The sequence below is a fragment of the Tinamus guttatus genome, unplaced genomic scaffold, assembly GCF_059628265.1.
Source record: "Tinamus guttatus ecotype Peru unplaced genomic scaffold, ASM5962826v1 Tinamus_guttatus_pri_ptg000056l, whole genome shotgun sequence".
Lineage (NCBI taxonomy): Eukaryota > Metazoa > Chordata > Aves > Tinamiformes > Tinamidae > Tinamus > Tinamus guttatus.
Window position 1 is genome coordinate 421,791 of NW_028288590.1, and position 65,122 is coordinate 486,912.

Here is a 65,122-nt window from a genome sequence, read left to right on the forward strand (position 1 = left end):
AAGTAATCTAAACTTGTCTAAACCAAGCAATATACTGTCAAAAATAGATAGAATGTAGACTTGACACATTTCAAGTTAAAAAAATAATAAAATAAATTTAAATAGTCCTAAATTAAAAAAAAAAGTTTTAAGTAGGTATTCAAAATTTATGCCTGAGAAGTAATCATCTACATTCAAATGGTAAACAAATAATGCACCTATTTATTCAACTTTTTCATCCGTGTTGTTCGTATTTTATGAGCATGCCCATGCAGTTCACCAGTTTGTGGGACCTGGTTGGGTGGGGAACCATAAAAGCCAGGCAGAGCAGGCAGCTAAAGGCAACGCTTAAGAGCAAGTGAGAGAGAAAGGCAAGTCTGAAATTTCACCCTGCACCCAGAGTGCCTTGCTCAGTTCTGACATTTATTTTCATTGAGACTGCAAGCCCAGCACTGACCTGATAGATGCTTGTGCTCCTCCTTTCTCATGAAATAAGATGTGGCAGCATCAGCCCTTTACTTTTTCAGTAGCTCAGTAATTACAGAAGGAGTTTTCTAGTGTTTTCCCAGTTCCCTTCAGATCTTTTTGAAGAGCTAGAAGAAGAAGCAAAGAGAAGGAAACATAGGAGGGCTGTGAAAATCGAGGGTGGTCATGACTCACAAGCCCAAATCAGTCCCCTGTGAGCCAGTGAGTTCACTCTGTTTTCTCCTCAGGGCTAGCCAGATCCCCCTTATTTTCCTGACTTCAGTATCTCTACTACCTATTTCTGAGTCAAAATTATCTCTTTGTATACATTTTTAGATTGGACCATGAAAGCAAGAGAATTGGAGAAAAACCTGTTTTGCAGAACCTACAGATGTAGATGTGTCCAATCTTCTCTGCACAGCAAGGATTTAGACTTAACAGACCTAAGGACTTTCAACAATGAAATGTCATAAATTTCTTCAGAGAATTTTCTTGACACACTCAGTTTGACATATTTGGGGAGATCTGGAAGGTTTAATTGGAATAATGTACTGTCTGGTTAAAATAGGTCACAAGTCAAGCAAGGCATAATTGCAGCTAGCCAATAATCCAGCTGATCTGAAGGGTCTTAAACTGGGCTCTAGAAGTTTTCAAAATATCAGGAGCTTCTCATGGTAGAGAGGGAGAGCACAAAATCAGCAGCTTTCTTGACCTTGCTGCCAACACCACCACTTTCATCTTCTTTTTCATGACTGTGATGAGTCCCGTTCCCTCTCACTCTTTCTTACTAGAAGAGCAAGGTAAGTCCACCCTCAATGCTTGTTAGACACAGTTCCCTGTCATCTTCCAACTTTCCCCCTCGTCACCTTCTGCTTCATATACTAATAATCCCTATTAATACTAATAATCCCTATTATCCATATACTAGTAATCCACATCGAGGGGATGTGGAGCTGCTGGAGAGAGTCCAGTGCAGGGCTGCAAGGATGATCAGAGGCCCAGAACATCTGCCCTATGAGGAGAGGCTGAGGGAGCTGGGCCTGTTCAGCCTGGAGAAGAGAAGGCTGAGAGGGCATCTGATCAGTATATATAAGTACCTCAAGGGAGGCAGTGAGGAGGATGGTGCTGGCCTCTTTTCAGTGGTGGCCACCGACAGAACTAGAGGTAATAGCCACAAACTGAAGCACCAAAAGTTTCACAGGAACTTAAGGAAAAAAATTTTAACAGTGAGGGTGACAAGAGCACTGGAACAGGCTGCCCAGAGAGGTTGTGGAGTCTCCTTCTCTGGAGATCTTCAAAACCCGCTTGGACGCAGTCCTGTGCCACGTGCTCTAGGTGACCCTGCGTGTGCAGGGGGGTTGGACTAGATGATCTCTAGAGGTCCCTTCTAACCTTAAGCATTCTGTGATTCTACGATTCTATGTTCTCCTCTCAACAATGTTACACATTTCAAACTGATCCAGAAAAGGCCTCACTTTAAGTTTTGAACAAAATTATTTAAGCAAAAAGAAAATGTTAATCCTAATGTGGCATGTGACTGGTTTTATTCTACTTGCTTTCTGCATTGCTCTCCCCTACATTTCACCTCTTCTTAGTCTTATGTGAGAAACTCCTCAGAGATGATAAATTTCCTTGTCAATGAAATCCTCTATTTATCCTGTTGAATGAATGAAGCCAGGATTTCTCAGTACTAAGTACTACTCCCGAGTAGATTGCAAGCTCTCAGAGGACAATCCAGGAAGAAGCTTATTGTTCAGCTATTTTTGTGAATGATTTTTATTGTCTTTTCTTAGCAGTATCTCCAAGCACTAATTAGGAAATTTCTTTGACACAGAATTGAAATCTGCTCAGAACTGTAAAAAATGTCAAATGTCTTAGTGTCTTTTCTATTGCTGCTTATGACCAAATACTTCCTACAGCATCATTTTTCCCTCTTTCGTATTGATTCTGATATCTCCAAGCAACTGCAGTGGCAAAGAAAGGCTGCACCATTCAAAGCAATTGATTTGCACAAACCATCTTTGAAAATAAAATTTAAAAAAAACAGACATACAAACCTAACATAAAACACACAAGCAATTATACCTGTCACTCTGTGTTGCTAAGACCATATTAAATCTGTTTTTTTTTTTGTTTTGTTTCCTGTTTAAGAAATTTTCACATTACTTAGCATGGTAATGTTTAAACAATGGAGAGAAGTATTGTGATTTAAGCATCTTTAAACCTATTTACATCGATGAACTTTTGGGAAGCCTTTGAAAACAAGGGCTTTTCAAAGTCTGTCTTTTTCTACTAGTAATCATCAAGCACAGGAGTCATCGTGCTTAACTTTTGTTGCCCCCAGTGTGGCTACTGGAAGTGCCAGTTCCCTGACTCTGCATTTCGTCTTTTAGTAAAGCTGATTTTGTGATATCAAGCTTGCGAAAGTCTTTTTTTTTTTTTTTCCTTCAAATAAGGAAGGAAAATGCTGAAAAGTACTAGGTGAATGGCATGCTCAGTGTTGTGTGCAATTATGTAATTGCTTTTTTATATCCTACTGTGGTGCACATACTCTAGGCAGCAAATTGAAAATTATTTTGGAAGACTAAACTGAGTTTACTGGCTTTTGTGATAATCTACTCCTTGATATTGTATTAATACATCTTTTATGTTCAGAAAAAGAATAACCAGAATGTTTTCCTTTTTTGTTTATCTGAGAACTTCTAGTAATGTACCTCTGTCTAGTGGTCTGTGAAATTAAATACTGGAGGCTTCAGTGTATAGTGGTTTCATAAAACATTAAGAACATGGGATCAGGTAAATTTGAGGTTCATGTTCACAGAAAAGTCTTTTCTACACAGGTTTAATTATTCCCAGCAGCATATACCAATGAAATTTTCAGAGGCAGCTTGCACCATAATACTAAAGTTTAAGTTCTCACCATACCCTGGATTAGATTTGGGCAATTGTTTGATATCTTTTGAATTATTAGATTGATATAGCTTGTTTTTCATAAGCCACTCATGAGGGGTCCATAAATTTTGATTTTGTCAGGCCTTACTTGTCATTTTCACTTTACAATTTCACTTACAAAATATGCATTAATCTAATTCACACTTCATGAAACAGATTTTAACAGCCAAATGCCAACTATGTGCCTTTTTTATCTACCCATCTTCAAATAAAATTCAGGTAACATACCACAATCCTTACTATTTGTCCTATGGCAAGCCTTAAGGTCTCTTATCAGATCCTTCAGCCAGGCCAATCTGTAGTTACTGATGCACAGCATGAACCATGCTGATGCGGTATTAGCTCTACCTTAATTCTCCAAGGCTTAAAAACTCTCTCCAAAAGGAGAGCTTTTGGACATGTAAGCTTGATATCTTTACTCCTGCCTTAGAATTAAAAGATAAAAAATCAATGGGTTGATACAGGAGAAATTTCATTAAAAAGAATTTACCAAACATTTACATAAATGTTTAAAATGAAGATACACTGACAATGTAATTTAAGGATATATTGAAAGAAAACTGAAGTCACAAAAGTTTTAATTAACTTTCTATTCTTACGTATTTTTGCAAAGATTAATTTGATATTTAGCAGCAAATGGAAATATGAATATCAAATGAATAAGATAGCCAGGATTTTTGAGAAAGTGCTTCTTTCCCTAATATTATGTATGTGTAATGTCATTGGCTAATGAGAAAACCTACCCTGTCTTGATAGGTAAGTTTCCGATTCTTTATTTCATTATGAGCCAAACACCTACCTACCCTTGGGTGTTTTCACAAATTTCATGCTCACAACTTGATTTTCAGTGGTTGCTGCATTATCATAAACCAGGAGTAAGACCTTTATCTTTTTAATAGTCATACAAAACTCCTTAGATAACATTCAGTGAGGGTTAAAGAAAATTCAAAATCCCAAATTCTGGTTATTGGAAACCCAGACACTATGTGCAGCCGCTTAAGCCACAGAAGGTTCCTTAAGTAGGTGGTTCTTGCTGCCTTCTTTTGTATCCCTCAGTTTGTACAAATTCTGGTGTATTTATTCAGTGGTAGTATGTGTTATTTGAGTTAAAACTCCTGCCAAGCACCCATCCCTTAAGGGACATCTTGTAAAATCTCATTCTGACCTTTGAAGTTTTAGCATTCATAAGTATAGAGGACTGTTGCCAACACTCATTGCAGCACTGGCATCATCAGCAAAGCTGAGTTCACTCTGTGGCAATAGTTCCTCAGATCTGCTCGTCTCATGCATTAAATAAGACACTCATTCTGATCGCTTCCTCGTACTTTTCCCTGTTTTCAAAAGTAAACCAGCAATTGCCAGAGACCATAAACTGCCCACTTTGGATAGCCTAGAGTTTTGGTGGTCTAGGCTATTGCTGCAAACACTGAAGACTGACATTCATTTGTGAGGGGGAAAAAAAGATAGAGACTTCTGTTGGAGCCCTTGGCAGCAGAGAGGCAGACGTTGCTCCAGGGTATTTCCCCTCGGGGTGTCCCTTTCTTTGGGGAACATCACCACATTGTGGCCAGGTTTTCGCATTGTGCACACCAGAACATTCAATGCACTTTTGCTGTACAAGAGCGACGCGGCTGCCAGCTCACAGCCACCCCTGGCAGGGAAACACTCTTGCTGCACACGCAGCCCTCCACAGCAGGGCACGAGCAGCGACCTGCCCCTGCAGATAGTTACACAGGTCTGCACGAGCCGGACGCACAGAGCCGTTATACCGGTCACGACAGTTTTCTACAGAGCCTTGCCTTTTTGTACATGCTCAATGTCCTGTTCTCTCAGGGGAGTATGTATGCACCGAGTGACTGAGCAGGGAAATATCTCACTATGTTACCCTCAACGTGGATGCAAGACTTCTTCAAAAACTTAATCACCGCTACCCCGTAGTGTCAGCATATAATCTTCGCATTTTTTTCGCGAGGCAATACTGCCCTCTCCTGGTGTATTTTATTATGCACAACAGTTTTGTTAGAATCTAGCTCCAAGGTTAGAAAGTGTTTTTAGTGATGCATAACTTTTTTTTTTTTCCTGTAAAAAAAAAAAATCCCACATGAGTTTTCAAAGACGACAAACTGTAGCAAATGTAGTAGTATAATTTCAGACTCAGTTTTGTTGGATGTAGACCCAAATAATCACTACTACTAACAGGTTACTGAAAATCAGTAATGCAGAATTCTAGATTTGGAGCAAACAGCACAAAACACAAAACTCCTTTACTAAGGGAAGACGCAAAGGAAAGAATTTTATCTTGGAAAAAAACCCAACAAAATAAAACTGTTTTAAGTTACAAAGTTTATAGAAAACAGATATTGCAGTAATTCAAACATTCCCTGAGCAAAACCTGCTTTCAGCCCAAGGCATCAGTGGCAATTAAGGATTTTGAAGCAGGAGTAAAAAAAAAAAAAAAAAAAATCCTTGCCAAGCCTTTCCTTTGTTTTGCCAGGTTGATGTGTGACAGCTATTTCTCTAATTGATCAGTGTCTACAGCTGATATTTTATTTCTGTTTATCTGCATGTGGCACAAGAATAGGTGCATATAGATAGCAGATACTCTACACAGAATACTTACGCTTATTTATGATGTGTTAGCATACCAAAAAAACAGGCCTGATAAAATGCAGCACAGAGTGCAGGTAGGGGGCAATAAGTGATGGGGCACAAGCTTAGCTCTGGAGACCCACAGCTATAACTCACCCGTGGTCAGTTCAAAAAAGGAAAAAAAAAAGAAAAAAAAGGCACAACAAAACACAGACCTAGCAGGCCCAGCTAACATTTCCATTATAAAGATTTCCATTATAGATTATGGATTTAAGATTTCCATTATACTAACAGCAAATGCTTGGCTTTACTAAGGGTTCTGATTTTCAGAAATATCCAATCTTAGACCTTCAGGTAAAAACTAGAAGTACATAGAAACCTGTTCTAACAGCATATACAAGTGCAAGAGCTCAAAAGGATGTCTCTGAAAGATAAAGGCAGTCAAAGGATACAAAACAGCAAAGAAAACCACTGACCCATTACCTGCAAGGACCATTTCTCAGTTTACAGATTACAGTTCTCAATTTAAAAAACACAATCTACATAAACTCAATATACAGTTCAGTATACAACCTTGGATGCTAAAAGTGTTTCAAGTAGGCTAGTCAAGCAGTACAATAAAAAGCTGCCTTAACACTAAACCAGAAAACCCTAATGAATTAGTTTTCTCTTAGGTGCAAGGGACTAGCAAGACAGCAAAGGAATGCTCTTACCAAATAAAAACATTTAACCCTGGCTGACTTTTGCTCCTTTCTGTCCCTTCTTCCACACACTGATCATCCTGGTAGCAGCTGTTCATTCAGGCAGGAAGAGGGGCACAAGTCAGGGCTGCATGTGGTGCTGCTGCTTCTCTCCAGAGCTGGAACAACTGACAGAAGTCCTAGCAAGGAATTATATAAACGCTTAAGCCTCCATCTGCTCCATCATCTGCTGCAGTGGACTAACACGGAGACAGAAATCTCCTTACCTACAAACAAACAAACGGCCCCCACACATTAATTCTGCTGAAAGGAGATGAAGGAATAGATGGACTTTAAGATTTACTGAACTAATAGGTTCAGTGGCCTTTTCAAAACAAGTTGAAAGGGCCTCACATGTGAGAAAGCCATTGCCAAAAATACATACTAGCTCATTAAAGTGAAGACCTCTGAGAAGACTGCACATTAGTGCAGCTTTTGAAAATATTTCATTAAATTCCATGCTGTTTCTTTTCAAAGTGACAGATGTATTTAAAAAGTATGTTTAAAGTTACAGCTGCATAAATATATGCTTCCTCCCCCGTCCCCCCTGCTCTATTAAGAGCATACAGGCTAAGGAGTTAACACTTATACCACAGAGCCAATTCTCAGCTGAACCAAGATGTTCAACACACTTGATTCCCAGTGATTTCTATTTCCCAGTCTTTGGGGATAGCTGGTTATTGGAGTTTATCCTGGACATTGTGTGTTTAAAAAGCTCCAGGTTTTCTAAAAGACTGCAGTCATTCTCTGGCAAAGAGAATAAAAATGAAAATAAATAATAATTTAAAAAAATCCAGTTCATCACCTTCTTGCTTATATTGAGTACCATTACGGAATTGCAGTCAGCTTAGCTTATCTGCATTTTATTTTTCTTCTATCCCTAACTGCTAATAAAGTATGCCCTCATTAAGAGGGAGTTTCATATGAAGTGACTTATTTGTCCACCTTTGCTATTCTTGCATCAAAATCTTATTTAACACAGATTATGTCTCTTCAGGGTTAAAAAAAGTACCTCTAAAACAGTATTTAGGAAAAAAAAAATAAGTGAGCCTTTTCTTGAATGTAGCTTAAAGATCTTAAAAAAAAAAAAAAAAAAAAAACTTTTAAAAAGGCTCTGGAAAAGAAACTAAAACTTCACATTAGTATTTGAAGAGTAGATCTGGGCTCTAAGTAGCTTCCCTGAGTCATGACTAATACTTAATCTTTTCAGGCTTTTGCACAAATTCAAAATTGAGAAAGAAGTTATATTACTGTTTGTCTTTATTTCCAAAATTCAATAATAGCATTTATTAAGACGCTATTGAACCAACTATAAACAAACTGAAAACTGAAATTCCAAGTGAGAGAAAATACTAATATGGAAATAGAAATTAAAACAAGCAGAAACCACCAAAAATCCATTTTATTGCAACAACGTCCCCATCGTCAACTGAGATGGCAAAAATTAAGTTTTAATTCATTTCTACCTGCGTTTCTAACTTTTCTTTATGTAAATATAAATTCAAGAGTGTAAAATAAATTCACATATAAAACAAGACACATTCTTTCAGTGACGCAAAAAATACATACTGAATAATCATGACCAGTCATCTGTTGTCCTTTTTTCCAAGTACACAGGAATCAGAAAATTCAGAAAGTTAATTCTCCAAAAGCATCCTGTATAAAGTCTTTAAAGTATACAAGTAATATTTAGTAATCTCATTCTTGAACTTATGGATGTAAATTCCAAGAAAGGAGACACACAAAACATTTCAAACTTCAGTTCATTTAAACTCCATCTAAAATAATCCATTAAAAAAGTTCAGTTCTTACACTTGAAGCATCACAATTACTTTATTAGTACCATTATTTTGGAAAAGTTTATTACTTTTTCCTGTTTGCAAAATAAAGTCAGAATACTTCAAATAGTTTTGTTTACTTACACTGTAAATACATTGCGGAAAGTAACTCCACATGCTGGTACCACAGGCCTTCATGAAGTTCCATTTAAACATTAAACAAAACTGACTACAGCATGAAATGCACACTGAAGAGTCAGTATCTATGCACATGGTGATATTATGTATAATTAGTATAAATGGGATTATGTACTATTTTCCTTCTCAAATGTAAGAAAATGAACATATTTAAATGACTACTGAACTGTTAGACCAAATGTACATTGCCTGCTTGTAAGTATCTGGACTGGGAAACTTGATGGATGAAGAAAAATGATTTATTGTTTTATTACTGTTTGATACTGCTTTATTACTACACTAGAAAAATATTAGTATTATAAATGTATTGTGCAGGATATTTTTTCAAATGAGATGTTCTCCACTGGGTCCAACAGGGAGATGTTGTTAATGATCATGGCATCCAATGCATATCTTAAAGATTTCCCTCGTGGTTGTTACAACAGAGAACAAAGAAACAGAATATAGTAAAAAGCAAAACAAAGCTAAAAAGAACTGCAAGTAACTTCACCAAATAGAGGAAAATGATAAAAGTACTTAAATCAGCACTCTTGCGAGCCCCCAGTGTTGCACCGCTACTCTTCGGTTTCCAAAAGATGCATATGATTTTATACATACTTTTTGTGCTAAGAGCCATGTTCAGAAATAAAACAAAAAATACAGGTTAGCACAAGTCTATAGTCTTGGAGATGCACGGTAAGTATAAAATCTGCTTCCTAAAGTGCATTTGCTGAAATAATCCTAACTTCTACTGTTATAGCTATCCCAATACGCAATACAAAGTAAATGCTACATAAATTCTACCTCTACCTAAAAGCGGTAAATAGATGATTGAAATCTAAATTACAATCTTTATTACCAAATGTTGTGTCTCAATGCTGTGAGCTTTAGAAACAAATAAGATGTACTATCCTAAGCTTCCTGGAAATGAGGAAGTGTCTCTAATTAGAAATACTGGAAGTGTACAATGGAGCTAAATAAGCAGAGCTGAAGTAAACATTATTTTATACTCAATATGATGTTTCTTAAGGCTCTGAAAGAAGCTGTTACTTTTCCTCGAAATCTTTTGGCAAAAGGTAAATGCAGAAGTAGCGGGACCATCTGACATATCAACACTTGTATTTTCATTTTCGTTAAAGCCAGCTCATTCAGTGTCTGTACACAATTATTGCACTTGTGTCGTCGGAATACACCTATACCAACATAGTAATAATGATTGCAACAAAGCCATAGTAAAATAAACTTTGAAAAGGGTTTGATTCTGACATCTGAAGATAAGCGTCTGCATGTTTAAAGTGTTCCCCTAAGAATAAATACAGACAAATTGCTCAAGTCAGATGCGCGGGTTTTACAATTATTTAGCATATATAAAATTTCACTCACCCTTTTATCAATACAAATCTCTCCTGGATCAAAAAGACTTACCATGCAAAATATTGATTAGTGCTGAATAATGGAATATATATTTCTATCAGAGTTAAAACAGCGTTTTCAAAATTTAAAGAAAAATAGATTTTTAAAAAGGGATTCTACTACTGAATGCAAGTCTACCTTGTAGCAAAGACAAGATAGAGATAAGTTACAATTTATCACTGTACTTCAGTCTTGATGAAAGACTAATAACAATTTGTCCATCTATTTCCTAATAAATGCTACATTTTCAAGAATAAAGGAATTATCAGTAGGCATTATTTCTACTTAAAACAAGTTATTTCTCTCTGTAATAGGTCAAGTATGCTTTTAAAGATTCGGGTAATGGTAGACTCATAATTTTCTCTCTCAGCAGATTTCGAGGAGGCTCTTCTGGCTTCAAGGCCTCACTGTGATCTTTATCTTCTTCCTCTTTGTTATCATCTTCCATCTTTTCATCTTCTTCGCTATCTAGAGGCTGAGGAATGAGCTGATTACCAACAAATACATAGGTGTTAATCCTCCGTCTACGACATCTCCTGCGCTTTCGTTTTGGAGGAGCCTTCTGAGTAATACCCTTGGTTTTCATTTCCTCATTTATGAAGTTTCTAAGGGTGCGTCTGATATAGATCCTAGCTAGGTCCTGGAGATTTCTAACAGCGCATGGAGCTAAAATGAAAGAGAGAGCAAATTATATTTACTTACCGAAGTGGAATTTCCCTCTAACAAAAAATTGCAAACATTAGGGCTAATGTTTAAGAGTGATTGAAATTCCAGCACAGAGTACATACAAAAACTAAACCAAGAGGAGATAGAGAGCTCCCGAAAAACCTTGCAGAATATTTACTACCAAAGGATTTCTCTTTTTAAAAGACTTATTAGCAGACATACTTGAAGAATTCAAATTTGAGCTGAAGATGACTTCTGGAATATCATTAATCTTTTATAGAAAATAAGAGTCTCAGAAATTGTGTCTTTTGACAGATTAAAGAAATAAAAGTTGAAAACATAGAAAAAATGTTTTAGTATTTAAGCAAGCATATACCAAGTAGCACCCTTCAAAATCTGGAAAGTCTTGAGACCTGCTCCTGGTACTGTTCTAAGACTTGGCAGCTGGGAAAGAATTTGCTCCCCACACCACCCTGGTTCGCACAGGTGCCTCTCCTGCTGGCCCCAACTGCTAAGGGAGGGCCATGCCAACCTGGCAGCTATCCCAGCAGGTAAAGCCATTCATAACTTCGCAGCAGAAAGTGAAGAACAACTGCTAAGGTCCTGAGCAAAAGAGAGTAGCAACAAGCAAAAAAGCCACATATTTTCTAATGACAGAAAGACAGGTGAAAATTTTCAGTGTCATTGTGCTGGTGCACGACTTGCACTAGATAAGAGAAAAAGCGACAACCCAGCAATCTATTCAACTCTTGATTCCTGTTTTCTTTCCTACACAAAGCAACACAATTTATCTTCGGCAGTTGTCTGAGTTTTATTTCCTCATTAAATTTGATAAATGCACCTCCAATATTTCATTAAGCTTTAAAACTACTAGACTCTAACTAAACCTTTTGCTTCATACACCGACTTCAGTTGTATACTAGCTTAAGACAAAGGATATTTATGACTGACAGATCCCAGTTCTAGCAAAACTGATTTCAGCTAACACTAACTGAAAAAAAATCTAAACTCCACTTGTTTATAAACAACCCAAAAACTATGAAAAAACTCTATTTTTACTATTCCGTAAAATCATGCTAAACAGGCCAAAATCACAGATTCTCTAGCAACCAATGTATATGCAAGCACAAACTATAAGATGTTTAGAGGTTAAATGATCTGGCATTCACTCCATATAGAGAAACACTATTTGCTTCAAAAGATGGAATGATTGATTAATCAATCAAATATCCTACTTTTTTAAAAGGTTTCAAGGCAAAAGAATGTCCTCAAAGACCGAATAGTTGGAAATTATCGATCACCAGTTCTTCGGATATGAATGAAATCAAGGTAAGTTGCACAGCAGTATGATTATAGCTACACCCTGAATCAAAAACTAAAATTAATGCCAATTAATACTGCATAAGTCAAGACTTTAAGCGTCTGTATTTCTGTGCAGGATGTCAGGCACACAAACAGGTAGCATGAAAAATCAGCTTTTAAGTCTTCAGACTTACTATCCATGTATATATTGTCTTCAGACAATATACGTGTATATTTAATAAGTATTTGGTACTTAATCATTTATTAATAAATCCGCAACTAATATTAGCAATATTACAGATAGTACCTCTTCTCACCAGAAAAGGTGAGAATTTGAGTTCTGGACACTTGTCCTAATCAATAGGAAGAAATACTGAAGAACAGTGGCTATTTTGTAACTAACAGATGCAAAGTGATTCGAACCAAGAAAGCACTGCTCCTCCTTCTCCACCTCAATAAAGTAAAGCTTGGGATGGTATAACATTATCTTTTACTGAAAGAAACAATGTTTTAGTTAAGTACTCTAAAAAGGAACATGCAATTTGGGGATTTTTAATAAGCATTTTCCTCTTTGTCTGTCAGTGAACTGTGTCCTGACCAATAATCAAGCTTGTACAATGATCCTTTGGCAACACCTCTACAGGGTTCCATAAGAAAAAAGAGTCTACATTGAGAATGACTGCCTGACATGCATAGAGAGCCTAAAAATATATGTAATACAACTACTGTAAATATACATTACATGTATGCCAGAAGGCATTCTATCAGTTTTTAATAGTCCATTGAAAGGTACAGACTTCATGCTCACATAAACAATGACAAACTGCAATTCCTGGCTTAATGTTTATAGGAGGGCAACATTTATTAGACTAGTTTGGACATTTGAGATGCTTCAGAGTCATGGATTGTATTGTAAGAGAGAAACAGTCTACAATTAATTTTTTGAGCTTCAGGGTCACTAATTCACAGAAAAGCTAAGCCAACCTGAGCAAATTTCATTTTACAGTACAATTACTTGAAGATTTTTAAGAGCAGTAAGATTTTCAATAGCAGTATCTTTGCACTACTTGTGTGGTATTCTTCCCCTTCTTTCTAAAGGATTTGTTTTAAAATATCTTGTTGCATTGCATACAGGACAAGGGTTCATTGTACTAAAATTTAGTACTGAATATTATTGGCCTGCACTGGCTTCATACATACTATGAAGGTTCAGGACTGGTAAGAGACACTTGTAAAAACTTCCTCTGTCTTCTACAGAATTACACTGTACAGAATCACAGTAAGCACCGACACCGTTGGTAAGTCATCATTAGCCATAATATATCCTGTGTAGTATGGAATAGGTCTACAAAGAACTAAGGAATTTAAAAAGTCAGTTTCAAGAAAATAGCTTTTGAGATTTCAAAAAAGTAAGCATTAAAGTTACAAAACGAATTATTTCTGCAAATAATTGATTATATAAATAAAAAGATAATCTATATTTTAAACAAAAATGCAAGTGAAACTACAATAAAGCACCATTCTTTTGTGAGGTTATATACATGCACCAAAAGCCAGTTGCATGCTATGCAACCTGGTATGACCAGGTTTGTATCCATTTTGCACTTTAGAAGTGCATACAGAGAGAGTAAAACCATGAAGAGGGCGGGTATTTGTTCCCACCGAGTTGCATGCTAAGGCGGGACATAAGAAAAACTACTACTTTCTAGTTTAGAGGTCACCAAAGCCACAGAGAGTATTCTATTCCTAACCCTACCTGTCCAGGCAGACCATCTCATCTCTACTCCTTGCTTTTGTCTTTAAGAGGCTACTTTATGATCTTGGCAACCGAGATATTTTCAGAGACATTCTATCCCTCACTAACCCAACTCAGGCTACTGCAGCTACAGAGCAAACCTCGAAAGAGCTCAGCATGACTGTATCACTTGCACCCAGATAAGCACACTCAGCTGTTAACATGCTACAGCTACAGATTGGAGCAGCTCCTCACATCTCAGGGAGAAAGAAAAATATTTTTCTCTAGGAGACAGCCAGAAAGTGAGCACTCTTGGCATACCTCATATTAGCTGAAGAAATTTCCTGTGCCTTATTAGAAAGCAAGAAGCTGAATCTCAAGGGAAAGAAAAACTGGAAAGAGAAGCTGGAAACAAGGCCTTAATTTAGTACATTAATTGTACATGAGCCTGAAGTACATTATCTATCAGTCATCTGCTGCGTTTCTAAGCTGTATATTCTTGTTCTATCATGTTTCATGCCTGCATTCTGTATCCCCTCTGCTTCCAGAGGGGCACCAGCAGACACTGTAAGAACCTGTTGGGGATACCGCAAGTGACACTTACGCAGTCCCACAGTGTCATGTTTGCCATTGTCATTTCTGTTGGGTTGCACTAGCGGAGCAAATGAAACAGCAAGGATATTTTTACTTTCCCACGTGTTCTGTCCTGTTCTCAAGATTTGTGTAAGCTGAAAAGAAAAAAAAAAAAAAAGAAAAAGAAAAAAAAAAACAGAAAAGTGTGATAAAAGTTTTACATTCGATATTCACATTAGTGTTTAAATATGTAACTATTTCAATATGCTTCAAAATTTACTTAACCAAGCCCTGTTGTCCAGACTCTCATTTGAGGAAAGCTAAGTCTGAAGTTAAATTACATGACTCAGACTTTGTCCAATTAAGTTTTGAAAACTGCCATGCACAGATTTCACAGCCTCTGGGCAACCTGCTCTAACATTCAGCCACTCCCCACGAAAATTTGTTCCCTATCACCAGGCAGAATGTCCCTTGCTGCCATTTGCAACCTTTTCCTTTCGCTGTGCATCTGCAAGGAGAATTTGACTCCTGTCTACTCAGTAATCTGCCCATTCCGTTAGATAGTAAAGTCGGTAACTAGATCTTCCCTTAACCTGTTGCTTTCCATGCTAAAGAAACAACTGTCTCAGTCTCTCCTAACTTCACATATTCCAGCACCCCAAACATGTGCAGACATGGCAGAAATACTGTTAATTTTGCTTTCAAATATTTGCTACTTTTAAGTTGAATTCCATCAATTTCAAATGGCAATATCTCAGTTCAATAAATACTTAAAAATATTTAAGTAACTGAATGTAATTGAATGATGCAGATTATATCTAAAAGATAATTCCTATTTTGAGAAAGTAGATATAAATGTCATTATTTTATTAAAATAATGAATATTTTAATCAAAATATTCTGGAAAGTATTTGGATTCTAAAAAGACACCAGCTTCAGTAACATAGCCTTTTCTTCTCAATTGCCCTATTAGGGAAACAGGGAGAATAATACTTACCTTGGTAAAGCCTTTTGAGTTCTATGCATGAAAAGTGATAGAAGTGTGAGCTATTATTAGAATAATACTCCTGTCAGGAAAACGTTTAACCTGATATACAAGAGCAATACTGGAAGCTGCTGAAAGCCAGTCTTTTTTTCCTTTCTGTACCGTTTCCCACTAAGCTCAGCGATTTCCCCAATACCAATTTTTTCTTTAGAAGTATTTTTGTTTTGAAGTACTAACAGTAAAAATGTGTTTTGGGGAAAGGATTTAAAAACAGTCTTGGTACAAATACGAAATACTTGTTTTGCCACAGAATTCAATGGACTGAGAATATTTACGCTTTTACACAAGTACAGAACTTCATTTAAAAAAAGCTAATATTGACACAGCTGCAGCAATACACTGAACCAAGATGTCATTAGTAAAACATTAACTTAGGAATGCTTTTCAATGTATATTTGACTAAGTTATATAAATACACTGAAAGATAGGAAGGGGAAATTGTCACTAAGTCACCTGATCTTCTATAGGCATTACTAAAATGCCTCCAACTTTCAATAAAATTTTCATGTAGTTTTCATGGTCTTTCTGGACTCCAGCTCCACAGTAAATCCGGTCATACTGATGACTGTCTGAGGCTATTTCCAAACAATTACCAACCACAAAGGCAGGCTCACAGAACTCAAATCTGAAGGGAAGAAGAAAAAGAAGAGACATTTCAAAACAACATTTTAAGGGAAGTCATCCAGATAAATACAGAAAAATAATCTTCAGATAATGCAATGAAAGATGCATTAACATGCATACTGTAAAAGCCTGTACTATGTGACAATACTACTTAGAAGATAAGAGATTATTTTTGCCACATTAAGAACCACCACCACCACAAAATTCTTCAGTAGTTCTTCAGAACAGGATAGTTCTACTTAGCAAAAGAAGGCTCAAAATGTCAGACTTCATAAATGCAGGCAAATCGGTTTGTCTGAACAACCTTAGAAACTAAAAGTCACTTTAAAAAGGGTATGCTCAAAGTTTTTTAAACAGACTGTTTAGCACTCAAATGTTGAAACAATTCAATTCCTAATAGCCAACTGAGTTAGCCTCTTAATACTCACTTTCCCCAACTTCCACATTTTCCACTTGGAATAAAATTCATTTTTCCCCCCCTCAAAAAAGAAATTCACTGGAAAAGGTTTTTCATTTTTTGGCTACCCATGAAACAAGGAAATAAAAAAATCCACCTACTCTATCAGATTTTCATCCACAAATGAAAGTTAAAATTTAAGTAGACCAAAATTTGTAACAGAAGTTAAGGACAAGAAGCCCTGACCACTGCATAATAAAGAAGAAAAAAATTTCTACATGGCAGAACTTCATTGCCAAAGCTATGTATATTCCCAATTGCAGTATTTTCTGACAATCTGCAAATCTGCAACTGCTCAAGCTGCTCATGCCATGACATTAATTTACATATTATAAACTTTTTCTTAAATGAAGACTAACATCTGGTAGGTCAAAACAAATAGCTAAGCTTCACCTGGAAGTATTAAAACCCAGTGCATCCCAAATTTCACTCAGAAGCATTGCTTTTTTTCCCTCAAATACTTCTCAAATGCAGCCATTTTATGAACTTTACAGCTGATTATCATTGGAAAGAAAATTATTTTGACCTAGCTAGCAGTAGCAGAACCCAGTTTGTGATCTCATGACATTTTAAGTCAAAGCCATTTCAGTTACAGTGAAGCTTAGCAGCTTTGGCTACTTCTGGATACTACACATAAAGCAGTGGCGATCTAGTGGAGATTTACAGCATCACTTATAACAAATGAGAATTCTTAATTAGAAGATTAAGACAATTAACCCTAAGTTTCCGCCTGATGGATTTGGTGTATTTTATGCATCACAAATGCTTGATCTTGAAAACAAGGCAATGTATGCTTCTTCGACAGCCAGGGATGGACCCCAGAATCTTTCACCAACTACTACAACTCTCAACATGCTGCAAACGGCCCTGGATACTGTTGTTCCTCATCTAAATCCAGCGGAAAACTGCAAATTTCAAACAGTGGTAGATTAGAAAGAAGGGGGTGAGGCAGGCAAGGAACAACTTTGGTGCACATAACTGGGTAGCAAAGCCTGGTGTGGTTGAATTAATTCCAGAAGAAAAAATATCCAGAAAAGGATTAGGCAAGGTTAAATGCTGGGAATTAGGCTGGGAAGAAAATGAAATGAAAGGCATTTATCACTTTGCTGAAGAAGCTATCTCATTTTCAGAGGTTCATGGAAAAGGATTATATACATTTTCAAAATTCCACAGAGAGCAATGAGGCAGTTCATGCTATAGCTTTCATTTGAGTTTGCCTACAATTAAATCAATGTAGTGCTTGACTAAAACTTGAAAGACAGAAAAAAGTCCTTTTGTGAGCTTTAAAAAATGCAAGAAAAATGAGGCTGGAGGGAAAGACATGGTATTTTCCTAGAAATGCAGTTTTGATTTTTAAAATAGATGCCTACTATAATTTGTTCTTAGACAAGGGAAAATAGCCTGTCTAGCTTTACAATTTTCACCACTTTGGGGAAATTTTCTCAAAACATGCTTCTAAAAGCTGACAAGATTCATACTAGGTCCTTTCAAGCCGCTTCCTTTACTGGAAACTGCATTCATGCCTGTGAAGCCACTGGCCATGTCTTCTTAAAATATACAGGAATGCCAAATTCTCCAAGTAAACAAAACTATTATAAAACAGAAACCTATAAAGCATCCCCAGACACAAAACATGGCATATACAATAGTGGATGCAAAAAGCAGCTTTAGAGATTTAGGAAAAGCTGAAGAGCATTTCTCACACAGCTAGAAGGGCATTAAGGAGAGAAAAAAAAAAAAAAAAAGGCAAAAGACACACAAGCATATTATTATGCCTGCTATAGTCAAATGGATCGAATAATAGACTGACTCCACTTAGATATACCAAAAAACTTAGTTGAACCATGAGTCACATTGTTAACACAGTTTTCCGCAGACCCGAGGCTTACGACCAAGCTGGTTGGCATTTGTTTCCCATATGCTTCAAAAACATAAACTTCCAAGTAGTTTTAGCTAGTTCCAACCCAGTTTGTCAGAAATACTAATTTCCTATAACATTCATTTCTCACAAGAAACTATGGTACCTGCAATTCTTACAAAGAACACTAAGACAGCTGAGAGATCAGCTCACTGCCTGCGTACACTGGCTGCCCATTTGGGACCTACACAGCTCTTGAATTGCCACAGCCATATATGTTTTCTGAGGTATACACCCAGGAAGCCAAAGTAAAAGACGTAGAAGAAACAGGAAGAAAATTTTTCATTCTGTCTAGTCACATCAATACACTGGGGCAAAAGCCAAACCTCTTCACTTGAGGCAAAATCAACTGTTTTGTGTGTTTTGGCATGAACAAAGACAACACACTAGAAATAACGCCATACAGAGGACTTAACAGAATATTATGAACTTGTCAAACCTAGTTTTAAGTACAGTTCACTACCACCCATAGACTCTCATGTAATACTGTAAACTTAGCCACTGCAGCAACGGAACTATTTTCTCACCTAGTGAATTTTCAGCTGATTCTGTTTTCCCAGAAAAATATGCACCCTTGAAAAATAAAAACAATTGACAAATGCATGTAGCATGTTACCATGCAATCAAGTATTTTATGGCAACCTCCCAGGGACTAAAAGGGAATTTAGAGAATTTTTCACTAACTTGTCAATACAGTTTTCAAAGCAAGCTACATTAAGCTCTACCTTACTAAAACATAACTTGGAAAAGGAGAGTCTCTAACATTTGAAAAAGCTTTTAAAAGCAAACGTTCTACAAATAAAGGATTAAGTCATTTAAATACCTTAGAAAACGTTACAAGATTTATTCTTACATTATCAAAGTAGGATCAACAACTGAAGGTGGACTGAAGGTTTGATTTCCTTCTGTCACACTAAGCTCTCTAATTAGACTAAATAATTATCTAATGACTCTACTGAAAAAGATCAGTTTATCGTCGGAATGTGCAATATATAGTACCTGCAATTCTGTAGCTTAGACAGATAAGCTACCTATTGCAATTAAGCAGATTTTGCTCAGTTACTGATTTGCAATGGAACAAAGATCTGATTTAATAAACATCAAGTGTTCTTTACCTTTTATTGACTTTATGACATTGCCAAGGTGGCTTTAGAGACAGTTTAAGTAAATGAGAAAGTTCCTTGTGATATTTTGTTTAAGTAAAAAAAGTGCTGGATTAATATGGAAAAATTGCAATCACTTTAGGTTCTTCAGTTGAATCTAGTACGTTGATTACAAGAGCAATACAGCAGCCAACAGAATCGAAATTAAGAGTTCCCATTATAAATAACATAGCAACAAAAAGGGTTGTGTTTAAATGAACATCTGCCATAGGTGAAGCACACATAGAACATTTAGTGTACAAAAAAGCTAAAGAAGCTTCAGGTGTATATAAAATGTGTTTAATATTATCCTGTCCTTCTATCTTCTGCATTTCAGTGAACTCTCTCATGGGTGCATTTATTAATCCTCTCAGCACTATGGGGTTCATCAGCATAGTCACAATGTTTTTCTTCAGGATAAGCATTAAAAAGCATCTGCAGAACTTAGTCTGTTTTTCTATTTAGTGCAGCAACTTAAAAATTAGCAGAGTGGATTGCTACTGTCCACATTCTTGTCAGCAAGATTCTCGATACGTATCAATAAGTGAAACGTTACTATTGCAATAAAACATCTTTTCGAGCAAAATATATAGTAATTTAGTCCAAAGAATTAACAGGTTAAACTTTGTTGCTCTTGTATCCATATCCACCAATCTATTCATGTGATAACATGATATTACTAAAAACAAAACTATATAGTACAATAACCTTCCATAATAGCACCTCTTTATTTTATTAAAAAAAAAAAAAAAAAAAAAAACAGAATTCCTGCTCAACCTAACTATTACTTCCAGCGCTGAAGGTCCACAGTATGCCCTTTAGGCTAAACTTTTCTATCTGTACACCCTTTGTTCAGTGCAGGACATGATTAATCCTGATGCCTCTTGAAGATGAGAACAAATGAAGCCATGAATTGCCAATCCTTTTTCCTCCACTTTCCTTACCCGATCAGTGGTAATAAGTGTATTTAATTCTAAAAAATAAAATAAAAAAATAATAATAAAAAGAGCAAGACGGTAGGGGAAAAAGAGAGATGAGGAGTGATAAATCAAATAATTCTGGAGGGAAAAAGGCTCTCGGTATTCACAGGTTTGCTTAACGGAATGAGTAAAACATGTTCCAAGATGCTTAAAAAGCAATCCTGAGTAGGAACTGCCTAAGTTACTTACATCTGTCCTCCGCTAACAGAAAAAAAATATAGTTTTCAGAACATCACAGGTACATTTTATACCTGACCACTTTATTCATTCTAACACACCATTAATACTACATTACTGCATATAATTGTACCTACAAACTACACTCATACCTGATCTTGCTTTTTCACACCCCTTAGAGAAAAGCCTTTCAGTATGAATTCAGTATACTGGCTTCCCTTCCACAATCCACATCCATTCCCTTCAGTCACAGCCCTTCCCAAAGGGCAGGATCTCAGTCAGTGCTGGCAATCTGCTCCCAAGTAATTTCCCTTAACATTCCTCAAGATGGAACAAACACAAGAAATAAAGCATACGCTATCTATCAGCAACTCTAGGAAGGCAAAACTGAAATAAATGATAACACATTCTTAGATGGTTGGGAGGAGGGGTGGAAAAAGGACAAAAGAAAGAATTTTTGTTTAAGTCACAGAAGACTATTATAGAACTTCGAAGTGCAAGATAAAGGTTTCCAAGTTGTTAACATCTGCCATTTGAACTATGCTGCGGCCAAATTTCAAAGTTCTAAAGCATCCCAGGAAGTATTTTGGATAGTCTAGGTCATGGAGCAGGCGCAGGTAGAAAATACAGGTTTTCAAAATAGAACAGCAAAGCTTTTTGCTTTCTAATCAAACTCCCCCTTAAATATGGATATGAATCTGCAGAATGTGCAGACTTACACTTTAAATACATGCTAAAACTTTATCCATTTTTGCCACTTGCTGTAACACAAAAATACTACTTTTGTCCTATCCTAATATACTACTCTATTTTTGCCAAGAGAATCCCTCCGAACAGTGGAAGGAATGTATACAAACCATTTTTGGCAGATTGGTTTAGAAGATTTTTACTCTTATCATAACTAACCCACCAAAAAAAAAAACTAACTAACATAAGTAACCCACCAAAAGCATAGCTATAGGAGCTAAAAATAATGCAATAAAAACAAGATTTACTGTCCTTACTGTGTTTTTTTTCATATCCAGACTGCAAAGCTACAAATATAACAATAATCTAGGAAATTTTGACTCTAAGATAAGAAATAAATACTGAACTTCAAAAAATAATTTCATAAATCAATAAGCTTACTCCAAGTATTTAAACAGAGGTTTTGAAAATAGAGTTTACTGAAAGAATTAAGAATATTCCAAATATTCTGATTTATTTCAGTTTAAGCTGACAAAAAAAAAAAAAAGCCCTTGTCTATCAAAACCATCAATGAATGCCAATACTGATAGGGATTTTTCTGAGATGACAAAAAGTATGAAACAGGCTAAAGGAACATTCTCTATCTTGCATGCCTCATAAGCCTTCAACATTTTACACAAATGCAAAAGTAGTCTGTTCTGCATGATTATCAACCAAATTTAAAGGTGCTTTTTCACATATTGCATAATGTGGGAAATTGTTTTCTCATTTGTTTCTTAGTAAATGTCTGCTTTGTTACAGGATAAGAGAGGGCCACTTAAAATTAAATAACTAGCTGTGAAAATTTGAAAGATTGTACAAGATTAATTTGAAAAATACAGGGACAAAATGATAAGTCATTTCAATGCTTTTTGTATTTTTTCTGCATTGTCCATTTTCTATTTTGTTTAAACTCTTTATTCAAATTCATTAAGAGGGTGTTTGTTCACACAGAATTAAATCCACTTTCATGGAATACTTGCAGCTTTCACTGAAACAAACATTTTAATTATTGCTATTTGTGAGACCTTTTGCACATACACTATGAGCACCAGAACAAGCAGAAACAAAAATTAAAGTCTTTGAAAACATGGATGTTGGTCTACAATAACAACTTTTAAGCCACTTACAATCCAACTACAATAGAAATTTTATCAGCATGAGAAATAACAGCTACTCATATGATACAGTTGCAATTTCTATTCAGAAGTTCTGTCTGGAATATTTTTTCCACTTCCAGATAGCACATTAGGACAGTAAATAAGAAATATATATTTTAGCTTTATGTTCTCAGTTGGAATAAACTAATTTGTCCTGGTCCTTCTATCAAATGACCTCAGTGCTCTTGTTTACACATCATCTCATTTTCACTGATGGACCAAAACTAGTTCCTGGCAAAATCTGAACACTGGTTCTTAAAATTCTTACGACTAACTCTCCCTCTCTCTCTCCCTCTCTCTCCAAAAGAGGTTTCAAAGCTTAAACTTCACTCCTTAGGTAAGTTTTGATGACAAAAAAAAAATTGCACTAAATGCATATTTATATCAATTCTCCAGTGAATTCTAAAGAAAGGTGGATAGCAATACCAAAGTGAAAAGAATTATCTGTCACCTGAGTGACAATCAAGGGCCTAAAAGATCCATACATAAAAGTTTGGAAAAACAGATTATCCTATAAAAGACTATCTGCTACCCCACCCCACCTCCCCCTTTTTTAAAAAAACTATCAGATAAAAATTAGTTCTATAGGTCAAAAATCTTTAAATTGTGTTTTATAGTGCATTTTTTTGTGAAGCAACAGATTTGATGAAAAGAATGAGATGAACATCTGCATCAAAAGTTTTAACGTAACAAACATTCCAATACTATCAAAAAGTGCAGCAACTAGAGTGCACTAAGAAAAGATTTCACCATAGGATTTATTTTTATAAAATATTTTACCTGTGGTTTGGGAGAACAAGAATAGGGATATCTTCAATTATCAAGTACTTTAAAAACTTTAACTTAAAAACAGTAAGTTTCTGCTTAAGTAAGGGTAAAAATCAAACTCTTCCTAATTTTGGGATTGTATAAGGTTTTTGGATAGAAATACTACTTCTCTTCAATATCTTTAAATGAAAAAAACACTCTTTTCAAAAGCCTTTTTCTAATTATGCAACTCTTAGTAGCGTTCTTTGATGCCAGAAATTCTTCTGATTAGACTAAACTTCGGAGAGTCTATTCATTACTTAATAAGTAAGCATTTTCACTGTTTGAATCCACTATAAGCCAGCAGTAAGATTTAAACTGAGAAAGCAGCCAAAGAGTTTGGGAGACAGTTTGCTTTTCCTGCCTAGATTTTTACTGCCACCATCATCCAGGACGGAACCTGCTTTATTCTCTTTGTGCACATACAAGGAACTTTGTTTCAAATCTGCTTTCACAAAGGTAAATTTGCCCCTTCAGTGTCCTATAAGGAGACATGAATTTTGATGAAGGCAAATACTCTGCTGGGAGATGAAACTTGCTATTGTTCAATGTCAATGCAAGCTACTATGACTTCAGGAAGAAGATCCACCCGTAACAGTTATCCCAGAAGTAGTACTAGGGTTCTTGTCACTTACCATTGAAGTGGTTTCTTTTGATCCTGAGAAGGGTTGGTGACTTTCTTTCACAGCAGGGACTTCACCAGCTTACCCGGGTTTGGTTTTGATAGGGTGCTAGAAGATGGGCAACCTAGCTTTGCCCTGTGGCTCTCTCTCCAAGCTGGATATTCTAGGTCTAGAAGTTGACTGGGAGCAGAAAAGACAACACATTCCCCTTCAATAAACAGGTGAAGTGGGGCCTGATACTTGCACATGGCTTTCAGATAGAGCCTTCTCAAGGAGTGATTTCTTTTCCCTTAACTGGCATGCATTCTCTCAATGTTTTAAGAATGAAAGAAAGCCTCATGTGTATTTTGGACTCAAAGAGCATCCTTTTGTTCATATTTAAAGTCTTTCACATTTCAATCACAATGCCATTTTAGAAAAAGGTTTCAGAAGACACTTCTCCTTTGCTTTTCAAACAAAACCAAGGCAGCATTTTACCTCTCAGAATGATCAATTCCACCTCCAGTTAGAGGAAAATTACTCTTATAGATTGGTGGGATATGGATACAGATACAAGCTATTACCAAAATTATTTGTCCTCCTGAAACAGATACCTGAAAAGCTTTTCCTCCAAAAAACAGTTCAAGCAGCAACAACAGACAGAACCCCAACTACAAGATAGAGATAATTCTCTTAAGTAGAAAGATTGCCTTAAATTCTTTAGGACATGTTATTTTCACATTGCTACCAATCTTTTGTTCGAGCGTCTACTGCATTCACATAAAAATACTCCCAAATATATTTCAACAAACTTCTTACCAGGAATTCAGAAAAAGTGGCATTATACCACAAGCGCAAGATCTGACATCCAATACGCCATTCTCCCATAAAAAGGCTTCCAAGTAAAATCCAACTTGTTTTAGCAGTTTAAATTCTAAATCATCATGATCTGGCTCCATGATGAATCATATGCAAAGACAACAGCCTATGATTTCAAGTAACAAAACAACAGAAATAATGGTACAATTTGTTTCTTAAGGATGCAGCTTGAAGCTCTTCAAGGAGCTAAATAAATAAATAAATAAGGTTAACCTTCTCTTACATTTATTTCAAAAGGAAACTACTGTAAAATATTCAGACCAGTCTGAAGAATTTTCTTATCCACTACAAAGTGATGGCAGGGATGTGACAATGTAGACTTCTGTAAAATTCTACATCCACATATAGAATTTTGCCTGCATCCAGGCAAATTGAATGCAGCTGCCATGCTCTATCCATCCTCTCTGTACCTCTCTGGAGGCTGACAAGAAAATTTTTTTTTCTCCATAGTATGCAACATCCAATATGCTTTTATTTACATCAGTCTCTCGGATGAAATCTCTTTTTCAAATGGTAAGGATGTCTGTTAGTTATCCAGCAGTGATCAACAGCAGACAAACCCTGTGCACCTGGTGTTCTTGCATCCAAATGCTAAGACCACCAGATCAGCAGCAAAGTTAAGAAATCACAGTCCAAACAATTGCGGGCTAAATATTTTTCATTCATAAAACCAGGAAACAACAAAAACTTACTGAAACAATACTCAAAACCAGAATTACCAATTCACAGCACATTCTGAGAGAATCGGCTATAAACTGAAAAAGTGCTATATAAAATTTATATCAAAAAGTACTACAGACATAGAAGAACCCAGTCAATCGCTGAAGAAAATCTTTCGTCATCTACATTAAAATATACTGAATTACAAAGAAAGCAGTTAAAAATAATCAGTGAAAAAAGTTACAACTCTCCCCAACAAAACAAAAAATCCAAACAAGCAGTGAGCATTATTTCAGCTGAAATAGTTATTATCAAAAGCACTTGCAGAGCAGTAGTACAATGTTTGTTACGTTAGTTGGAGTGAGAAAAGGTTTATATAATCATTGCTTAGTATTTTACTGTAGAGGAAAAGGTGGATTGTTAAAACAGTGTATGCCAAGATTGCAGTGTCAATTACTGATAAAAGTTTCGATGACATTCATTAGCCTGTTTTTTCCCCTTTGGAATAATACTGTATAAAGATTTAAACATCACAAATAGCATATAACATTTAGACCACTGCACTGAGTGTTCTCTGAACTACAGGATATTAACCTCTACTCATACGAATATTTAGATCAATATTTAGATCTATTTACTACATATAGCCACTTTTTTCCTTTCAAAGGATATATACATACTAATGTTTAGTTATGACAGATTTAGCAGCTTTCTCCATTTTAACATATTATAAATAGCACTGTTCTGATGAGAACACTTACATAAATGATAATAAGCTTAGCTTTGGTTAAACAATCACAGTTCCCTGCCAAGCTTTCATTCAATTTCTCTTTATTTCTGTACATAAACATATCACCAGACCTAAAAGACTCTTCAGTCAAACAAAAGAGTTTTTTGTGATTTTGAATGATCACGCAGGAAGTGATTATCTGACTGCGGCATCTAACCAGAGCCACCAACACAGTATTAGCAGAAAGCGACTTTCACACACTTTAAAGCAGGGATCGTAATAAGTGGTCCATAAAATTCTATATTTAATCAATTTTATTTATTCTTTCTGTGTGTATCCTGAGCTAACGGACAAGGCTGAATTAAAATGTTCCTGTAGTAATGAAACACTCAATTTCTTTAAGGAAATTTTATTTATTCTACTAATAGAGGGTGAGGGGAACAAAGTAGTACTTAAATTATCTTGCCAGCATCAGAAGTACAGAAGTGAAAACAGGCACAGGTAAAATTAGAGGCATATTTGGAACTCAACTTCACACTATTTCAAAGAATACTCCTTGCCTCACGAGTGGAAGGTAGTCAGACAAGACCACTAGAAGTGGTCTAGTCTGGTCAGAGAAGAACTCTAAAAGTTTGGGGCAGACAGGAAAATGATCAGAGCTCCAGCCAAGAAAACCAAGAGCCAAACACTTCTTAAAACGCATTACAACAAATGCAAGGAGAGGAGAAGAATTTGTTCTGTTCACCACCAGCCAAAGATGACTAGAAGATGCAACTCTTGTGCTTGCCCTTCAATTCAGAATTTTTACTGCATTTCCAGAAGCCACTTTATAATACACCCATTTATAAGCCACAATATTTGAAGAATGTTTACCAGACAGGAAGAAAGTCTTTACAGATAACAACCCTAACAAGTATCGTGGTGTCCTTTTCATGGAAAAAAGGACCAAGATTCAGATCATGGACGTATCTAAAAATAACAAATTGCTGGGTAGGTAGAGCAAGTAAGATTCTTGTAACTCTGAAGTGAGCTAGGAGGAATGGCATATGAGCCTGGATGCACACTGCTAACCTAAACACACTCAGTCAGGTAAATTTACTCATGACTTTCACAGCCAGACCAGATTAGAAGAGTTGATTCTCTACAGGAAAAGGATGCCCAATTATGTAATCTAAACTGATTTAATGGATGCAAATTTCTTTATATTATAAAGACCCCTGCACATCACAAATCATTCTTTATGTATGTATACATATGCATGCACAGATACACACACACCCCAAAAAGGCGGGGAAAATCAGTTATGTCAAGCATTACACAGCAGCAATAGTTATCTTCCAAAACTTCTTTAAGCCTTAACTTACCTCAATGATTAAATGTCATAAACTTGAAGTTATGCTTTTGTAACAAAACACCATTCACCATGATTGATGCCATTTGTTTCCTCCTCTCCCTAACCTCATGCACAATGACATATGCCAGTTTAAAAAAAAAAAAAAAAAAAAAAAAAAAAAAAAAAAAAAGCGCTCCAAAGTGAACTAGACAAATTAAAATACTTACTTATCAAAGCTATCACTATACTTTATGAAGCTCTCCAATTTTTCCTTGGCATATTCTACCACATCTGAATGAAGCTCTATTCCATGATTTATCCCAAAAGGTCCTGTAAATAAAAACAGCATTTTTTTTTCTTTAAACAAAGCCTAACCACATGGAACAGTACTGTATCTTTCATCTGTAAAAGTACCAACATCACATAAAAGATTTAAGTCTCCCAGTGTAGCTGAGCAGATACTTTATTTGCACTACAGATGATTAAGAGGAAATATACGATGAGGTACAAGGCCACAGGCTGAAAGACAGAACTAGCATAGCACTGTGGCAAAATATAGTTTGATATCATTAACTTTCTTCATAAAGAAAAATGAACCTAACTATATTTCAGCCAATGAGCTGCTCCTTTTGTCTCAAAACATCTGTTAGACAACATTTTCAAGTCCTTTAGTTTGTATTTTGATATTGAAAGTTTGGAGAGCTTTCTTATGGCACATTTTTCAACTTTTAGCAATTTGAACATTGTTAAGCGATATAATTAAAATCTGTTCTTCTATCATGAAGTTCCCCAAAACGCAAGTTAAAAGTGCTGATTTACTAACCAATCTCCATGCAGCACAATGAATTTGACTACGCTTCCTGGTTTAATTCATTGTAACGGCACTACAGTGCAACTGTGCAGTTGCATTCTTACAATCAATATTTGGTATCCAAACCACCCCCTTCAAAGTTAATTTCTGTGCTAGAAGTAAAAATTATTTCAGGAACAGGAGGAAAACATGAGACAGTATTACTAAGATAAGTGCACATCAGGAAGGCATCTGAATCAGTCACATCTGCTGTGGGGATTCTATATTTAACACATACTCATAGCCCAGAGACCTTAGTCACTGGAGCACAGAATTGGGATAGAGAGAGGAAAGAAAAGAAAGCGAATGACAAGAAATTCTAAATATTAGCCCCAAAATGTTAGACAACGTAACAGAATTTGTCGTTAGTCAGACACTGATTAATGAAAATACCAAGGTTACTAGACAACTGGACGGTAAGAAATCTCATGAGATTCAACAAGGGCAAGTGCAAGAACCTGCACCTGAGGGGGAATAACCCTGGACACAGGGGTACTAGCTGGGGACTGACCTTCTGGAGAGCAGCTCTGCAGAGAGGGACCTGGACCTGGGCATCATGGTGGACGACAAGTTGACCATGAGACAGCAGTGTGCCCTCATGGCCAAGAAGGCCAACGGGACCCTGGGGTGCATTAAGAGGAGCATCTCCAGCAGGTTGAGGGAGGTGATCCTGCCCCTCTACTCAGCCCTGCTGAGGCCACATCTGGAGTTGTGTCCAGTTCTGGGCTCCACAGTACAAGACAGATGTGGAGCTGCTGGAGAGAGTCCAGCGCAGGGCTACGAGGATGATCAGGGGCCTGGAACATCTGCTCTATGAGGAGAGGCTGAGGGAGCTGGGCCTGAGTGAGGAGAAGGGGGCCAGCCTCTTCTCAGTGGTGGCCACCCACAGATCTAGAGGTAATGTCCACAAACTGAAACACCAAAAGTTCCACAGGAACTTAAGGAAAAGTTTCTTAACAGTGAGGGTGACAGAGCACTGGAACAGGCTGCCCAGAGAGGTTGTGGAGTCTCCTTCTCTGGAGATCTTCAAAACCCGCTTGGATGCGGTCCTGTCCACATGCTCTAGGCGACCCTGCATGTACAGGGGGGTTGGACTAGATCTCGACAGGTCTCTTCCAATCTTAATGATTCTATGAAATCCTTTCCATTTTATTTCAGCTATATAAGTATCCTAAAGAACGGGAATTCTGCTTGACAAGGAGACGTCAAATTCAACAGCTTTCCAAGAGTCACTCAAAATAGATTAGATAAATATAGAGATAAGAGTGCAATATACATGATCTGTAGTTTTGTTTAGAAAAGTCACCATAGAACAGGGTAATGAAAAAAAGCTTTCCATCATGGAGAAAGATCAATGACTAGTCTAACTCACTAAAACGAGCATATAAAAATATATAGCTAAATATTTGCTTAAAAAAAAAAAATACAAAAATACTACTGTAACTCTGAACTTAAAACACCTACTCTCTCAAACAAAAAAATCTTCAAAAAGGCAAAACAGCACCATCAGAACACTTGCTTTAACTTCTGCCTGTGCATGAACATTAATTCCTGTTTCCACAAGGGGGAGCTAAGAAATCAGCTGTTGGATTTATTTATAACAAAAGGAACAAGTAACACTGCTGACCAGGGAGAAGGGGGCAACAACTGAAGTTTTGGGTACCCATTAAGTATATCTTATGCTCTTTAACAACTTGTTTTCCTTCCTATCATTTTAATTTAGTAAATCAACACTCCACACTTCAGAGTTGTGCACATATATGCAAAAATCTGTATCACCAGTTAGCAAGCTTTCTGAAAAGGAAAGAAAACTTTATAATACAGTTAATAAAATTGTATCTAGGACAACTACTTACTAAAATAAGTTATTTTAGGTGATGAAATTGGTCAAAAAAAGTGAGACAAAAAAAACTACTGTAACAAAAAAAAATGAGGTAGATTTTACAATTTAAGTTTGGCCAGCAGTAGCTCATTTCATCCTTTCTTCACACAGGACATGCACTAATCTTTGAAGAGAACTGTCTGCACGCTAAGACGGCAGATTTATATTTTTCTGTAAGTTTTTCCAAGCACCATTAGCCTTCAAACTTTAGATTTTCCTTTCTACCAACTGAGGAAAAAAAAAAGTTATCTGGAAATAACGGCATGAATATGTTAGTTTCCTTTGACTTTTCTACTTAAGCAAAGACTTTTTTTTCCAAATGCAAATTTTAGACAATAAAAATGCAAACATAAAAAACTGCCTATTCCAAAACACTTCATGATATGTCAAACCTGTATATAATATCCAACACAGTAAAAAACCAGTATGAGTCATTTTCAAATATAGCACTGCTACTTTTAAAGAAGTAGATAGTAAAGTAGTAGTAAAGTTTTACAAGGCTTGAAAAATAGGCAGAAACAGCATAAAACAAAAATGTTCAAGTTACCTAATATTAATCCCACCATTGTACTCAAATATCCGGTTCCACTACCCAGATTTAGAAAAGATAATCCAGGCTGAAGCTTCAGTGCTTCCATGACTTCAGAATAAATGCAGGGGGCTGACAAGTGTATATTTCCATGCTTCCAGGCCAAGTCTTTATAAGCATTGTCCCTGTATCCTTCCAGATAATAATCACCACGATCGATTGCTCTGAAGGCTTGTTCCACACTCTCAGTGCGAATATACTGAGCTTCTTTCAAGTTATCAATTAAGTCATCGTTGTCTTCTCCAGCACTCACAGCTCCTCCCATGATGAATTTCTACTTAATTCTGTTAGTTTGCAAAATACATGAGAAGGAGAGTTTTCCAAAATGCAGCGTGCAATGGATTCTGTTCTTCTTTCAAAAGCACATCAGAAATGAATCCTGAAAGATATATTTACATAGTTTGAGTTCCAAAAGATTAAAAAAAAAAATAACAAGCGTTAGAAGGTGACAGAAACACCTTCTAATAGGAGAAACACTTATAATCAGCATCGGAGTCAGGATAGCTAGCATTTCATCGAAAATCTGCCCTCCAGATTCACATCCACTTCATCCACTTCACTGGCTTAGCTCTAATACACCAACATTAACAAATGATGCAGCACAGGAGGAGTTTATACAGGATGAAAACATCCAGTACTAAGAACCTAACACACATCATATATGTTTGCAGAAAGGGAAAGTCTTTGGACTAGCTCAAATTCCATCCTGAGAACTAAGTGTCCGTCCGAAGTCGGGAGTAGGTTCCAGTTCAGTTGAAGCGTTCGCTCCTGAGCCAAGCCATAATATTAGCGCAGACACAACCACACACTGTTCTGCTCTTAAATGACGAGGAAGATTCAAATTCTATTAGCGTATTTCAGAATAAAGAACTTATTACGTAGTCACTACACTATTAACCACTCAACTCATCTATTCCACATGTTAGCATTTTGAATGCTGCAAGAATTACCACTAGAATAGCAACCAGATACTGGAATAAAGGAACACTACTTTAAATCTCATTTTCAAAGATGCAGCCTACCAGGGTTTCCTTAAAAAGAAGGGTTCTGTTCACAGTTCTACCATATGTACTCTTATGAATTCTCTCCAACGGTTCATGGATGAATAGAGTACTCATGGCATGTTATTAGCATTAATTACAAAGTTTTGCATAGTAAAGGTCACTCAGCCTCCCTAAGCTTAGCCAACAGAAGAAAAAAAATTATATATATACACCTATCAGGACTGCTGGTCCACATCCTACTCAACCGTACTTCCCTTTTTAGGTTTTTTTTTTTTTTTTTTTTTCTCTCAAATAGTCCTTTAACATGCATCCAACATTACACATTTCAAGTCCAAACAAGCATGGACTGTTTTTAAAACCCAACACATTTGATAGACGTTTCTCTACCAGAAGAAAGCAACTGTCTTACAAACCTAAAAAGAAAAGAGCCAAACAGGGTATTTTTTTCCCAAAAGGTAACATTCTAAGATTACACTGACAAGAGGTATGTACACAAGACAAAACATGAAAGTAAGAACATCACATAAGCTCACCATGGTATCTACTATTTTTTTTTAATGAGCAACAGAAAAACATGAGCACACTTATACTTATTTTGTTATACGAAGTACAAATAATTCAAAAATGTCTCTTCAAACCACCATATTTCACTAAATCTTTTTTGTTTTTTTTAGTAGGGACCTATTTTTTGTCTGAGCTTTTTGTTCGTCTTTTGTATAAAATTACCGTTTTATAAATGCCTACTTGTATAAATGAGTAAACCAGGAATTGGCAAACAAACCACATGCCCAAAGTCATCTCAAGTTATCAGTACGAAGCTGGTTCCTAAGTGTAGATCATCAAGGTCAACTGCAACATTTTTTACAGTGAAATAATTTAAATACAAGCAACAATCAGAAACTTTTTTCCCCCCCCTCATATCATTGTATCACACTAAACAAAGATTTTTGGGGTCCCGGGCAGTTTAATTCTTCATGAAAGTGATAACAAAGACTATGAAAGACTATTAAAACGTCTTTGAGAACAAGAATTTTTACCTAAAGTGTGCCCACCTGCTGGACTAGAATTAAAATAAATAAATAAATAAATAAATAAAATAAATAAATAAACACACACACACACAAAAAAAAAAAAAAAAAACACCCACCCACCCACCCCACACAGACACATACAGACGGAAGTGAGTGGAAGTTAGGTAGAACATCGCATGGCTATCTCCTTTCCAAACAGGGGTGAAGACCTTAGCTGTTCAGAACTTAAGCTTCCCATGGAACAAGTATTAGTACCCCAAAACAGGGAGCTGGAAGTACTGAGTCCCAGTTCTCCTCAGGACTTCCTTGTCTTCCAAGAAAAGGAACTTCATTTGTATTTGAAGCCTGTGCTGATAGAAATGTTTTCTTGTTGCCCTCTGCATTAATTTGCATAAAAACACCAAGTCACTAAAAAATAACTAACTAGGAGAGATAAATGTTAATGGTTATTAACAGGCTATTAAGCCCTGGTAATAAAATCATAGGGAAACTGAAGACTCTCATTCAGGCAATATGTTTCCACCTAAACCAGAAACAATTCTCATTAACAAACAAACAAGACACCAGGCACAGTGATCACCCAGGAAAAAAACTTTTGGCACAGTGCACTTTCCAGGATGCAAGTATGCACATATGTATATCCTGACATGCACAATCCCCAGGCATGCTCCTTTTGATCTGTGAAAGGAGGGACATTTTCATTTGTAAAAATATCCCAGGTCAGCTCATATGTCCACAGGTGCAACACACTTGAAAGATTAAATTTACCTTCACAGAAGACTTTAAGTTGTTGAATCAAATAGCTAAAAAATTGAAAAAGCTATAGAAACTGAGAAACAGTAGTTATCATCCCTTCACCTCCCACCCAAAAAAAAAAAAAGAAAAAGAAAAAAAAAAAAAAAAGAAAACACACACAAAAAAAACTACACACACACACACTACACACTATCATTCACCTTTAGTCCCACCTGCAGAACATATTCACTACATCCAGCCACCAGATGGAGAACTCCGCCAACTCTCTGTGGCTCTACCAGTCAGCGGGCAATGCACAAACATTAAGGAAAATGGATATTCTTCCAACTGGACAAAAGACTTTATAGTTTATCAATGTCTTTATTAGGTTCACCAAAACAGAAGTTTTCCCCATAAAACAGCATTTATCAATTTCAAGACAACTCACCACATAAACAAAATTAAAGTCAGTGTTTTGTAATTTTATTTTCTCAGGACTTTCTCATATCTCAGAGATTCACTACTGATGGCACTGTGCAAGCCTTTCATCTTCATTAGCGGTTATCACCCAGAATCTCAAAGGCAAAAACACATTTGATATACACCACAGCACTAAATAAATCAAGGGAGAAAAACAAAGCCTGCACCCTTACCATCTGCTGGGGCATATACAGCAAAACTGAGCGGCTAGTTGAAAGTGTGGTTGATTACTTCTAATTGTAGATAAAAGTAACTTAATATTGCCTTTTTCTGCACAAGTTAAGGACAGGGACATTCTTCACTTTTTAGTTAATCTGCTTTTTGTTTGATTCAATTATTCAACTACGGCGTCCTACCCCAGCATCTAGAGATACAGTTACCAAACACTCCACTTGACAGAGAAATTATTTCTATGAACAACAATATGTAGGAAGTTAAACAAATCAATGTAGTCTTTCAGGAGAAATGATCTATTGTAGTAGCAGTTTTAGAGGGACATTTGCCTTCAACACATTTATGCTAGGAGGCAAATTAATTGTTAGATACACCTGCTACTATTTTAAATATACAAAAAGTTACCCAAAACTATTCTGCTAAGAGTTTGGGGAAAAGAAGCTAGTTAGCCCAAGTTTCCTTGTAACAGGTGATCCAGGAAGAAGATAAACAGAATATATTAAGACAAAAAATTATATATGGCTACACCTCACAAGACCTACAGAAAGTATCCTGTGAATCCTACTGATGTCCAAACTGAAATGCATGAAACAAACAGTATGAGTAGCATTTTGATAAGTGTTATACCAAGTAATATGAAAATTTTGGAATAAAATAGGTAGGGTACATGGCATTAACATAAAATGCCACAATTGTCCTTAGCCCTAGCAATCCTTGGAATCCAGTAACCATCAGAAACTGTAGCTTCAATATAGTTTTTTAAAGGATTTTGTTCACTAATTTAAGTTAACTACAGTAAAAAAGAAAGTATTTCTTACTCTACACTATTCATGAATTTCTTTTTATGTGTTGGATAAGTTTATCTTGAGAAGTTTCTTCTGATACCACTAACGATACAGCATCAGTAAAATTTTCTATTGATTTGTAAAATCATATACAATTGCACCTCTTTTGTACGTGACAACTCATAACCAATTTTACTGGATTTCTTTATGATAACATTCTGATTTTTCTCCTGTTGTAACATTAAATAGGTATTTTGGGGCTCTGTGAAGCTACAAAAGAGCTGAAAAATTAAGTGCATTTAAATTCTTCATTATTTTATAAGCCACATAAACTCTGATCTATAATTTAATGCAAGTTTTGCAAGTTCTGCTTATCAGCTGCCAATCATACGGAAACACATTTTTCACATTTCAGATTTAAAATATAACAATAAAAAAACCACACACACACAAAAACACATTTGCACTTTGTAAATAAACTGCTTAAGCCACTTGGACTGCAGGCTTTTCTTCAACACATGCTAAATGTTGTACTAATAGGGTATCAACTTAACTTGACAAACAAAACCTTGCCCTTTGTAAATGCATACAATTATATTATAAAATTTGTATTTTATAATACTACCACATTCTGACCACACATTTTCTAGGACCATCCATACAACTTGATCTCACTATCTTTACTTCTTTACTTTTATTTTGTCTAAAAGGATAAACAAACAAACATGATCCTCCATATTTCAAGCCTGCTTTTTGGAGAACCAGAATATACTGGTTTCATTTAAATGTCAACTCTGAAAAGCCAAGCACCATACTGAACTCAGTAAGCGAATGCATCATTTGCACTATGGCATACAAAGTTGCTTGGTAAGATATGCCCTTTCCCCTGCCTAAGGGAGGGTGGGGAACCACACCTGTTTTAAATAGGTGACTATAAACTGTGAAACTCTTTCCAGAATAAGCAGTATCCCATGACTGGGTACAGTAGGGCATTAACCCCACACATGCACACAAAGACCTAAAAAACTTCAGTCCATTTGTACAGTTGCAGACAGTTCTGTCAACAGCAGTTTTGTTGTTGACGGAAGTCAGCAACATGAATTTTCATCAGCAGAAATTCAGTGTTTCCTTGGCTACCAACATTAAGCCTATAGATCTTGAGGTCATTACAACTGCACATTTTGCCTGTTCTTGTCCTGCCTTAGAACAAAAATCCAAGGATTGCATTTTTAGTTTTGCTTTCCTTTACATACCAGTTATGATAAAAGTGCAATAGTAAGGAAATTGAACTCCAAACTGCAGAGCAGAGGTTTCAGCAGAACCTTCTGAACAAGCAGAATGATAGATTATTATGAGAGGAAAAGAGAAATTATTCCGTTGTCCTCACACCAGGCAAAGGCTGCAGAAACCAAAGTGTGAATTGTCTGTGCTGGCAGTGATTTGACTCCAAGAACCAGAATAAGCTCTAGGACCTATGTATTCCAGAATGTAGGATTTAAAAAAAAAACAGCCAAACAAACAAAAAACAAAACAACCACACACACTTGTAAAACTCTTGTACTTCGAACTCTTATAGCCTGGTTGCTAAACTGAAATTTAGGGCAATAAAAAGTCTAAACGTTCTAGAAGAGTAACTGCAACTTGAATGCCTTCTCTTCTGCAACTATTTTTGCCATTCATGTCAAATAACTTAAAAGGAAAACAATCTTTTTCAGATTAGCTATAGTAACGAACCTACCAATTGAATAAAGAAAACTCAGTTTCAGAAGTACCATTAGCTTTTCAAGTGTCTATTCAAGAAAGACCTGCTTCACCTAAATGAAAACATTCACTCCTAACCCACTGTTCAACATGCATCACTTCAATAAGCTTATCAGGTTAAACATAAGCAAATCATACAAAAGCAAGCATAGTGAGTCCACTTGCAATATAGCAATGGAGTAAGGAACAGACCACAGGATTAAAGTTAAACCCAATAAATTTAAAAAATCTACAACTACCGATTTTACCTGAATTGCATTGACCTTCTTGGGCAGAAAACGTTAGTCACATCTAATAAAAGCTTTAATCCCTGATCCTCTTGTTTAAGAACTTCCAGGAGATGCTTGTACAAGTTTCCAGGTGTGTGCTGTCTCTCACTCCTTCCCCAACACTGCGTCTCCTATACAAACAGGATACTACACTGCTAAGGCACTTGTCTTGGAAGATCCACTAAAGTCTGTGACACTCCACCAATGAATGAGCAATGACAAGCACATCTGTGCAGATTTCATTACAAAAATTTAACTACAGCTTAATTGGGATGATTACACAGGGCTGTAATTTTCAGACCAAGCTTTCCGAATGACTACAAGAACTCCTGACCTTTTTTTTTTTTTTTTTTTTTTTTTTGAATTAACTGAGATAGTTTAGAGGAACTGAAAAACTCAAAGTTTAAGTTGAATATTGTTTGTTAACAACTCAAGGAAAAGAAGAAGAAAACAACAACAACACAACACACACACTTTTTCCTTGCTTGTACTGGGACACTTTTTTCCCCTCAGTATGTTCTCATGTTCTCTTCTACAAATTTGTTTTTCCTCATCTGAGATTCTATCCATCTTGTTTACATGTTGACAAATTCTGAATACTGAAAGGGACATTTTCTATATGCCAGGCACCTATCGGTTTCCAGGTATGCTGATGAAGACTCATGTTATTTAGCAAAACAAACAAACAAACAACCCACCCTGTTTTCCTGGATAAAACTTTTAATAGGCAGCTTAGTACCATATCGTGATTCAGTACTCTTTACTGCATCAAATCTGCATGACTAAAACGTGTTTACAAAGCTCGACCTCTCAGGCTTCAGAAAAAGTTTCTTCTTTAAACAGTCTTTCACCTGTAACACCATGTAAGTGTGATCTGAATTCAGTTGTCTACTTAAAAACAAAGAAATAGTTATCTTACGTGAAAATGGCAAACTCCTAACAGCACCATCACACGTCATATAGTGATGAAAACCAGAGGGTACAAGACAACTTTTGGAATTTAATAGCATAGAACTATATCCAACAAGGATTAAGTAGCTCAACACCGTCAGAAAGCAACTTCTCAGACACGTTCTGTGTATCTATTTTGGGATACCAAACAGTTGTTGTCACTATGGTCACCTCAGATCCATCTTCAGTATTCTTCATATCCTAGAATGCCCTCTGGGCCACCAACTGACCTTTCTTAATTATATCTTCTAAGAACTCCCAGCTGAGAAACAGGAAAACTGCCTCACTGCCCTAGTTAAGCGACTAATTGCTAGCAAAGATCATCCATCAGTCATCTGCATAAGACCATCCTTGCCCCTGCTCAAGTGTGTGGAATCTTTGGGGTTCACATATCTAAAAATGTTTTGAATCTAGTCATTTGTGTTAGAAGTTTTCAAGCAAACTCAAAAAAAAATCTCTTAATAGGATCTGCTCATATCTTAGCTTTACTGTTTCAATTGACAGTTATTGTATAGGCCATAAAAATTTCGTCAACAAATGCTCTTTTTACAAAAGAAGAAAGCTCCCTGGATGAGAGGCTGTTTAGATAAGCAGCTTTGGAATCCTCACTCACCACTGTCTTTGCAAAGATCTCATGAGTTTTTAAGCACCTGACATTACTACCTGTGCAGGAGATACTACTCTGTCACACACAGTAACACTACTAATCAGTTGCTGCTTAGTCCCCAGAACCAGCACCTCTTCTACTTCAAGCAGGTGATGAACAGAAGCAGTGATAAAATAACCTTTCTTCAGCCCACAGCAAATAAGATTTTCCAATCAGGAGGATGCTGAGAGCTAGTACCATCACCACAGAATATCTAAGAACTAAAGCTTGCTATGCCTTTGCTAGTCCAGTGACACTGTCCAAGACAATAATTCTCAGCCATTTCTAAAGTATCAGAGAAAAGTCTTCACTCCTAACAATAAAAAACATCTGAGTGACAGGAACTGGCACTGATGAGTGCCAGTTGGTACACGGTATGAGGCAGCTTCAGTGATGGAACTACGTGGCTGTCAGTAATACTTTGCTGCCAGTGATGGGTCGGAGCAGCATGAGATGCTTTTCCTGCGCGCCGCCCCCCCACCCCCAACAAGCACTGATGTAAGTGTCACAAAAACAGTAATAGGTTCCATAGATGTCACCTGTTGCTTACCATTAGTAGGCAGCCATACAGAAATAAGTAATACCATCTAACAAGGTTGAGCGAACGCTAAACTCTGTGCTTATAACATGGGCGTTCAGAAGTATCCTCTCAACAGCATATTTCAAATCAATTATATTGATTCTCTCCCCATGGCAGCAAAAGAAGTTCAGTGATGCAGTGTTTGTAAGATACTGCACACAAGCGGCTTATCTTCAGGAAGAGGAGGATGGCTCAGTGGCCCATCAGTCACATTAAGAGATCCCATAAGCAAGGAAAAACTAATGTCCAATACACACACACAAAATAAAATACCCAATAAGAACACACACTATCCTCCCTCAAGCAGCGTCCTTTAAACAGTCTGGCAACAGTCTCTTTGTAGCTAGCATACTCTCTTAAAAGGAGTCAGCTCCTGAGAGGTGTGCTTACAGCACTGCCTATTCCCAGGCTAGGGCTACTTAAGTCCACCAAGTATAAATTAGACCTCCAGAGTACTGCTTTATTACAGAGCAGCTGGGAGGAAGGGAAAAGAAGCGAACCTGCTCTGGAGAATCCCACAGACTCACAGAAACAGGATGTGCCATATATAATATTGGCTAGTTCACTGGCAAGATTTTAAAATATCAGGACTTTCCAAGACAAATAGGAATCAGTGATGTTCAATATATGCAGATGTGTGATATTCACTCAGTCTCATTATGCACCTGTTTTTCAAAAGATAAACTGCTGTCTGTGCTCATATTTATACTCACAGCTGAGTATAAATATTCAGCTACAGAATAGCGAAGCTGCAAAATTCACTGCCACAATAAAAAGCTTTGTACAAGAGTATTTAACAGAGAATAGTCATTTCAAACAGGTTTGCATAAACCATAGTAGTCAACAGTTAAGTAGCAGAACTGTAGAGATGTGTTTATTAAAAAAACAAATCAAGCACACTAAGATATAACCATATTTAGTTAATTTGAAAATGCATACAGCACAATTGGCAAACATTTCTGCAAAGGTTTAACATTAAACTGAACATATAGTAAGCAGACACCTTGACAAAAAGGACAAACCATATCCTCTACATTCTTTAAAGTTTGTTTCTCTTTATGAAAAGAGCTAACCATTAAGCTTGTGGTAATGGGAAGATAGCTAAAATAATTTATCTTAATGATGATTCTACTAAAAGATTCAAGAAAACCCATTTGATTCCTGCATCATTAAAACTTAACATTTTCAAAATACAAGTTTAAGCAATGTCTTGATGTAATTATAAAAACAGCATATATATAAAGCAAAGTTATCCACAAGTAGTTAATATCACATGGGTCTTGAGAAGATCAACGTATAACTTATACATATAACGTAAAATTTAACATTTAGATTGAAATATAAAGCAGCTTTAATGCAGAAACTGAAACTCTCCTAACCTTTTACTACAAACATAGCTTCTGCAGCTATAGTCTTAAAACAGATCAAGTCACAGTTCATATAGTTTTGAGTAGGCTAAATGTGGCCAATGACAGTACAGTCAGTAGTTCAGATCCTGATAGAGTTTGAAAGCTTACTGCACATAAACATTTCAAATTATTTAAATAACTTACTTCCAGCAGCAACATAACAACATATGCCTGTTGCCTTTAGCAAAAGAAAATAGAAATGAGGTCAAGTGTAAAAATAGAAGATGGTTACATTCCTGTCACTTGAAACCTCATCTTAGAGCTATGTATTTACCGCAAGCTCTACAGGAGGGGGAAAAAAAAAAAAAAAAAAAAAAAGGCAGCACACACTCTCAAACAAAAAGTCAACTTTATCAAGCTGGGATTTTGAGCGTTGGATAGATAACTTTCAAAAGCATCACAGCAGCATGCAGTAAGATTAAGAGTTGTTCATGCCATAATATTATTATCAGAATGATTGTTTCTAAAGCTGAGAACTCCTGTTTTGGTTAGATTTGTGTCTTTTAAGATATTAGTCAAAAATGCTCCTGTACAAGACTGAAGTATCAATCCAGCAATAGTGAGATTCCTAGTAGGTTTCTGCTAGGTGGAATCTGATGCCTGGTACAAAGACCAAGCATGACAGCAAGCAAGGTTTTTGTATCTACATAATCTCTAGTAATGCAAAAGCTTTGAAAAAAAAGTTCAAAATTACATTTACTAGATTCTTAATATGATCCACTGTAACACAGAAGTATGTTTTGAGAAGTTATTTTATTACTTAGGCCTTTAATCTTTAAGGGGATGAATGTCCTGCATCCAGTGACCACAGTCTGTCCTGTTATCTCATTAACCTCTACTTCTATTTTCCTAGGTGGGGGGCGGGGGGGGGGGTGGTGCTTACTATTCTCTGTGTATGGATAGAGGTGTACCTCCCAGCAACTGCAGTGGGATCACAGGTCACAGAGGCTATGTGTCTGTGGGGACAAAAACAGGAGCAATGGTTTCTATGTCAGTGCATGATGACTAGCAAATATCAAGAGAGCATGGGAAGTGGTTTGGGAGCCAGGGGTAAACAGACATGGGTGTGTGAAAAAAAAAAACTGTAGCAGCTACCTACTGGAAGGAGCAAGGGGTCCAGAACATCTGCTGGAGACCATAGAGTTTTGGGTGTTGACCAGTAGACCCAAGCATGTTCCAGGTACCAGAGACATAGTAGACTGAGTGTCTATGGCCAGTTACTGAAAGGATCCATAGTGAACTTATTTCCCGCTAATGGGTCTTAATCCTGATTAGCCAGAGGAGGGCACAGGATGAAGCCATTGGTGCTGTTTGAGTTTGGGCAAATCCTGTGTTTACCATCTGTGATTCTGCCTGGGGTTTGTTCTGTAGGTGTGTAGGACATATACAAGCTTTGTGTGTGTGCGTGCCCTTCAAAAAGGGGCACAGTCTCGTTTCTGCTTGGACCTGGGGCATGGAGCTGCATCAGCCTCACCTCCATCGAGCTTCAATATTCAGCAAAATACTGAATTCAGGACAAAAACTTCATGTACAAAGTGCCAAATATAAAGCTGTGCCTATTTAAATGAAAACTCAAATGGTAGATTTACATTCAGACATAATTCTTAAGCCATTATTGCAAACAATATTTGAAAGCCCCTTGTTAGAAAGCAGCAATGCAAACTTTAACTTCATATTCAAATTAATTGAAGTCTACTCACTTGGATATCCTCAGAATGTTTCAGATGTCATCAGCACTTAAATCAAGCAGGTCACAGGAGTTTTGATAACAGATGCATTGCCTCCTTAGGGCCCCAAATCTTGAAGCAATTTAACATGGCTAAACACACCTGACTAAGCAGGACCTTGTTTTACTTTGCAACACTAAGGAATCATTAATACTTTCATATTTGAAAGGTTAAATAAGGATGGAAGTCCAACCACAAAAAATGTCCTTTCCTTTGTGACTAAATGGACTGTTCCAAAAGGAGTAACTTACCAAAGAAAACATTCTATGGATTTATTTTAAGCACAGAAAACTGCCCAGTAGGAAACCATTTAGTTACTTTATGAAAAAAGATGGGTTACTTTTATTCATCTAAGGCACCTCTGTTAAAAAAAAAAAAAAATCATAAATCTAGAAAGAAACTAACTTCTGGCCATCTCCTCAATTATACTCTAAAAAGAATGCATAAACAAAATGCCATGTTCAGCTATTTTTTAAGGTACAAATCTACTTTAAGAAAACCAGCAATATATTTCTTTTCATTTAGTTCAAGATTTTCTGCACTTGTGCTCTTCAAAAAAAAGCATAAACACTTTTACATTGTTATTTACATTCTTTTATGGCACTTTTGGCTTATGGCATCCTTTTGAAGGTGATTTACTCAGGCAGAAGAAAGAAAACAGGCAAGGGAAATCATTCTACAGTTCATAAAAAACAACTGGTTTGCATACTCTCATATTAAGCTTTTAATCTGCCTAGTCTCTAGCTTCTCTAGCTAAGATTACAAGATGGAAATAGCTTTCAAAAGTGTCAAATATTAAAACCAATACGATTTCATACAGTTAGCATCTAAAACTGAGCACCACTTGTTAAATGGCCCTTATTTTAAAAATTTGCCCAAGTGATAGTTGTTCCTCACAAATGTTCCAATCTGCCCCCTGGTCTCAAAACAACCTCAAGGGGGCCTGAAATCATATGGTTTTTGGTAGTGACAAAAATTACAAGTCCTTGAACAAAAACTCACAGGCTATCTTTAAAATCCAAAAGTCAAAACACACATGCATAGCCTTTTTAATTTGAAAAACCTTATGCATTGTTTTGCTTCCAGGTAAGAATCAAGCACTAGCAAATCTATGCCTCCAAAGTTTCAATCTACCTACAGTACTAGCAACTGCAGATGTTCAAACCTAGAAGTTTGAACCAAGTTTAAACCACGGGTTTAGAACATTTGTAAACACTCAGATAACCATTTCCAGACACGCAGACAAATATTTCACAAGATGAAAGCTGACAACTTCTCACCACTAGTTTAGATGGCAGCTGTTCACTTCAACAGCAAAAGCAAAGCCTTCATCCCCTAAACCCCAGCCCGTATTTTCTTTTCAGTCATGAAAAGCATCTGGGTTTCACCTGCCAGAAGTGTAGTTTACAGACCATAACACCAGAGGCTGCTGCAGTCACATAACCTGCTTTAGTCATACCAAGAACAACTCATTTATACAAAGCATCCCAGAACAGAGAAGTGAAATCCTACATTGACTTTTTGAAAAATGAGTTATTCCAGAAGACACCACAATCTTGGGAAGCTAGGCAGTAATGAGTCTTAGTCACAATGAATGCATAATTAACTGAAGTAAATAAGCAGTGATTACAGCCTGTGGGACTCTCATGCTCCAACTGTCAGCTCACTGGAAGTTATAAAGAAATTCAGCAACTCAACTTTGCATTGTTCTGCGAGTTTCACTGACCTACTGACTGCAATAATGATAAATACGCAGTTTGTTGAAAAAACAACACAGCAAAGATTAAGTGATTATGTTGCAGATGACCACACAGAAAACAGAAATGCAGCATATTTCATTTTCAAAAGGGTAAAAGGGGGAGTTTTGCAAATACACGGCAGGGTCACATGGCTCAGGAGAAGAGCCAACAGACCTCTGATGACATAACAAAAAAAAAAAAAAAAAAAAAAAAAAAAACACCACACAAGAGCAAACAAGTACTTTCTGAATCCAAGAGAAACACTTTCAGACAAAAATCAACTCTTTCAGTGGTAAAATGACTTCCTAATAAGAATATTCATAGCACTCCTGCCTACTTTAAATTTTTAATATTGCAGAAATATTAAGCTTTTACCTCTTGCTGAAGCTAAGCATCTCATGTATTGATCTTTTACACAACAACTTGACAACAACTAGAGTGTTACTTATTTTGCTTGAACCAATACAGATATTTTCAAGTACATTCAGTAGAACATGCATTTTGTATATACCATATTACATATTTTCTCTCACTATCTTAAACTTCTCTGCTTAAATCTCAAAAGGCAGGTCTTCCATAGATCCTGTGTCACACCTAACAGCTCCATGCTGATGGCCGTGTATCTCATAACATCTAAAAATACAACTAGACAACTAGCTTAAAGTATCTTCTAATATCTTCAATGGGGTACCAACATGCAGTGCAATATACTGCTACCAAACCATCTGATCTCTAAGTTTAACCCTCAATTACAAGTTCTTGTTGTGAAATGATTCAGAATTTAACAAAGAGGCTTTTAAACATCAAGTCTCTCATGCCAAACCAGAAATAAATAGATTTGCAAATCCAAGTTGTGCATTAATTTTTGACAATATATTGCGCAAACGCTGTTTTAAGAAAAGGTAAAATCGATCACTTCAGAGAAAAAAATCCTAAGACTCAATATCAAGTTTCCTTTTCATCTGTAACTTCTATGGATTGTATGAAATTGAGCTTTATGTTCTGCATTTGTAATAGAACAGCCTTCTTCACTAAAGACTGTCAGATGTTTAGCCACTGAACACTCAGTCAGGTGTTCAAAATTATCCTTCACTTAAAGCATCTTTGAGCAGTGTACTTCAAGTCATTTTCTGCCACAAACCAACCTTCCAAGCTAGGGAAATGGTTAATTCTTGATAATGTTCACTTCTCCCCCTCTACAACTCCTCCACCTAAGGAGACACCAGAATATGCCCATGAGTTACCATGGTGACTCCTGATGCCAACTCTACACTATTTTAGGACAGCAAGGTTGGGTTTTTGTTTTGCTGCTCTATGATGACTTCTAAAATACTGTTTTCTCCTTATAATGAAGCACAATTCTGGGCATCAATTTAAGGGACTGATTTTTTTTTCTCACCTTGCAAATCAGGTATTTGTAATATTTTTAAAAAGGAGTATACACACACATAAGCATTAGTATTTCAAGCTCCCATTTTACTTAACTTCATTGTCAACATTGAAGTAGTGATACTAACTCTCAAACAGAAATTTGAGATGATGCACATGGAGAACAAAAAGGACAGGGAATTTATACTACCCTTCTGAATGCTAACTGGGTAATCATTTGCTTCTAAAAAGCGATATTCAACACCCCAGACTGCTACAAGTTCTATCCTTTCTTCAAGGCCCGAAAGCCCAGCCCAGTTTTCTTAAAACAGCAAGGCATAAGGGACTCCTAAGAACTTGTGTTCAGCAGGCCTGAAGACTCTCATTAACATCCAGTACGCAAATAAGCCTCAAAGGAAATGGAGCACAGCAGCTGTTTCCTCATGTTTTAATGCAATTAGACCCACATTTAATACCAACTACTTCACTCCCTAGAACTCTGTAAGACAGAACGAAATAGAAAAGTGTTATCATGCTTCTGTAAAGTACATACATTAAAAAACTCCTTCAAAAAACCCTCACATCCTATTTCATCAGTGCTTTTCTAGATGTTTATCAAATGTGAACTGGAACTGGAAGCACAACAACGTAACAAAAAATTCCCACAGCACTGTTCTAAGGACAGTTAATAAAACTAAAGAGTACAAACAAGCACAGAAATATTTCCTTGTGCTGCTTTTTGAGTCACTGCTTCACAAGGTACACTTTTGGTTAGGGAAGATGAAGCATACAGATTAACTTCTAAGCCTGCCAGAAGAGGCGTGAAGTGCCTTTAGGCAAGTCACATACATGATTATTCATTTACAAAACAAGATGGGAGCCTTTGCACTGAGAATTTTACATTCCAAGTAGGTAAAATAATCAGGTAATGTAATGATCAATGGTGCTTGCAGGATTATTCCAAGTCTGTAGGTTCCAAGGTACTTTCTTAAACTGGAAGATAATTAATGACTGGTTTCAGAAAAGCACGTATAGTTCAGAACAAAACATTAAGTCTCTGTGATATTACTTACTGAAAATGGGAACAATGTAGGAACTGAAGAGAACGGGTCAGAATAAAGACACTCATTCTGAAATAATACAGGCCAATGCCTGTATTTTTTTATTTGTTTCTTGACATGCATTGAAAACCGAGATGCACATTCCCATGAATACTGGATACCAATTTCAAAATGACTTTTAATATGTTGTTTTGAGGAAGTCTGAAGTTATCAACATAAAACTTTCCGGGAAAATTGCTTGGAAAAAAGTAGTATTTATACTAAGTTATAGAAGCATTTCTGAAAGGGAGGAAAACATTATATTACCAACTACCCTCCAAAGTAGAAATTTCAAATTTGTCTTGTTCTTTCACATTTGCCTAAACAAAGTCACAGAAAGCCTGTTCTCTTGAGACCAATATCATGCCTAAGCCTACCCGCAGCTTCAGAACCCACACCTATAATCTCAAATCAGCTGCACTTCTAAATTTCTAAAACACAGCAAAGCAAATGTAGTCTCTGGTGTGACCCAGCACAAGAACAGAAAACTGTGATACAAGTTGGGCAGTTGCTTTCTATTCTTGGTCTTTTGTTAGGCCGAAGCCTTTTCTAAAGGATTTGTTTGGTTTGGCGCAGACACTGGAAGAAAAACAGAAGACAAAACAGTAAAACCCACCAATTTGGCAAAATCAGCACTACAAAAATAACAGGGTATCATAAATTAATAGATTAAGTAGTACAAAATCCAAAGTAGTTGGTCAAATATCTAGAAAGAATGACAAAAGAGATGACTCAGATGAAAAATCCACAGGGAAAACCACTTGGACAGAGATTGAAAGATTTTTACAAGGATGCTGGAGTGAAGGCAAGTAACCTAATGACCCAGTGGAGACCTAGAGATAACATTCAGTTGTCTGGGATATAAATTTAGTATTACATAACCTTTTCTGTTACTGCAGTTTTGTGACATCTTCCTCACTGCAGACCTCCCAACAACACCCAATTGTTCTCCCTTGCACTTCTGTGGGGCTCTGACCATTGCCAAGAACATCTGGCTAAAAGTCCATCTCCAAAGCCTTCATTGTGATCCTCTGACCTCACTCACGTATTTCTTACATTACTGTCATTATATTTTCTTTATTCTTTCAAAGTTAGTTAAAATATTGCTTTGGACCTTTCACACATTTTGTCTACCTACACATTGAATTTTTTTTTTTCATTTTTTTCCAACAAATTAGTTAGGAGGCCTATAGGGAGCATCTCCATTTATCCAAGCCTGATTCATTCGAGAGAGGGGCTGACCAGTGCCCAGAGTAAGAAAGGGTCTGGGGGGGTGGGGGTGGAAGCATTATACATTACGATTCATTTACAGTGAATTAAAGTTACAAAGGCACTCCAGATTTTCGCACCTTAAAAGCACTCTCTTTAATGTGGAAGGAAGAGGGTCAAGAGGGATCAAGTATCCTCGTTAATTCATTAAAGTGCCGACTACCCTTATCTGTGACTTTTTTTGTCTCACAGTTTACTGCTCATTATCAGAAAAAACCTTACCTCTCTGCTAAAGTTTGCAGTTCAGCTGGCCTTGACCGAGTAAAAGCCTGGCGGGGATACAGACCACCCCCTCGAGGAGAACAGCAGTTGCAGGTAACCACACTTTCTGTGCACAGTGCAGCAGCTCGATCTCTGTTCTCACTTGGATGTTATGTTTTCCTTTATCTTTCGCCACCAAGGAGAAAGAATGTTCCCTCCCTAACACGGGCTGTGTTTTGTTTCGGCGCTTTTTGCCTTGTTTTCCTCCTGTTTCCCCTTGGCTGCGGATGACGGCAGAGCTGCATGAGCCAGGCCCAGGCCGCGCCTCCCAAAAGGGCCTCGACTTCTTCCCCCTCGCTCGGGCTCCGCGGCGAGGCGGGGGCCGGCTCAGGGCAAGGCGGTGGGGCCGGGTCGTTGCCCCCGGGGCGCAGATCAACAAAGGAAGCGGGCGGGAGGCGGCGGCGGCCCTGGCTGCTGCTCCTCCCCTGCGCTGCTCGGGGCCGAGCGGAGGCCGCAGTGTAAACAGAGGGGAACGTGCGCGCAGGGCCGGGCGGGAGCAGAGGCTGCCGCGGCCCTGCGCACTTGATGCGCGTAAAGTGCCGCTCGCCCCTCAGCTGCGCCTGAGGGAAAGGAACAGCCTTTCCCGAACCACAGCTAGCATTTTTTTTTAATCGTTTCGCAAACGCTCCGTAACGCTTCGAACAGGGAGAGGCGCAGTCTCCCCCCGCCACATGCGCCGGACCCGATGTTATGGGGGCAAGTGTGTTCGCTGACACCCTCGCTGCCCGTTCCCCGAGTCAACAACGCGGCGGGAGGAGGCAGCGCCGCTGGGCACGGGCACTTCCCCGCCCGCCCACCCCAGCCTCCCTCCCCCCATTAGCCCCACGTCTTCTCACACCTGCGCGGCCCCTCTCACCTCCCCTGCGGGCTGGGGATTAGCCATTGCGCAGGCAGCGAGAAGACGAGCGGCGAGGAAGACTAGAGAGCAGGAGGAGCAGCCACCCCCCCCTACCTTGGGCTTCCGCAGCCCCGCAGGCGGAGCCAGAGGCGGCCGGCGGCGCTTGCCTTGTCCCGGCCGCAGGGCAACAGCCCCCCGAGGCCCCGCTCCAGCCGCGGACGCTACTGACGCCCGTTGGCCGCGCTCTTCCCCGCCCCCAACCGTTCCAGCCCTCGGGCGGCCCACTCCGCACCCCTGCCAACCGCCGCCCGTAACGGCCCCCGCGCGAGGCACTCACCCGAGACCCCCCGCCCGGGGGCTGTAGGCGGAAGGGCGCCTCGGCTGCCTGCGCGGAGCGGTGGCACCCGGAGCCGGCGGGCAGGGAGGGAGAGAGGGAGGCGGCCGCCCCCGCGGAGGAGCCCCCAGAGCCGGCGCGGCCTCGGCGCTGCCCCGCGCGCCGCTGTTTGTGTTGACGCGAGCGCCGCGAGGGGAGGAGGGGCCCAACAGCTGAGAGGATGTAAACAGAGGCCACGTGACCCCGCGCGGGCAGCACCACCCTCCCCATCCCCCGGCTAATGGAGACGGGGGAGCAGCGTCGCTTCGCCTCGTGATTGGCCGCACTTCGCCAGGGCCTGAGCCAATGGGAGCGCGGCGTTCGCGATTTCGTCACCAGTCGCCTAGGGAGGTTGGGATCCTCCTCGCGGCGCTGGGAGCGAGGCGCCATCCCTCCCCTCCCCCAGCAGCCGCCGTTGCGGCGGGGCAGCCGCGGGGAGCGGGAGCAGGCGGCGACATGGCGGGGGCAGCCGGGGGGACACAGAGCCAGCGAGGAGCGGGACGGTGGCGGACACCCTCCGGCGCCGGCAGGAGGCCGGAGGAGCTCACGCAGCTCTTTGTAAGGCCTCTCAGGGGAAGGCAAAAAAAAAAAAAAAAAAAAAAGCTGCTCTGAAAAACGAGAAAACTCGAAAAAATGCATTTTTTATTTTCTCGAGGAAAAGAGTGAGAAAGGTTGGAGGCGAGGGTTGGAAAACTGGTGGCATTTGCACTTGTGGCATCAGCAAGGTTCACCGCATCCGGTGAAAGCCATTTGGTGTTCAGGGACCTCGGCCAGCTGAATGTGGAAACCTGCAGACTAAAAAGTGACGTTGCAGTGGCGGAAACATCAGTATAAGTAACATGGTAGCGTTCATGGTGATAATTTTAAACTGGAGTGGTTTTGGCGTTGAGAGATTTGCAAAAATAGAGCCGAGGCGTAAGGTTTTGAGTTTTAGCCAAAGTTTGAATACTGGCAGAGCAGGGTTTCTAAATAAAAACCACGAGAAATGAGCTACATAAAAATGTAGCTGGTAAGAGGCCAGCAATGAATATTACCTATTTGGGGAGGGAGAGAGGGGAGGAAGGAGCAGCTAATGCCATGGGCACGCCATGAGTGGAGAGCAACATCTGAGCTGGGAGTAACTGGCAGCTTCTGCTGGGTTAATGCAAATAATTCCCTCTTCTGCTAAGTAGGCTGAGAAATGAGTCACACAAGCATGAACTGGTGCACCCCATCATTGGACAAGTAGAGGGGAGAAGAGAAAAATAGATAAATTCCTTTTGACCTTGAAACAAGCCGTGCCCTCATGTAATAAATCATCTCTTCTGGGCCAGATTGTTAAACACTTTTTCATTAAGAATTTTTGGGTTGAGGTAATAAGTGCCTGTAATACCCCACCTGTTGCATGAATAGGACATTTTTACTTTTCATTCTTTCTCATTCCATTACACCTAGGTATTCTCATGCAACCAACACATCCTCACCTGTCAGACCAAATGGACTTAATCATACCAGTATTTACTCCAAAAGTTATGCCACTTTATGCTTATTTAATTTTGAGGAAACTCTGATAGTGTTGCTTGACTTCTCCCTCCCAAACTAATGTTATGCTGAGCTGATTCCATTTTCATTTAACTTGCAGCAGACAGAGATGTCAGTTTGAGTTGGGAAGGTCATTTTCTCAAAGCTGAAAAGTAGAAGCCTCCATGCTCAGGCCAGGTGGGAAAATTCTACTCTCAAACATATACAGTACTGCAAATCTAATTTAGCTCCCGTCATCCATCATCAAGCCAGAAGGTGCATATTTTCTTTTGCAATATAACCTTTGCATTTTGATGTGAAATATAGTTATTGTCACATCATTTTAAATGAGATGTGCATAAATTGTGCAACCTTTCTTTTCATATAAGTTCAATTAACACATTCTCAGAAACCTATGTCAGCTCAAGTATTACATGACAGGTCTGTCAAAACTCTGTATAAATTAGCTGAGGTCAAAACCTGGGTAGAGCACTTAAGAATAGCACAGTAAACATCCTTTCACCTCCATAAAATAATGTCTTATTTAAATTACAATATCTCTAAAACTTCTTTACTGTTTGGAGTTCTCTTATTTTCTATGCAGATTGAAGCAGTATTTACTCTTTCAATACTCTGACCTGATTCTCTGTTATGTCTTCATGATCATGCAAGCAAACAAAGTACGTCTTCATTCTGCATTGCCGGTCAAGATTATAACATTCAGATGCCTGGAAGAAAACTACATGCTTAAGATTTCTAATTTACAGATTAAAAAAAATGAGTTTTACTACTACTGGTCATTAAAGTTAAGCACTGAGCCTGTTACTGTATTGCAATAAAGTGGCAGATATACATAGCCAAACAGGGCAAACAGCATTTTGATCTTCCTAAAAAGTACCAGTACCTTAAAAGCAGAATGGTGCAAAGAGTGTTTCTTAAACATAATCCTGATAACATAAAACCAACAGGTAACATTTTACTTACACTGCTTTTTGCACATCTCAGTTCAGACATGGAAAACTTGTTGCAGCATCACCGCCATTGTTGAAGATTGTTTAAAGTCGGTTTCAACTTTGCATTTTGCATCACTTTCAAAAACTTTCCAGTGCTACAGGAAATATATGTGAAGCACATTTTTCTTAAATTGTTATTTTTAAACATGTAAGACGTTTTAATAATTTAATAAATCTTGACGTTGTATGTTTTTGATTAAGCTTTAGCTTTTAAGAAAGTTTTTTATGTTATGCAGTCTAATAAAGTTACAATATGTTCTTTTGGATTTCTGAGGATTTGGGGTATTTTTTTAAGTTTTATCTATATCAAGTAAGAATCTCAGTACTCCCTTGCTTAGTTCTAGAACAGCTATCAAGGAAAAGAATAAAAGAGACATATGTCTAAGCTCTGTTCCTACTCAGTTATTTCATGTTGTGGCTTAGCCACTTATTTCATGTTGACTTAGCTCTTCAGAAAATAGTGAAAGCTTGTAAATTACCATTTTGAAATGATCGGCCTTTTCATTTCCACTGATTTTGTTCTTTGTTCTAGTTAATGAAACCAGATTCTACTGTAATTTTTAATTCTTATGTTCCAATTTTTCTTTGTTTTTTTTTTTGTAGATATGTGAAAAAGACATGAATACAAAAGGAGAGAAGCAAATTCTGAAGCAGCTGTTTTAATCTATGGATCCTTGTTATTATGTGGATTGCTTGTGGATTACTTTCGCTGTTGACAAATTTTTGAGGAAATGTTCTGAATGTCAGCACTTACCAAAAGTTGTTAAGGAACTCATAACTAATGCACAGGTATATAGAGGTTCTGTTAACTCAGGAAAAATAATTAAGTAACTGATGGTCACGCTGAGATCTAAACAACTAGAATTTCTTATTTATGGAAAGTTCTCTCCACCTTACTATATTTTCAACTGATCCGTTATTGACAGCATATCATTAAACTGAAAAAAAAAAGAAGCAAGGAAGATGTATTGGGTCTGCATATTGTCTATAGAATCCACATAATAAATAGTCCGATAAAGTAGTAAAATAGAGATTAATTTACGCAGAAAACAAGACACACCCAAAATGCTATGGAAATTTAACTAGACAGCCTGATGCAAAAACTAAAGCTAAGCTTATGTTTAATGTATAGACTGCTATCTGTATTTAGATGAATTGGCTGAGTAGGGCACTATGGAGATCTAGGGTAGACAAGAACTACCAAAATAATTTCAGAGTCATTTTTAAAGTAAATGAAAGAATATTAGGAATATACATTTCTAATCCAATCAATAATTCCAATCGTTAGTGGTCCAAATGAGAGAACAACTCTGAAGAGTGCGAAAAATCCGTGTTGTTACATCTCACATTTTCTTTTTCCTGATGCTTATTTCCTTACTGAAAATGTCTGTCAAATTCCATTATACCAGCAAAGCAGGAACCAAAAGCTGTGCTAAAGAATATGTTAGGACTAGTGTTTTCAGAGTTATTGATAGTTGCTCTCTCTGTCCCTTATATTACTGTCATCATAGGCACAATGTAGCGCCTTCTACTTCTCCCCCTCCCCACTACCTCATCCCCCCCACCAAAAAAAAGTGTCTTCACACCAGAAACTGAACACACAAATAATTTTAATTTATATTTAGTCTTATAACTTTGGTCAAGTCTTTGATGCATAACATCCCATTTCTCATTCTTCTTACGGTTAGTCTTCTCCCCCCCCCCAGGATTTTATAATCTTATTAGACTTCCTTCCCCTGTCTAATCGCATTTTGCTTTTTTGCTTCATCTTTAATTATCAGATTTTCTAATGTTGCAGTTGATTCCCTATGTCTGTGAGAGATTTTTGTCTTTTTAATTTACATTATCATTGTCCGATTTCTTCTCATTTATTTTTTGTGGGTTTTCTTTTTTTCCTTTTGTTTTTTTTCTGTTGACTGGCTTTCACTGGTTGTTTTGTATGTGTAGAGAACAAAGAGCATGTCCCACGTAAGTAGCAGTTTCGATTTCAGATATTGTTTTCTGCGCGCTGTAGGAGGTGTTACTTCCTACTGGGAGCACATATTTCATACTGTATCACGCCTTGTCATTGATTCGGCCTGTTTCAGGAAGATTGCTCTGAAACGGAGAAAAACTGCAGCAACTTTCTCTTCCAGAATTATTCTTCCATACGTATTGTACTATTTAAGAAATCCTAAGTGTTACAGAGGGAAAGGTGATTAGAAATTACTGGAAAGCAGTTTCTTTTATCCCTAAGGTTTGACCTCCCTATCATGCTTTAAAAACATTGCAACTTAGTTTTGCATTCTTTGCTCGCAGATGCTACTACGTACCTTCTAATGCACGTACCCAAGCAGCCATTGTGCTGTCTCCACAGCTCAGTAGTGCTTGAGATCTGCAGGTCCTAGCAGGCTGATTCGCTCTCATGCAGTGCCAAAGCCAAGCTGTGTCCATTCAGTTGCACCTACAGCACCAGCCCTCCTGCGGATAAGTTCTAGTAAGTCTGACTGTGTGATCATTTATCACTTGGCAATTGCCATTACTAATGCACAAAGAGCTTTCAAGCTGGTTCTGTTCATTTGGTCCCTATAATAGGAGCACAGCTACTCTGTTTTGAGATGTGCCCTGGCTCTGAGAGTGGTTAAGTCAAACTATATAGTGCTGCTTTGACCCGTGAGACCTGCCAAACCTCACCTGTGAGCCTCGTGAGCTCTGCATATGTCGACTGTTGTGCATCTGGGGCCTTGTTAATCAGGATTTAGGTTAATAAACCCCAGATGAGTGTCATAGGCAGAAGTGGTTCTGTAGTCAAGCTTAATATGAGAATAACCTCTCCTATGAGCCCCAGAACCACTTAATTTAAAGGGAGTAAAGTATGATTTACTCTAAAATATGTCATTATGCAACACAGTGCTTCCTATGGTATTCCTACTGGACTTTGAGAATTATCTACAACTTTAACTTTTAGTATTTAATGTTATCCCTCTCCTGCCCCCTCCTGTGAGGTGAATTATAGCCCTTCAAAGGCATTTGTAATTTTAAGAATTGAGATTTGCGTTGCTGTAGATTTTGAAACGTAAATGTAATGTTTGAAATTTTTAATGTAAGATTAGAATCACTGATATTAAATAGGATTTGTGGCCACGAACATTAGTTTGAAAGATGTTTCTCTTAGGATCTGCTGTCCGACCTTTTGAGGGTTACTTTTCCTATTGACTGCTCATGCCTTTGTCTTATTTTTTTTTCTATTAGGAACAAACATGAGATCATAGGAATGGAATGGTGCCAGTGACCTAGAGTCACTGATACTTATATAACCAAATTTTGTTCATAAAAATAATTATACCAAAAATATAGTTTAAGAAGCACAGGCATAATGGTTGACACACAATAAATTTAATCACATAGTAAAGAGTGAAAAAATATCTCTCTTATAAATCTAGTATTAAGAAAGGTGTTTGTCTTTTACATTTTGGATACAACAGTATTTTCAAGGAATGATAAAAGAGTAATATGGAGCTACAGGGGCCTGAGCTCAAAGATATATCAAAAGCAATTGCTAGGTGATATTTAATTTCTTAAATTCCCATTTTAAGGGGTCTAGTACTAATATCATAATGGAAAAATATCTTACTCATATTTCTTTTCAGTTTTTAAGTTCTTTTAGTGAAGGAACTAAAAGCACATCATGTAACTGTTACGTTAGTAGAAACCTAACTTAAATAATTATGTCAATTACATTAGGGACAAAGTTCACTGATTGTCTGCAATGGCAATTTACAAAAAAAAAAAAAAAAAAAAAGGTATGTTAAGCCATTTGCCTCTTTCAAAACATTAAGAATACTTACTTTCATCACATGGTTTTCCCCATAACTCATAAAGAGAAATCTTCTCCTTCAATTTTTCTGTTTTCAATGATTTGTAGCTTGTCTCAGAAGTTTATTAGTATATAGAATGAGTGTCAGCAGAAAGTGTCGTCTATTAGGAGACTCTATCAATAGGGTTCTGCTAAGTTTATGAGTTTGTGGTGCTTTTTTTTTTTCAGAAGCAACATAGCTCTTATGACAGAGGAAAAAATATGTGCCATCATGATTAATAGTTTGAAGTCTGTCTGTGATCTTTGCTTAAATGAGTCACTGTTGACAATAATTTAGTATATTTTGCATACCGAGAATAGCCAAAAATATATTTTGAAACTAATAACTTGGTGGATTGGTCCATATTTTTGCCAGATTTTTAATGAAGCATGAAGTGATAGAGATTTCATTGACATAAATCAACAATTGACATCTAGAAGTCTATACTGTATATGGGCTGAAAATACACTATAATTAGTCCTCCTTTGGATAGCCAGCTTGCCTATGTGCAATAATTTAAGAGGCTTATAAGCCCAACCATCCACTTGCAGACTGACAATCTACTACTTACATGCTTTTATCTTTAAGTAGGAAAGATGGGACAAGCTATCTACATTTTGTAAATATGTCAAAAATTGCAAGAGTTTCTTCTAGTTTCATTTCTAATGAATTTTGTATTTTTTAAAAAATATTTTTTGATATTTTTCTCCAAAATTGGCAGAGGTTTTGCACCTATATTTTGGTTTGTTTTGGTTTCTGGATGATGCAGTTCACTGTAGTCAATTTACAGGAATATATGCAGATGGCTGAGACAGTACAAGTGAAACTTCATAAATGTGTCTGAACACATTATTTAGTGAATTGCATAAAACTGGATTGTTAGGTTAGATATAAAAACTGTGTGGAACAGATCTGTATTCAACCAATTAATTGGAGTACTTTCCTAGAATATACGCTACTCTGTCAGATATATAGTCGAAATTATATGCCATAAGTATTCTCCCTTGTTTGGAAAACATGCATTTCACTGTTTACCTCCATCTCCTGAAATAATGTCAAAGAAGGTAAAATAATGAGAGGTGAGGCAGGTAAAGTAGAGGCACTAGAAAGAACCATTCCTATGTGGATATGGGGATACTAGTCATGTTTTACAGAGAAGATGTTCTTCCAAAAGTATATTTAAAAGTCTTTTAAGTACATGGAAACATAAAAATATTACTCCATTCTACTGACCATGGAGTATCAAGGAGCAGTAAAAACAGAGCTGGTCCTTAAGGGAAGAAAAGTCAGGAGCAGGGGGTGGCCAATACACAGTGTGGTGATGAGCAGAAGAGGCTGATGGCAGCAGTGGGACTTATCAACCGTGCAGCAATCATCAGGCCAAAGGAAGGCAACAAGCCAGTCCCAAGGTCAATCTAGGAAATCTGAAAAACCTCCCAGGAACAGGGTAGAGAGCACTGGGTACAGCTACAGCATGGATCAGATGAAGACTGACACTACAGGAATGAGGTTAAGTGGAGCCCTAGGGCCATGCGCAGGAGGTGTGCGTAGAGGCCACGAGTGAGGCTGGTCAGAGATGCTAAGAACTGTTAGTGCACATGACCCTAACATTGAGCTTTTCAAAGAACTGAGCCCCAGCAAATCTCTTGCAAGATGTAGCTTGGCAGGACACCTTTACAGTGAATGCAGAGTGCAGAGCATAATCACAACATTAAGATGGTATGGGTTAGTCATATTTAAGGTATACCAAATTAAAAGCTTTCTGATCATTTCAGAAGATCTTGAACAGGCATTTGTCTCTTGTTAAAACAGCATGGCTCACTCTAGTGATAATAGATGGGTTTGTGATCTTCTTAATTTGTTTTATTTGGCATAAATGCATGTACCTTAATGTGCAAGACAAGTACAAGTAAGCAGAACACTGTTCTTGTGATACTTGACTGCATGCCAAAGGCCAGCATTTTCCTTTTAGTGCACATTGGGGGGGAACGGGTGAAGATCTGGTTAAAATGTTCTCATTCTAATATGCAACCACAGGACTGAGCATTTTATACTCCAGAAGGTCTTGATAAATGTCTAAGATTCCATCCCATAAATCACATGGAAAATTGTGTCATCCTGATTCCTGACAGTTCTCTGTTTTCTACTAACTCAAAGAGATTTTTTAAAAAAATAAATAATCAAAGAATGAGCAATAAGTAACTTTAAATCTTGGTAGATATTGAATGTCTTTAATTATTTTACTCTACCTCTTTCTGTTTTTTTCATAAAATTACATTAAACCTATGTAAGAAAGAGGAAAGCTTTCTTTTTTGTTTGTTTGTTTGTTTTTGATAGTGAGAAAGTTACTATACTAAAGTCTGTGGCTTTTAATCATGTAAAACGAGAGTCTGAAATCAATGGGACTACATGTAAATGTAACTGAATGCCTGTGGGGTGTTTTTTTATTCTGTGTATGGTGAGCCATTTTGATAACAGGAAGTGTGTTAAATAGACTTTGAGACACCACTATAAATGTATTCTGTCTTTGTTATATTATGTAACAGTAATGGGAGAATCCAATCCTGGAACAATTAGAATCTCAGTATATTAAAGAAAAATAATTATTATTTTACATAGCATGTTTAGTTTTGTATGACAATTTCCTGCTGCTTGAGCATGTCGAAATGCAAGGAAAGAGTGATGTAGAGTACTGTAGAGAGGACATACGCATCTTTAAACTGTATCAGCATCAACTTAACTGTGATCAATGAAATAAGTTTACACTTAAATCTCACCTTGGCTGCTAAGTAATTGGTAATTGCAGAGCCCTGCTGATTTAACACTTGTGTTCTCTTAAGCTGCAGAATGGGAAATGAGGATCAGGAACTTTCCTTTCTTATACAAAGCATGGTTCCTGCGGCTTTTTCTCAATGTGTTTTAATTCACCTGAATTAAGACACTTTATTTTTGGCAGGTATCAGTAGTTGAACCCATAATCAAAATAGGATAGAGATTAAGATACAGGAATAGAGTAGCATCCAGATGATTTTAAGTCTCTAGAAATCACTAGAAACTAGATGATGTGAAAACAAGCATGTAGCTAACACCCATGTGGTAAATGATTTTTCTGTTGATCCAGCTGGGTTTTTGTTTTCTTATTATAATTCTGTATTGATTTTCTTTTTATAGTTCTGTATTAAGAGTCAAATTATATTGATGTGTAAAAAGTAGATATACAGAACAACAACAAAAAACCTCATACAACTAAACTATTTAATCACAATCTTCTTTGTTCATGTATGTCTTTAACATATAAAATATTGTATGAAGTCTATTACATAACCCTTCATATATTTCATGATAGTCTATCAGCTTCCAAAGAGTTGCCCAAATCTCACTAGGCACTGTAGAGAAGAGTCTGTCCCTGTTCTCTTGAAACCACTCATCAGATTTTATATACATGGATAAGATCTCCTTCTGAGCCACCTTGTCTCCAGGCTGAACAGTCACAGACCTCTCAGCCTCTCATTACAGGAGATGCTCTAGGCTCTTCATAATCCTTATGGGTCTTCACTGGACTCACTCCAGTAGCTGTATCTGTCTTGTATTGAGGAGCCCAGAACTGGATCCAGCAGTCCAGATGTGACCTCACCTGTGCTGAGCAAAGGGAAAGGACCATGTCCCTCATTCTTCTGGCAGCACTTCTTCTAATGAAGCCACATTATTGGCCTTTTTTTGCCACAGTATTGCATTGCTGGCTTGTTTAGCCTGCTGTCGTCTAGGACCCACAGGTCCTTCTTTGGAGAGCTGCTTTCCACTGGTTGGCCCTCAGCAGGTACTGGTATATGGGTTTTATTCCACCATACTTGCAGGACTCGACATGTCTCTGTTGAACTTCGTGAGGTTCCTCTCTGCCGTTTTTGCCAGTCCAAAAGGGTGTCTTTGAATAGCAGTGCAAGCATGGACCATATCAACCATTCCTGCCAGTTTTGTGTCACCTGAAATTTTCTGTGAAGTTTCTTGCTTAGTACTTCTGGACCCTTTACACATTATCTGGCAGGGTAGCTTCAATACCTTGTGTAATATGGCTGTGCTGCTGTTGCACATTAACCCAGTGACACAGTGTTGGGTTTTTATTCACCATGATCTTTACCGTCATTGACAGTAATAAAGTCAATATATTACTTTTCTTTATTCTCACATTGTCCCCAGTGGCTAGGCAACACCGTTGCAGAAGATAACAGTAGTTTTTCTTTCTCGTGGTTATTAATATAAAAGCAATCTCACAGAATCATTAATTCCTACTCTGACCCTCTCTGAACACTGGTATTAATTTATCACAGGTGAATATGTTTCCTGAATTTCAACAGAAGTAAACTATTTGTGTATTTCTAGGTTTTTTGTTTGTTTGTTTGTTTTAAATTAATTTAGCTACTGCAGTATAGGGCTACACAATTCCTCACAGCTTGAGAACCAGAACACAGTCATATGCTAAGAATCCATGCTCTAATAGTACTTGATTTGTGACTCAGAGTTGCAGGAGACTATAATGTCCAAATACACTTAAGAGGATGAAATGTGCTCTTAATTTTGGCACAGAAAGGTAAAGACCTAGCAAACGAGTAATGGCTATTGCCTTCTTGATGAGCCACACTGTAATTTTTCCTAGTATCCTAGAAGGAAAATTTGACATGCAATAGTCATTTACCAGAATTTCAAATCAACTTACTCAATATCTATATCCGATATAGAGCCATATAGACTTATTTTATATAAATACATACACATAAATATATGTGTTTATGAACATGCGAATTCAGGAAAACTCCCTTGATGATTCTTATTTAAGTACCCTCTAAATATCATTGGGATTATTCTTATATCTCTTCCACATAAACGGAGTTATTCCTCTCTCCTTTTCCCTCTCTCTCCTTTCCCCTCTCTCTTTTAAAGGACAAAATAGCCTCTAGCTTCTGGTGTTGATATGGTAATCATTATGCTGACAGGACTCTTTTGATTTTACAGAATTTGGGAACCATGGTCACTGGTTACAGCAAAAGAAGGAGACTGTTATTTTGCAATAATCTTATTAAAAATTTGGACCTGTCTTAAAATAAGAATCACATTTGCCATTGGAAATCATTTTGAAATATATTGTTTATGTAATCTCTGTACTGAGTAAAGTTTATTAGAAAGCTGCAGAGAGATTTGTATTCAATCAACATCCTATTTTTGTTATCATTGCAGCTGGAACATTATCATCAAAGAGACTGTCCTTCTAACTTGTTTTTCGATTATTATTCTTTGTAGCATAATTTACTAGCACAGCCTTACAATGCTAGCAAAACCGAAAAGCTCTAAAACCTGAAACCTAATAAGATGGCCACAATAAGATGGCCACAAAGAACCTGAACTAAATAGGAGATAAAAATTTGATATGGATTCTTGCTCCTGCAAAGGGAAGATAGGCCCGTTTTCTCTTAAAGGACCTGAAACTGCTGATCAAGTCGTATAGGCAAACACATTCACCTATAGAGAAAGTAAATGGCTATGGCATCTAATACTTCTGCTCAGTCTTTTTATATTTAATACTAAAGACTTTAATATAAGTTGAAAGGTAATTTTAACACAATTAAATAACAGTGAAGTAATGATACTTTTCATTCCCATAGCCTTCAATATAAAGATAATTATCTCCACAGATCTCTGTAGAATAGGTATGTATCATTATCCTTATTTTATAGAGAGTACAATGAGGCATAGCAAGGTTAAGAAAATCTCTCAGAATGAGGAAAAAAATATAGAATACCAAGAATAGTACTCTAATTTCTTGTCATCGTGTTCTATTCTGTTTTCACAAGATCAGCTTTTATTAAGTTGTCATCTGAAGTGCCTTTTAACTGTTACACTATGAAGAATTTAAATAAGAAACTTACAAAAGTTTATTTGAGAGATGAACCATCAAGGCAGGGGATATAAAAAGCATTGTACTAAAGACGAGTTTTGCTGAGTGTGTACAGTTTAAAGGTCCCTGTCATGCTGCCCTGTAGGATGCAAATTGCTTATGGAGTTAGCTCTAGAAACCTAGTTTAAACAGTGGAAATCATCACCGAACAATGCAACCTCACCAAAATAATGGTGATGTCTGGTTGCTTGTGTACCTAGACCTTGAGCCTTATTTTTTTTACAAGACAAAGGAGTGATTTATAGTTCATAACTTTTGGGGACAGAGTTCTTAGCTGTTCTTCACATCCTCTATCCTTTACATGCTTGTGTCTAATCATTGGAAGTTGGACACAGCATAGATCCCTGCTATTTTTTTTTCCCTTTCTTTAGTAAAACTTATTAGAATTTGGAGTCTTAAACTTGAAAGCAGTGGAAGCAGTCAGTCTTTTTTTTTCTAGGGAAAAAAATAATACTTTAATATTAAACTATAAGTATTGTATACCAAATGGAGTTCCTGATGAAAGTAAAAATTTATAATCCTTACAATTCTATTTAAATCAGTCTTGATGGGGATGATGCTTGGATGAATTCAGAAACTATTTTCATGAGTTTTTGCAAATCTCATCTACAGCAAAATTTAGTTACTCACACCAGGCAGCATTGACAGTTGCTAGAAAAGTGCCAAAATAATTCTCAGCAAATCTGTTTTCACAAATTTGTCTCAGGTGGGAAAAAACATTTTTGCAAAGAAAATGAGCCTTCTGATTAAAGCCCACCCCTTCCCCACTCCCCACCCTCAAAAGAAAAAGAAAAAGAACTAGAGAATTGGGAAAAACAGTAAAAAAACACCCAACGATTTTGCTGCAGGCTATATTTATTTGTAAATTTTAAAGAATATTTCTTATACATTTGTAGCACATGCTACTGTTTTCCATTCTCATAATTGTTGAGAAAACACATTTTACAACCTCCAGAATATTTTTATGATTGAAGGGGATTATTTTTTCTATAATTAAATATTTCTATCTAAGATTTTCATTGTCTGCTTTGCGTCTTCTAGGCTAGCAAAATGCAATCTTGCTCAAGTAAGTCAGGGGATAGTTGCATCGCACACCAAGACAGATTGTGCGCAGTTATTCTTTCAAGACCTGAATACCTTAGTGAATCTTAATACTGAAAGATGAAGCGTAGCCTACCAAGCTCTAATGTACCTGAGCTTCCTGCACACAGAGTCCGCACATAAACATGCTCCCAGATGTGGGAACTCTGAGGAGGATTCTTCAATAATATCAGGGTAATTCTGTCAGGACTGCAGCCCTAGCAGCTTTTCCTGAGAAGCATCTATCATGCTACTTCAATTTTAGGGCTTTACTCGAGAAGTGTTTTGCTGACAGTGACTCCAGATGTATTGCAGTTTAGTTGTTAAACTGTATACCTGTCAGACTGGCTACTTGCCACATGTGTTAACCCCCTATTTCTAGAATGCCTGTTGCCACAAGGAAAAGACTACTCAGTACTTTCTCAGTGAACATGCAAACAGACCATGCTTGAAGGGGCTTCAAGATCCAGCCTGAGGTTCAAAGCAAATATTATATTCAAAATATGTAATAGGATTGTGATGCTGGGCTTGATTCTCAATCTTGTATTGAATAAAACATTCTTACATGGGTTTCTATTTTCAGAATGAGGTGTTTTTGAAAGATTTTAAAGGAAGCTTGGTACAAAAGATCAGAATTACAGTTGCTTGCATGTTTTGTTAGAACACAATTTGGTCACAGAAATTTGATGATTTTTTTTTCCTTGGAATTTGCCTTTGTCTAAATCTGATGTAACAGATCTGAATCCAAGCTCTGGTGGAAAACCTACATTGCTAGATGGGCTTCTGTCAGAACCTATATGTGTTTTTTTTGCTTCAAAGTTAATATTTTGTGTAACCATTTGCAATGACTGTGGAAGCCATAACTCAAACCTGCAGTTCTAGGGCCAAGGAAGCTTCAGCATTCCACTGAGGGCTTTCAGGCTCTGTGGCTATGAGGCCCACTGGAATGACACGTCACAGAAATACTTAGTCATTTCTGTTTATCTAGAAGGATTGTGCCTGCAGGCATGATGCCATTAGTTTTTCTTTCTCAGAAGTTTTCTGAGTGGTGAAATGTCAGGCAAAAGCCTAAGGGAATCACTCTGATACCATTTATTTTCTATTTAAAGATAGAGTTCAGGAGATGCAATCCACTTGTTAAAAGGGTAGGTGTTTTAACCCAGAGTGAAAAATGTAAGGCATTATGCAAAAAGCTTGAAAACAAATACATCACTTCACACATTAGACTATCTAGAGATAAGACTTTGGCACAGCTTTTGAGGATAAATAGCATGTCTGCTTTGTTGCAGTAGTTCTTGTAGATTACCTTAATATTAAAGATGCAAATATGCTCTTCTAACAGGTAGATAATTGGCAAAAAATGATCAAAGTAACCTATCAAACTTCTATACAGATACTAAGTATGCATTTTCCAGTGTTGAAGATAGTACTTTAAAAAGAGAAAACACTGAGCATCCTCATCTGTTCTGCTCTTTGTAGAGGGGGAGAGGAGGGAGAAGAGAGAATGAGCACAGTAATAAAGACTTCTTTTGAAAGGTTGAGAGAGGAACATTTGTTGTGATACATTAATCCTTTGAAAACAGGAGACAGTTGATAGTGGGAAAGCCCACTCCATCACTCAAGAGTCTGACATCCCTGGGAAATGGCCGGCCAGACTAAATTAATCTGGTTCTTGCATTGCTCATGTCCCTGTGCTAGCAGCTGTTACATCATTAACCTTCTGAAGTCCTTATGCAACCTCTTGAAACTTATATGGGCTCCACACTATGAAATGACCTGCCAAATATTTAAAAAAAGAATAATCGTTATCTCATTCTTTCTTTTCATTTACCACTCACTTGGGGGGGCGAGGGGGGGGAGAAATAACTTCATTAGTTTGGGTGATGATAGGAAACCGGAGGAAGTGTAATCACGATTTTTCAGTTTGAAGGATTTATTTCCTTTCATTTCACTCACTCTCTTTCAGCTGAAGATAATTAGGTTATGCAGTTTCAAAGGACACAATCTGAAATTATGGCCTTTGCCCAGTTACATTAGTTTTAAGTTAGTAATTTTGATGATGTTGCAGAAAGTGGAGTATAGTCCAGTTTTGTTTCCCAGAGATATGATAGCTCATCGGCAAAGACGTGCGGTGATTTTTTATCTCTGCCACTGAAGCACGCAGGAACAGATCTGCTGAGTAGGAAGTACTATTTTTACATAATCACTTTTCAAACTAGAACTTCACTGTAGACATTTTGAAGGGACCAGACTTAGCAACTTAAAAGTCACTGCTCTGACTGCAGCGGAAAAGCTGTTGGGTTGTTCATTTAATAA

The 65,122-nt window shown here is 37.4% G+C and overlaps 1 protein-coding gene across 2 annotated transcripts; it reads right to left on the reverse strand.

Annotated features, from left to right (window-relative positions):
- Window positions 1-8,095: 8,095 nt before the first annotated feature.
- Window positions 8,096-49,466, reverse strand: PCMTD1 (protein-L-isoaspartate (D-aspartate) O-methyltransferase domain containing 1). Of its 2 annotated transcripts, XM_010216002.2 has the most exons (6): window positions 49,395-49,466; window positions 30,889-31,309; window positions 27,837-27,939; window positions 15,868-16,039; window positions 14,401-14,524; window positions 8,096-10,759 (listed from the first exon to the last, which is right to left on the reverse strand). In XM_010216002.2, the coding sequence occupies exons 2-6, from the start codon at window positions 31,193-31,195 to the stop codon at window positions 10,389-10,391; spliced, it is 1,077 nt and encodes a 358-aa protein (XP_010214304.1). In that variant the 5' UTR covers window positions 31,196-31,309; window positions 49,395-49,466; the 3' UTR covers window positions 8,096-10,388. The 2 variants fall into 2 exon arrangements, with proteins under 2 accessions (XP_010214304.1, XP_088396281.1); XM_088540155.1 differs by lacking the exons at window positions 27,837-27,939; window positions 30,889-31,309; window positions 49,395-49,466 and adding an exon at window positions 24,041-24,157.
- Between the last annotated feature and the right edge of the window lie 15,656 nt (window positions 49,467-65,122).

What these genes read in the sequence shown, in the direction of transcription:
- PCMTD1 (XM_010216002.2), bottom strand. Translation starts at nt 31,195, where the DNA reads ATGGGAGGAGCTGTGAGTGCTGGAGAAGACAACGATGACTTAATTGAT. An exon ending in TATAGTGATAGCTTTGATAA is followed by an intron (nt 16,040 to 27,836) that starts GTAAGTATTTTA and finishes TCTTCCCTTCAG; the next exon opens with ATTTGAGTTCTGTGAGCCTG. An exon ending in TAATGCCTATAGAAGATCAG is followed by an intron (nt 14,525 to 15,867) that starts GTGACTTAGTGA and finishes TTTTCTTTTCAG; the next exon opens with CTTACACAAATCTTGAGAAC.